Genomic DNA, 72,089 nt, shown 5'->3' with positions numbered 1-72,089 from the left:
TCATTCATACGAAATAACCAGAATAGGCAAATAAATCCATGGAGGCAGGAAGTAGATTAGTGGTTACCTAGGGCTCAGGGGAGGGGAATGGAGAGGACTGCTAAGGGTATGGGGTTGCTTTTGGAGGTGATGAGCATGTTCTGGAATTAGATAGTGGTTATGCTTGCACAACTTTGTGAAAACACTGAATCACCGAATTGTACACATTATATGTGTATGTGAATTATACCTCAATTTTTAAAAAGCAAGGGGGAGAAGTGAATAGGACCTTTCTGAACCTCCTCCACTTGGTTCCTGGGCTCATGTATTTAGCTGTGCACGAGATGTCACCATATATTTCTAATGGTTTAAGTCACATATTCATCGTGTACAACAGCACCCCAATCCTGTAAGGTAATTTTCTTTTAGCTGATGTAGTCACTGAGCCATTCTACCACTTTGTCAAGCCAGACGCTTCTGGGTTTCTGGGGCTTGTGATAATGCTAGTGAATTCTGTGAGTAAATTCCATTTCATTATGTCCTTCCCCGTAAACAAATTCCTCGGTCTGAGGTGATTTGTGTAGAATATGAATGAATGGAATATGAACTGCAATGAATGAGGCCTGCTTAGTGCCAGTAGAAGCATTTTAGGCAGGAAAGGCAAATCCGTATCTGGAGTATGTTTCTATTCCCGAGAGGACAAGTAGCTGCTCCTTCCATGATGGAAAGTGTCCAATGTATCAGTTTGCCTCCAAATGGCTCACTGGTTCCCTGGGGGACGGTGTGTTCAATCAGGGGCTCAGCATGGCCTTGACTCTTAACACGTGAGGACCTGGCAGAGGCAGAAGCCAGATAAGCCTCAGTGAAGAAAAGTCCATGCACAGCCTCCTTTCCTGTTGCCATGTCACTTTATAAATGGGCCTGTTAAGCAAGTACCAGGCAGCTGGGGAAATAGGTTGCCTGTTACCATAGGACAGAATGTACTGTCCATCCGATTATTGAGAGGCTATTCTGCAGCAGATGCCCTCTGATGAGCATTGATATGGGTTACAGATTTGTCATACATGCCCATTCTGAGAGGTCCCCCACATAACTTTTCCCCCAGACTTCACCAATTTTCCAACCTCGTTCTTCCTAAGGTTCCATTCAGCAGGTCAACCCATTAGCCACTGTCCATGAATCAACACTGCTTCATACATAGGATACTTATGCATCCATTTCCAAAATCAATAACCAGATACACTGGCTCTTCAGCCACTCTGCCACTTGCTTAATAGGTTTATCAAACCAGATATGGCATTTTCTACATATGTTCTGGTAGTTAACGTTGGTTTTGGTCTGTCTGGACTAGTTTATAGCTGCTACAGAGGTAAATGAAGCAGTACTTTCTGTGTCTGCTTCACATTTAATTACAACCAAGAATTTGCTCTTGTAAAGGCTGTGAAGTGTTAGAGTATAAGGAACTAAAAACGATTTAGAGGATTGATTCTCCCCTGTTCCTAGTGGCAGGCTATAATGACTTTGGCTTCATCACTGTCATTTCGTATCATCTCTGAGCAGGGCTATAAAATACTTCTGGTTGGAGTCAGCATACTGTACAAACCAATTGGTAAACCAGGACCCTACTTTCTTTCCTTCTGTTCACTCCTCATAAGGCCATATGTGTGGACTGAGGGAAAGCCAGTGCAGAAGGAGCAGGTATGAGAGAATGCTGGGCTACTTGCTTATATGTTTTAATTATGCCTTCAAGACCTGCGTGGACTAGTAATGTACATACTATTTGCACTTAACTGTGAAATGCTGCTGCACCAGTCCAATCACGGAGCTTTGTGAATCAGATAACACTGTACTCCTGGGCAGCTCAGGTTGCACAGTCAATTCGTGTCCTCAGAACAGGGCCCAGTAGCAACCTAGGAGCTTCTTCTCTAATGGAGAACACGTGTTAGCAAAGGAGGACATGGTGCTAGGGGCTTTGCTAGGATTCTCCTAAAAGATGTTTGTGAGAGGCTACAGACAGCACTGAAACTCCCTGTATCACCGGGCTTGCAGGGCCACTAGGCCTGAGGGGCAGGGCAGCTTGCACCACAGCCTGGGCCTGCTGGGGAACTTTCTCTTGCCTGGGGCCTCACAGAGATCTGGAGTCCTGTGAGTTATGATATAAACTGCTTAGGACAGCACATCCAGAGACCTATCAAATATCATGCCTCTTTGTGGTGGTGTCCAAGCTCATACTGCTTGCTGCACGACAGGCCAATAAATGGAGAGAGGAGGTGTTGGGGCAAGGAATAGCAACTTTATTTAGAAAGCCAGCAGACCGAGAAGATGGTGAACTACAGTCCCAAAGAAACATCTTACCCGAGTTAGAATTCAGACTTCTTTTATATTAAAAGGGGAGGGAGTATGGCTGGTTGTTGCAGACTTCTTGGTGCAGACCAGACCCTGGAAGGTACGTGATAATCCTTTGTTCTTGCAGCTATCCACATAGGTCTGGTCACCATGTTCCTGTAAACCTCCAACAAGACAAATGTTATTCTGTTCTGCAACTTTTTATCTCCATATAAATGAAACGTATTATACCTTTAAAGGTCAAGCCTGGGAGGCAGAGTCTTGAAAATGGGCTATCATGTACATTTCAGGTTATAGGCAACATTCTTTTAGACAAAGGTGCAGAGCCAGCATGACTAAGCACAGGCAACAGAGCACAAAAGTTAGAGGTAAAGGAATAGATCCAGTATGGAGTCAGGTTTGTTCTTCTCTGTAACTTGTGCAATTTGCACCAGACTACTACCAGGCCCTCAAAACGTAACGAATGTCGCTGGCCCTTGAATTTTTTAAAAGGTTTATTTCACATCCTCTGGTGTGCATGTGCTTTATTAAGTCTTAGAGAATGCTTATTATTTTCTACTTGTCAGGTCCAATTAACATATCATCAAGAAAATGGACCAGTGTTCTCTAGGATGTCAATATGACAAATTTCACTCTATAACAGAAAGCAAAACACTTGAAAGCAGATGTCTAAGCTACAACCAAGTATACACATTGTTACTGGTCGATGTCATAGAAGTTGAAAGAATTAAGATCAGGAGGCTAGAGGGCAGCCAGGTGCTCAGTTAGCCCACAAGGGAACCTAGATAAGGCCTCAGACAGGCTATACTAGGTCTTATGCCTGTCTGGCAAAAGCCTGTGGGGATCCTAATGACTGAGAGATACACTTGGAATTTTCCACCCATCCTATAACACTATACTATCCAGTAAGGAACATATGGCCAAATAGCCACATGAACTATTTAAGTTTAAATTAATTAAAATTAAAGAGTTAAAAATTCAGTTCCTCAATAGATACATGTGGCTAGCACCTACACTGTCAGTCAGATACAGAACTACTGAACAGTACTGCTATAAAGTCAGAGTTGGAGTAGCCAGTGATATCTCCCTAATTAGCTAACCGACAAGGTTCCTATAGGCCTATCAAAACAACCCATGCACCTATGGTCAATTAATGTATGACAAAGGAGGCAAGAATGTACAATGGAGAAAAGACTGTCTCTTCAATAAGTAGTGCTGGGAAAACTGGACAGCTTCATGGAAAAGAATAAAATTAGAACATTCTCTAATACCATATACAAAAATAAACTCAAAATGGATCAAAGGCCTGGATATAAGGCCGGACATAGAACACTCTTTGACATAAATCGCAGCAATAGCTTCTTTGATCCACCTCCTAGAGTAATAAAAACAAAAATAAACAAATGAGATCTAATTAAACTTAAAAGCCTCTGCACAGCAAAGGAAACCATAAACAAAATGAAAAGACAACCCACAGAATGGGAGAAAATATTTTCAAATGAAGCAACCAACAAGGGATTAATCTCCAAAATGTACAGACAGCTCATGCAGCTTTTTGTCAAAAAAAAAAAGAAAAAGCAAAAACCAGGCAGAAGATCTAAATAGACATTTCTCCAAAGAAGACATACTGATGGCCAAAAAGCACATGAAAAGATGCTCAATATCACTAATTATCAGAGAAATGCAAATCAAAACTACAGTGAGGTATCACCTCACACCAGTCAGAATGGCCATCATCAAAAAGTCTACAAACAATAAATGCTGGAGAGGGTGTGAAGAAAAGGGAACATTCCTACACTGCTGGTGGGAATGTAAACTGGTACAACCACTATGGAGAACAGTAAGGCAAGTCCTTGAAAAACTAAAAATAGAAATACCATATGACTCAGCAATCCCATTCCTGGGCATACATCGTGAGAAAACCATAATTCAAGAAGATACACACACCCCTGGGACTTCCCTGGTGGTCCAGTGAACAAGACTCCGTGCTCCCAGGGCAGGGGCACAGGTTTGATCTGTGGTTGGGGAACTAGATTCCACATGCACGCCGCAACTAAAAAAAGATCCCATGTGCCACAACTAAGACCCAGTTCAGCCAAAATAAATAAATAAATAAATAAATAAATAAACATTACACAAAAAGATAAATGCACCCCAATGTTCACTGCAGCATTATTTACAATAGCCAAAAAATGGAAGCAACCTAAATGTCCAGTGACAGAGGAACAGAAAAAGAAAATGTGGTACATATACACAATAGAATATTACTCAGCCATAAAAAAGAACTCTTCCAAAAAACTGCAGAGGAAGGAACACTCCCAAACTCGTTCTATGAGGCCACCATCACCCTGGTACCAAAACCAAATAAAGATATTACAAAAATAGAAAATTACAGACCAATATCACTGATGAACATAGATGCAAAAATCCTCAACAAAATACTACCAAACAGAATCCAACAACACATTAAAAGGATCATACACCATGATCAAGTAGGATTTATCCCAAGGATACAAGGATTCTTCAATATATGCAAATCAATCAATGTGATACACCATATTAACAAACTGAAGAATAAAAACCATATGAACATCTAGACAGAAGCAGAAAAAGCTTTTGACAAAATTCAGCACGCATTTATGATAAAAACTCTCCAGAAAGTGGGCATAGAGGGAATATACCTCAACATAATAAAGGCCATATATGACAAACCCACAACAAACATTATTCTCAATGGCGAAAACTGAAAGCATTTCCTCTAAGATCAGGAACAAAACAAGGATGTCCACTCTTGCCACCATTATTCAACATAGTTTTCAAGGTCTTAGCCACAGCAATCAGAGAAGAAAAAGAAATAAAAGGAATCCAAATAGGAAAAGAAGTAAAACTGTCACTGTTTGCAGATGACATGATACTATACATAGAAAATCCTAAAGATGCCACCAGAAAACTACTAGAACTAATCAATGAATTTGGTAAGGTTGCAGGATACAAAATTAATGCACAGAAATCTCTTGCATTCCTATACACTAACAGCAAAAGATCAGAAAGAGAAATTAAGGAAACAATCCCATTCACCACTGCAACAAAAAGAATAAAATACCTTGGAATAAACCTACCTAAGGAGGTAAAAGACCTGTACTCAGAAAACTATAAGACACTGATGAAAGGTATCAAAGATGACACCAACAGATGGAAAGATATATCATGTTGCTGGATTGGAAGAACCAATGATGTGAAAATGACTATACTACACAAGGCAATCTACAGATTCAATGCAATCCCTATCAAATTACCAATGGCATTTTTCACTGAACTAGAACAAAAAATCTTAAAATTTGTATAAAGACACAAAAGACCCTGAATAGCCAAAGCAATCTTGAGAAAAAAAACAAAACAAAACTGGAGCTGGAGGAATCAGACTCCTTGACTTCAGACTATACTACAAAGCTACAGTAATCAAGATAATATGGTACTGGCACAAAAACAGAAATATAGATCAATGGAACAGGATAGAAAGCCCAGAGATAAACCTATGCACCTACGGTCAACTAATCTATGACAAAGGAGTCAAGAATATACAGTGGAGTAAAGACAGTCTCATCAATAAGGGGTGCTGAGAAAACTGGACAGCTACACATAAAAGAGTGAAATCAGAACACTTCCTAACACCATACACAAAACTCCAAATGGATTAAAGACCTAAATGTAAGACCAGACACTATAAAACTCTAGGAAAACAGGAAGAACACTCTTTGACATAAATCACAGCAAGATATTTATTGACCCACCTCCTAGAGTAAATAAAATAAAAACAAAAATAAACAAATGGGACCTAATGAAACTTAAAAGCTTTTGCACAGCAAAGGAAAGCATAAACAAGACAAAAAGACAACCCTCAGAAAGGGAGAAAATATTTGCAACAGAATCAACAGAGAAAGGATTAATCTCCAGAATATACAAACAGCACATGCAGCTCGATATCAAAAAAACAAACAACCCAATCCAAAAATGGGCAGAAGACCTAGACATTTCACCAAAGAAGACATACAGATGGCCAAGAGGCACATGAAAGGATGCTCAACCACTAATTATTAGAGAAATGCAAATCAAACCCACAACGAGGTATCACCCCACACCAGTTAGAATGGGCATCATCATAAAATCTACAAACAATAAACGCTTGACAGGGTGTGGAGAAAAGGGAACACTCTTGCACTGTTGGTGGGAATGTAAATTCCCCCAAGCCACTATGGAAAACAGTATGGAGGTTCCTTAAAAAACTAAAAATAGAATTACCATATGACCCAGCAATCCCACTACTGGGCATATAGCCAGAGAAAACCATAATTCGAAAGACACATGCACCCCAGTGTTCACTGCAGCACTATTTACAATAGCTAGGTCATAAAACCAACCTAAATGACCATTGACAGATGAATGGATAAAGAAGATGTGGTACATATACACAAAGGAATATTACTCAGCTATAAAAAGGAACAAAACTGGGTCATTTACAGAGACGTGGGTGGACCTAGAGACTGTCGTACAGAGTGAAGTAAGTCAGAAGAAAAACAAATATCATATATTAACGCATATATATATATGGAATCTAGAAAAACGGTACAGATGAGCTGGTTTGCAAGGCAGAAATAGAGACAAAGATGTAGAGAACAAACGTATGGACACCAAGGGGGAAAGGGGTGGGGTGGGATGAATTGGGAGATTGGGACTGACATATATACACTAATATGTATAAAATAGATGACTAATGAGAACCTGCTGTATAGCACAGGGAACTCCACTTCGTTGTACAGTAGAAATGAACAGAACATTGTAAAACAACTATACCTAATTTAAAAAAAAAAATGAAATAATGCCACTTGCAGCCACATGGATGGAACTAGAGATTATCACACTGAATGAAGTAAGTCAGACAAAGAATGACAAATATCATATGATATCACTCATACGTGGAACCTAATTTTAAAAAAATGATAACAATGAACTTATTTATAAAACAGTAACACACTCAGATTTTGAAAACAAACTTATGGTTACTAAAGGGGAAACGTTGGGGGGGAGGGGATAAAGTAGGAGTTTGGGATTAACATATATACACTACTATATATAAAATAGGTAATCAAAAAGGACCTACTGTATAGCACAGGGAACTCTACTCAACATTCTGAAATAATCTGTATGGGAAAAGAAACTGAAAAAGAATGGATATATGTATATGTATAACTGAATCTCTTTGCTGTACACCTGAAACTAACACAACGTTGTAAATCAACTATACTCCAATAAAATTATTTTTTGAGAAAGTTAAAGTAAAAAAAGGTGTATCGGGCTTCCCTGGTGGCGCAGTGGTTGAGAATCTGCCTGCTAATGCAGGGACACGGGTTCGAGCCCTGGTCTGGGAGGATCCCACATGCTGCGGAGCAACTAGGCCCATGAGCCACAAGTACTGAGCCTGCGTGTCTGGAGCCTGTGCTCCGCAACGAGAGGCCGCGATAGTGAGAGGCCCGCACACCGTAATGAAGAGTGGCCCCTGCTTGCCACGACTAGAGAAAGCCCTCGCACAGAAACGAAGACCCAACACAGCAAAAATTAATTAATTAATTAATAAACTCCTACCCCCAACATCTAAAAAAACATTAGGTGAATCATTATTCAGACATGCTGATTTCTTAAAAAAAAAAAAAAAAAAGGTGTATCAAAGCAGATAGGCAATCCCTACACAGTTTCTGCTGGTAACTTAGTCTTGGTTTTGGCTGTCCAGATTATGCCTGTTTGTAGCTGCTACACAGGTGAATGAACCAGTTCTCTCTCTCTCTGCTTCACATTTAATTACACTCAAGAATTTATTTTGCTCATAAAAGTGCTGTGGGGTTTTGCACTATTAGTAACTCAAAGGCTATTTAAAAGTTATTCTCTTTCTAGTGGTAGGATATAATGAGGTTGGTTGCAATAAGAATTCAGTTTTTACTAGTCACATGCCATACCACAAGTACCTCTTAATATTTATTTTTGAATAACCTCACTTTTAAACATGTTCTGACGCTTAAACATTTTCTGATTCAAAAAGTGCTTCACATAAGTGCTACATGATGGATTCTTATATTTGTGGCTGTATTTCATGTCCTTGTTAATGTGCTAGTTTTTAATTAACATATCAGTTCTTTCATCTGCCTGTAGAGGAAGCAGAGAGGAGAGTGAAGAGCTCTGGAGTCAAGTCAGAGCTGGGCTTGAATCCTGGTTCTATTACTCACTTAACACAAGTTATCTAACCTTTTTAAGCCCAAATGTTCACTCCTTAATAGTCATTTACTTAGTCATAAAATAAATAATTATTAAGAAGATAGGGATTTCCCTGGTGAAGCAGTGGTTAAGAATCTGCCTGCCAATGCAGGGGACACAGGTTCAAGCCCTTGTCCAGGAAGATCCCACATGCCACAGAGCAAGTAAGCCTGTGTGTCACAACTACTGAGCCTGTGCTCTAGAATCCGCGAGCCACAAGTACTGAACCTGTGTGCCACAACTACTGAAGCCTGCGCACCTAGAGCCCATGCTCTGCAAAAGAGAAGCCACCTCAACGAGAAGCCCGTGCACTGCAACAAAGAGTAGCTTCCACTCGCTGCAACTAGAGAAAGCCTGTGTGCAGCAACGAAGACCCAAGGCACCCAAAAATAAAAATAAATTAAAAAAGAAAATAAGCTAGGAATTGGGTACACAATGATGAAGAAAACAAGTGTTTTCCTGTTTCACACTGGGGATAATGATATCTGCATCTCTAGGTGGTGTGTGTATTAAATAAGATAATATGAGCAACAGATCGGCAGAGCACTTGACAAATCCTCAAAAAGTGAGGACCTCCTATGTACCTACAGACACTCGAGCAACTTTTATGTGCTGGCCTGTGCTGTCCAATTAGTGGCCGCAAGTGGCTATTAAGAATCTGAAATGCGGCTTCCTTGGTGGTGCAGTGGTTAAGAATCCGCCTGCCAATGCAGGGGACATGGGTTCTAGTCCTGGCCCAGAAGACCCTACATGCCGCGGAGCAACTAAGTCTGTGTGCCACAACTACTGAGCCTGCACTCTAGAGCTCGTGTGCCACAACTACTGAGCCCACGTGCCACAACTACTGAAGCCAGCGTGCCTAGAGCCTGCGCTCCGCAACAAGAGAAGCCACTGCAATGAGAAGCCCATGCACCACAACGAAGAGTAGCCCCTGCTCTCCACAACCAGAGAAAGCCCATGCACAGCAACAAAGACCCAACACAGCCAAAAAAAAAGAACCTGAAATGCTAATCTAAAATAGGATGCGCTGTACATGTAAAATACACACCAGAATTCAAAATCTCAGTACCAAGAAAAGAAAAAAAAAGATGTAAAATATCTCATTAATAATTTTTATATCAATACATGATGACAATATCTTTTTTTTTTTGGCTACGCCATGCAGCATGTGGGATCTTCGTTACCTGACCAGGGATCAAACCCATGCCCTCTGCATTGGAAGTATGGAGTCTTAACCACTGGACCACCAGGGAAGTCCCCTGACAATACATTTTAAATATATTGACTTAGATAAAATATATTATTAAAATTAATTTCACCAGTTTCTTTTTAATGTGACAACTAGAAAAAAATTTAAAATTTTAAAAATTTATTTATTATTATTATTATTATTTTTGCAGTACGCGGGCCTCTCACTGTTGTGGCCTCTCCCGTTGCAGAGCACAGGCTCCAGACACGCAGGCTCAGCGGCCATGGCTCACTGGCCCAGCCGCTCCGCGGCATGTGCGATCTTCCTGGACCGGGCCATGAACCCGTGTCCCCTGCATCGGCAGGCGGACTCTCAACCACTGCGCCACCAGGGAAGCCCTATTTTTATTTTTGGCTGCGTTGGGTCTTTGTTGCTGTGTGCAGGCTTTCTCTAGTTGTGGAGAGCAGGGGCTACTCTTCATTGCGGTGTGTGGGCTTCTCATCGCGGTGGCTTGTCTTGTTGCGGAGCACGGGCTCTCAGGGAAGGGGCTCCAATCGTTGTGGCATGCAGGCTCAGCAGTGGTGGCTCGTGGGCTCTAGAGTGCAGGCTGAGTAGTTGTGGCGCATGGGCTTTGTTGCTCCATGGCATGTGGGATATTCCTGGACCATGGATTGAACCCATGTCCCCAGCACTGGCAGGCAGATTCTTAACCACTGCACCACCAGAGAAGTCCCAACAACTAGAAAATTTAACATTACATATGTGGCTCACATTTCATTTCTACTGGACAGCACTGTGCTAGACAATAGGCACTATAAGACAAATATAACTAATTCAGGGTCCCTGCACTCAAGGAGCTCCTAATTTCTCCAGGAATTGAGAGTAATTGTAATATAATACAATAAGCACTCCTACAGCAGTAGAAAACTCAGCAAGCTGGTACTGTACAAAGAAAGAAGCAATGGGAGAGAATGGCATGGAAAGCAGTGCAGAAAGAGGTCTAACCCTAAAAGAAAACTGACTTTAGGGAATGGCATTTAATGAGGTTCTTTGCAGCCCCATGGATGATTTGACTGATGCTAGCAGAGTTTCCAAAGCCCCTTCAATACCAGTGGAATTTAGACACAGTGGCTATATGTGAAGTGCACACAGTGTGGTAACAGTACTGCCCAACTGCAGCAATTCCATGCGACTGGATCATTGAAAGGGTTCCTGTGACTTTGCAGGATATACTTAAGTAATTTTAAAATAAAAGTATGTAGTACAGCATAAGAAAAAAAGCATAGACAGCCATAGAGAAATCTGAGGCTTCTGGACACAGCTCCCAGGGCCCTTTCTTAGTCTTTGGACTATGAACCACCAAGACAGGAGTGAGATACTGCAATATCAGGGATGCCGAAGCACAAGTCTACCCAGGGGTCTTTTATACTCTGCACCAGGTAGCTAAAACCCATCTAGGCAACTGGTTAACCAGGTGTATCACTGTCTATCCTTATCTCGGCCAAGGAGCCTGACTTCCAGGCTTCCCTAGAATAAGCATAGAGCTACTTGAATCAAACAGAAAGTTCACATGTCCATTCAGGCCTTCCATTCCCATATGAAGAAGGAACAATTTAGGATTTAATTTAGGAAAAGACTGTTAGGCAGCTTCCAGGATGGTCCCTAGTGATCCTTACCCCTTCATATTTATACCCTCGGATTACCCCCTCACCTTGAGTGTAGGCTGCACCTTTGTGACTCACTGCTAACAAACAGAATATAGCACAAATGATGGGATGTCACTTCTGAGATGTCACAAAAAGATTGTGACTTTCATCCTGCCTCTTTCTCACACTCATGTTCTATCACTTTGAGGAAAGTCAGCTGCCTTATGAAGAGACCTGCACCGCAAAGAATTGAAAGAGGCTCCAGGCCAATGCCTGTAAGGAACTGAAGCCCTCAGTCCAACAGTTTGAGAAGCCTGAATCCTGCCAAGAATCACATGAGTGAACTTGGAAGTGGATCCTTCCAAGTCAAGCCTTCAGATGAGAACACGATCCCAGCCAACACCTTGACTGCAGCCTTATGACAGACCTTGAAGTGGAGCACCCAGTTAAGCCACATCAGACTTCTGACCCACAGGAACTGTGACATAGTAAGTGCTTGTTGTTTCAAGCCCTAAACTATGACAATAACGGATACAGGGATCTAACAATGAGCCTCATTCTGCAACAGGAGAAGCACATGATGACAGTATATTCCAAATATACGAAGTTGGTAGGTGGTACTAAGTCAGAAATGAAGAAAAGGGAGGCAGTAAGCAAAGTTAAGGTCACACTGACACAGGAAGAAGTTACGACAGAAAAAGCACAAGGCCACTAGAAATTTTAAGTGCAAAGCCAAATACAAGTGGAAGCTGAAGGGCAGTCTGTGTGAGTCCTATGCTGGGATTACTTAGAACACATATGCTGGCAAATTATTCCAGTACTTCTATTCATGGAGAAAGGGCAGGTGTTGATATGCATCATGTAATGGAAATGCTCCTTGGTAACTGTACTGTAATTGTTGATTTTAGTATTTGGGGTCAAATTATAAGTTGTTTGATGATTATATCAATTCTTAGGTAAACTTAAAAGCTGTTTGACCTTAAGTTAATTTTCTGTAGCTCAATGTTCTCATATGTATAAAACAAGGACAATGTAACTTCCTGGTTTGCTGTGAATATTAACTTATCATTAATGAGAGGAAATGAGTAAGGGTTAATTAATAAAGGGTGTACTTGAATCTGAAGAGAAAAATTAACTATCCACACATTTTGTTTCCTACAAGATCCTTTGAAGCATCTAAAAGGAACTGAACTAAGATAATTCTCACCAAGCCTAACTTGATATTTTGCTCAGGCCACGCAACCATGAGTAAGTATAGGATTTACATTTGATATTTTGATGTCCTAAAAATAGAGTTTGGACCCCAAGAAATTATAGTATTACAAGGTAGGAGCCACATTTTGGATATGTAGTTCAAAGCAAGCAGAGCATGCAAATTCCCAGTGACCAATGGAATGTAACATACCTAAAATGCAGCTGTGATGGCAGCAGTTCACTGATCACTGGGTCCCCACAATTTCAACAGCCTGGAATCTCAAGCAAACCATCAACTTGGAGTTGATCAACAGAGAGATCAGAGAATAAAAGACAGGAGGAAAGCAACTAAAAGGACTTAGAAGAAAAGGAAAGGCTAAATTTCCTTTCTTTCCCTTCTAACTCTTTCCATTCAGGTCAATAGTCCAGGTTTCTGGCTATTTTTTTAAAAAATTCTATTATCTCATAGACAAATCGATTCTAATTAGGCAAAGCAAAAGTTAGGATAAATTATAAAAATCTCATATTAAACCACAGACATTCCTTCCATTAAAATTTCTCCTGAAATACCATCTATGAAAATAATGCTGCTGGGAAGATGGTGCCCTGGGTACAAGTTCATGACTCCATTCCTTTCTAGAATCTATACTGGGTGACTCAACCACAAAGAGGTTAGGGTTAACTCATTTAAGATTGTTGCCTTCCATCATGGCCTGCAAGAAAAGGAGATGGCCATTGCAAAAGCTCCATTGAAACTGGCCACATGCTTAACACAATCAATCCTCAGTCCCAAGACACCTGTTCCCACAGGCAAGGCAGACCTCTCCACCCACTCAGTGGCACCCACACCATGGCACAATCCAGAAACAAGATTCCTCCCTCTTCTTCTCCCTTATCCAATCCACCATCAAGTCCTTTTGGCTCTCCCTCCAGAACAATGTCACCGTTCAGATGGATATTTTCACTCTATATTTCTCCTCTAAAATTAGTCTTATTATCACTTTCTTTCTGTGGTCAGTTCTTTACATGGATGTCTACTGATTTGTTTGATCTTTCACTCTTGCATCTCACTTTCTATTTTTTATTCCCTTCTTCCTGAAGGACCTCTTCTTTGATCCTTTCTTTCATTGAGGGTTTGTCTTTTTCATATTATGCATAAAGGAATATTCTACACACAATTGCCCAGAGCCTCAAACACTTAAAAGATCGAATTTCTTTTTACTAATTTTAAGTCAAAGCAGTCTTCTTTCATTCTCTGCTGAAATTAACCACTGAAATTAGATGTTATAAAATCTTCATTGGTACCTGTAAGGTGCAAGCCTCAACAAGTAAACACCATGCCTAAAGTGAAAACATTAACTATTAAAAAATTAAACAATAATGATAGCAGCCAATTCAACATTGTTAAATATACATGTGCAACTCTAAATGACTTATCTGATTTAAGTATTTGAAATTTAATGTCGACTTTTTGGTAATAAGGCAAGACTGAACATATCCACCTAATTGTGCTTGTGCCTCAGTGGTTAAGGTGCTTGAATCACCACTTTAACACTGAGATTTTTTTTTACAATCTTAAAAACTGAGGAAACTCAAAAGATACTTATCAAAATTTATTCCATGAGAAATTGAAACACATTTTTAAAGCATTTTTCATTTAAAATTAAACCCATTATGGGACTTCCCTGGCGGTCCAGTGGTTAAGACTCAATGCTTTTAGTGCAGGGGGAGGGGGTTCCATCCCTGGTCAGAGAACTAAGATCCCACATGCCATGTGGTGTGGCCAAAAAAAAAAAAATTTTTTAATGAAAAATAATTATCAAAACATTTGATAAAAGTCTACCATTGGTTCTACATTTTTGCAAATTTCTAATATCTAAGTTTATGGTGGACCCCTGAATTCTTTTTGTTACATCTTTATTGGAGTATAATTGCTTTACAATGCTGTGTTAGTTTATGCTGTACAACAATGTGAATCAGCTATATGTATACATATATCCCCATATCCCCTCCCTCTTGAGCCTACCCTCCCTATCCTACCCCTCTAGGTCATCACAAAGCACTGAGCTAAATTCTTACTTGTGCCTTCTGTTGTTAGGCTATGTTGTCTTGAAGTATGTCAAAAAAAAATCGGATCTCACATACAGATATACTTTTTATGTGAACAAAGAGTGTGTTCATAGCCTTTTCAGATAATCATGCATTATTCTTCTTTGATACTGTGCCAAAAGTTGACAAGCAATTGTTTCCTGAAGATTTAGTTGCAATGTAGAAGCTGTCACCACAAAGAAATTTTCAGTTTTATTAAAATCCATTGGTCTACGTGGCATTTTGAAAGGATCTCTTATCTCTTCGCACTGGTCATCAGAAATATTGGTTCACTAAGGTATACAGATCTTCCAAATATTGACACTTCTTACCACACAACATCAAAAATAATTGTGTTCATTAATATTCTCATTGAGTTGACTAGAGATCCAGGTAATGGGATGCTATCAAGCTCAGCGTCTTGGATACAAAATTTCCAAAATCCTAATTTCTCTTCAAAAGCTCAAATTATCATTGACAACAAGTATTTTTATTCCCCTTGAAATATCAGGATGACATAGTTCAAGACAAACGTGTCCATGATTCCTTCAAGTAAATATGATGTTCCATGGGACTACTTCTCAATGACCATCACACAACCATTGCTTCTGTATCTCTCTTGGTTCAAATCATTTGGGAATACATACATTTCTTTATGTGTACCTGCTAGTTCATCACTTAGGATATTTAAAAGATGTATATTCAGGGGTTGAGATTTAACAACATACACAACTTTCACCACTTTGTCAAAGACATTCTTAAGGGAGACTTTTTTTTTAATTGAAAGATTCCAGCACTAAAGAACACAATGACCATTTTTCTAAAATGGTGGAGTAGAAGGATGTGTCCTTACCCCTTCTTACAAGAATCACAACTAACTGCTGAACAACCATCAATAAAAAAACGCTGGAACCTACCAAAAAAAGATACCCTACATCCAATGACAACGGAGAAGCCACACGAGAGGGCAGGAGGGGTGCAATCACAATAAAATCAAATCCCATACGCACCAGGTGGGTGACCCACAAACTGGAAAACAATTATACCACAGAAGATCTCCCACTAGAGTGAAAGTTTTGAGCCCCAAGTCAGGCTTCCCAGCCTCAGGGTTCTGCAACAGGAGGAGGGGTACCCAGATAATCTGGCTTTGAAGGCCACTGGGATTTGACTGCAGGACTTCCACAGGACTAGGGGAAACAGAAACTCCACTCTTAAAGGGCACACACAAAGTCTTGCACACATAGGATCCAGGGGAGAAAAAGCAGTGCCAGACTTACCTGCTAGTATTGGAAGGTCTCCTGCAGAGGTGGGGGGTGGCTGTGGCTCACTGAGGGGACAAAGACATTGGCAGCACCAGTTCTGGGAAGTACTAACTGTGTGAGCGCTCCCAGAGGCCACCATTAGTCCCACCAGCCTGTAGGCTCCAATGCTGGGTTGCTCAGACCTAATAACCAAATGGGAGGGAACACAGCCCCACCCATCAGCAGACAAGCAGATTAAAGTTCTACTGAGCACTGCCCAGTCCAGAGGGACAAGACCCAGCTCTATCCAACACCAGTCCCTCCCATCAGGAATCTTGCACAAGTCTCTTAGATAGCCTCATTCACCAGAGGGCAGACAGCAGAAGCAAGAACTTCAGTTCTACAGCCTGTGGAACAAATACCACAATCACAGAAAGTCTGACAAAATGAAATGGTAGAGGTTTACATCCCAAATGAAGGAACGAGATAAAATCCCAGAACTAAGTGAACTGGAGATAGGCAATCTTCTGGAAAAAGAATTCAGAATAATGAGAGTGAAGATGATCCAGGACCACGGAAAAGAATGGAGGCAAAGATCGAGAAGATGCAAGAAATGTTTAACAAAGACCTAGAAGAACTAAAGAACAAACAAACAGAGAGGAACAATACAATAACTGAAATGAAAAATACACTAGAAGGAATCAAAAGCAGAATAACTGAGACAGAAGAATGGATAAGTGACCTGGGAGACAGAATGCGGGAAATCACTGCCATGGAACAGAATAAAGAAGAAAAGAAATGAAAACAGTCTAAGAGCACTATGGGACAACATTAAATGCACCAACAGGGACTTCCCTGGTGGTCCAGTGGGTAAGACTCTGCGCTCACAATGCAGGGCCCCTGGGTTTGATCCATGGTCAGGGAACTAGATCCCGCATGCACGCCATGCAACTAAGATTTTACATGCCACAACTAAGAAGTCTGCATGCCATAAATATGAAGTCTACATGCCACAACTAAGAAGTCTACATGCCACAACTAAAGATCCCACGTGCTGCAACTAAGACCTAGTGCAACCAAAATAAATGAATAAATATTTTTTAAAAAATGCACCAACATTCTCATTATAGGGGTCCCAGAAGGAGAAGAGAAAGAGAACATGAGAAAATATCTGAAGAGATAATAGCTGAAAATTCCCCTAACATGGGAAAGGAAACAGTCACCCAAGTCCAGAAAGTGCAGAATCCCAGGCAGGATAAACCCAAGGAGGAACACGCTGAGACACATACTAATCAAATTTACAAAAACTAAAGAAAATGAAAAAGTATTAAAAGCAACAGAAAAATGACAAATAACATACAAGGGAACTCCCATAATGTTATCAGCTGATTTCTCAGCACAGAATCTGCAGGCCAGAAAGAAGGGATTGGCACGATATATTTTAAGTGATGAAAGGGAAGAACCTACAACCAAGAATACTCTACCCAGCAAGGCTCTCATTCAGATATGATGGAGAAATAAAAAACATTACAGACAAGCAAAAGCTAAAGAGAATTCAGCACCACAAGAGCAGCTTTGCAACAAATGCTAAAGGAACTCCTCTAGGTGAGAAAGAGAGACCAGCAACTTAAAACAACTTGAACATATAGACTGCTATATCAAAACCACATGGGAATAGCAAACCCAAGAACTACAATACACACACACACACACACACACACACAAGCAACCCAAAGACAACACTAAAGATGGTCATCAAACCACAGAAGAGAACAAAAGATGAAGGGAAGAAAAAAGACCTACAAAAACAAACCCAAAACAATTAAGAAAATGACAATAAGAACATACATATCAATAATTACCTTAAATGTAAATGGATTAAATGCGCCAACCAAAAGACAGACTGGCTGAATGGATACAAAAACAATACCCGTATATATATGCTGTCTACAAGAGGCCCACTTCAGACTTACTGACACATACAAACTGAAAGAGAGGGGATGAGAAGGTATTCCATGCAAATGGAAATCAAAAGAAAGTGGGAGTAGCAATACTCATATCAGACAAAATAGATGTTAAAATAAAGACTGTTATAAGAGACAAACAAGGACACTACAAAATGATAAAGGGATAATCCAAGAAGATGATACGATTGTAAATATGTATGTACCCAATAGGAGCACTTCAATACATAAGGCAAATACTAACAGCCATAAAGGGAGAAATCGACAGTAACACAATAATATTAGTGGACTTTAACATCCCACTTACACCAATGAACAGACAATCTGGACAGAAAATCAATAAGGAAACACAGGCCTGAAATGACACATTAGATCAGATGGACTTAATTGATATTTATAGAGCATTCCATCCAAAAGCAGCAGAATACACATTCTTCTCAAGTGCACATGGAACATTCTCCAGGATTGACCACATGCTGGGCCACAAAGCAAGCCTTGGTAAATTTAAGAAAATTAAAATCATATCAAGCATCTTTTCTGACCACAACGCTATGAGATTAGAAATAAACTACAGGAAAAAAACTATAAAAAACACAAACACGTGGAGGTTAAACAATAGGCTACTAAACAACCCATGGATTACTGAAAAAAATCAAAAGGAAAATCAAAAAATACCTACAGACAAATGAAAATGAAAGTACAATGATCCAAAATCTATTGGATGCAGCAAAAGCAGTTCTAAGAGGAAAGTTTATAGCAGTACAACCTTACCTCAGGAAACAAGAAAAATCTCAAATAAACAACCTAACCTTACATCTAAAGCAACAAGAGAAAGAAAAACAAACAAAATCTAGTTACTAGAAGGAAAGAAATCATAAAGATCAGAGAAATAAATGAAATAGAGACAAAGAAAACAACAGCAAATTTCAATGAAACTAAAAAGCTGGTTCTGGGACAAGACTCCATGCTCACAATGCAGGGGGCCCGGGTCTGATCCCTGGTCAGGGAACTAGATCCCACATGCCGCAACTAAGAGTTCGCATGCCACAACTAATGAGCCTGCACGCAGCAACAAAAATCCTGCACGCGCCAAGATCCTGCATGCCACAAGTATGACCCGATGCAGTCAAATAAATTTTTTTAACTAACTAAATAAATGCTGGTTCTTTGAAAAGATAAACAAATTGATAAACCTTTAGCCAGACTCAGGAAAAAAAAGGGAGAGGACTCAAATCAAGAAAAAGGAAAAATTACAACTGACATCATGGAAATACGAAGAATCATAAGAGACTAATACAAGCAACTGTATGCCAATAAAATGGACAACCTGGAAGAAATGGCCAAATTCTTTGAAAGGTACAATCTCCCAAGACTGAACCAGGAAGAAATAGAAAATATGAACAGACCAATAACAAGCACTGAAATTGAGACTGTGATTAAAAAGCGCCCAATAAACAAGTCAAGGATCTGATGGCTTCACAGGTGAATTCTATCGAACATTTAGAGACGAGCTAACACCTATCCTTCCGAAACTGTTCCAAAAAATTGCAGAGGAAGGAACACTCCCAAACTCATTCTATGAGGTCACCATCACCCTGATACCAAAACCAGAAAAAGATAACACAAGAAAAGTAAATTACAGGCCAATTATCACTGATGAACATAGATGCAAAAATCCTCAACAAAATACCAGCAATCCAAATCCAACAGTACATTAAAAATATCATATACCATGATCAAGTGGGATTTATCGCAGGGATGCAAGGATTTTTCAATATCCACAAATCAGTGTGATACACCACATCAACAAATTGAAGAATAAAATCCATACGATCATCTTGATAGATGCAGAAAAAGCTTTTGACAAAATTCAACACCCATTTATGATAAAAACTCTCCAGAAAGTGAGGGAACCTACCTCAACATAATAAAGTCCATATAAGACAAACCTACAGCTAACACCATACTCAACAGTAAAAAGCTGAGAGCATTTCCTCTAAGATCAGGAACAAGACAAGGATGTCCACTCTTGCCACTTTTATTCAACATAGTTTTGGAAGGCCTAGTGACGGCAATCAGAGAAGAAAAAGAAATAAAAGGAATTCAAATTGTAAAACAAGTAAAACTGTCACTGTTTGCACGTGACATGACACTATACATGGAGAATCCTAAAGATACTACCAGAAAACTACTGGGCTCATCAACGAATTTGGTAAAGTTGCTGGTTTCAAAATTAATACACAGAAATCTGTTGCATTTCTATACCCTAACAACACCCCATTTACCACTGCATCAAACAGAATAAAATACTGATACCTAGGAATAACCCTACCTAAGGAGACAAAAGACTTGTACTCTGAAAACTATAAGACACTGATGAAAGAAATCAAAGATGACACAGATGGAAAGATATATCATGTTGGATTGGAAGAATCAATACTGTGAAAATGACTATACTACACAAGTCAATCTACAGATTCAAGGCAATCCCTATCAAATTACCAATGGCATTTTTCACCAAACTAGAACAAAAAATCTTTTAAAAAAAATAAATTTATTAATTTTATTTATTTTTGGCTGAGTTGGGTCTTCCTTGCTGCGCGTGGGCTTTCTCTAGTTGCGGTGAGCGAGGGCTACTCTTCTTTGCAGTGGGCGGGCTTCTCTTGTTGCGGAGTATGGGCTCTAGGCACGCGAGCTTCAGTAGTTGTGGCTTACGGGCTCTAGAGTGCAGGCTCAGTAGTTGTGGTGCACGGACTTAGTTGCTCCACGGCATCTTCTCGGACCAGGGATCAAACCTACGTCTCCTGCATTGGCAGGCAGATTCTCAAGCACTACACCACCAGGGAAGCCCAGAACAAAAAATCTTAAAATTTGTATGGAGACACAAAAGACCCCAAATAGCCAAAGTGATCTTGAGATAGAAAAATGGAGCTGGAGGAATCAGGTTCCCTGACTTCACGCTATACTACAAAGCTATAGTCATCAAAACAGTATGGTACTGGCACAAAAACAGAAATATAGATTAATGGGTCCATTGATAGAAAGAGATTAGAAAGTCCAGAAATAAGCCCAGGCACCTATGGTCAATCTATGACAAAGGAAGCAAGATTATGCAGTGGTGGAAAGGCAGCCTCTTCAACAAATGGTGCTGGGAAAACAGGGCAACTACATGTAAAAAAATGAAATTAGAACATTCTTTAACACGATACACAAAAATAAACTCAAAATGGATCAAAGACCTAAATGTAAGATCAGACACTATAAAACTCTTAGAGGAAAACATACGCAGAACAATCTGACATAAATCACAGCAATATCTTCTTTGATCCACCTCCTAGAGTAATGAAAATAAAAATAAACAAATGGAACCTAATTAAACTTAAAAGCTTCTGCAGAGCAAAGCAAACCATAAACAGAACGAAAAGACAACCTGCAGAATGGACAAAAATATTTGCAAATGAAGTGACCAACAAGGGAATAGTCTCCAAAATTTACAAGCAGCTCATGCGGCTTAATATCATCAAAACAAACAACCCAATCAAAAAATGGGCAGAAGACCTAAATAGACATTTCTCCAAAGAAGACATACAGATGGCCAAGAGGCACATGAAAAGATGTTCAACATTGCTAATTATTAGAGAAATGCAAATCAAAACTACAATGAGACATCACCTCACACCAGTCAAAATGGCTATCATCAAAAAATCTACAAACAATAAATGCTGGAGAGGGTGTGGAGAGAAGGGAACCCTCTTGCACCGTTGGTGGGAATGTGAATTGGTGAAGCCATTATGGAGAACAGTATGGAGGTTCCTTAAAAATCTAAAAATAGAGCTACCGTATGATCCTGCAGTCCCACTCCAGGGCATGTATCTGGAGAAACACATGGTCAGAATGGGTACATGCACGCCAATGTTCATTGCAGCATTGTTTACAATAGCCAAGATATGGAAGCAACCTGAATGTCCATCGACAGAGGAATGGATAAAGGAAAATGTGGTACACATATACAGTGGAATATTACTCAGTAATTAAAAACAATGAAATAACGTCATTTGCAGCAACATGGATGGACCTAGAGATTGTTATGCTGAGTGAAATTAAGTCAGACTGAGTGAAGTAAGAGAAGTATCATGTTACTGCTTATATGTGGAATTTAAAAAGAACTGATACAAATGAACTTATTTAAAAAACAGAAACAGACTAGCAGACTTAGGGAATGAACTTATGGTTACCAGGGGGGAAGGGATAGTTAGGGAGTTTGGGATTGGCATGTACACACTGCTATATTTAAAATGGATAACCAAACACAACATTGTAAAGCCACTATATCCCAATAAAAATATGGATAACCAAGGACCTACTGTATAGCACAGGGAACTCTGCTCAATGTTATTTAAAAACCTAAATGGGGAAAAAAATTTGAAGAAGCATAGATACATGTATAACTGAATCAGTTCGTTGTACAACTGAAACTATCACAACACTGTTAATCAACTATACTCCAATGTAAAATAAAGTTAAAAAAAAAAAAAGAACACAATGACCACTAATATTCATAGCTTGGAACCACTGCGTTGACTCGACCGGTGCTATGGTGCCAGTTCTACCAACCATTGCTTTTCTAACTGATCCTTCTACTGACATTGCTCAGGATGAGCACAATGGCTTTTCCTATGGAAGCATGCTATTTAATATTTTGAGAAGCCCAGTCTTCTCAAGTCTTCAGAATGTATTTTTAAAACTTGTGATAAAATATACATAAGAGTTTACTATAGTTTTAACATGTGTGAACTATGTAGCATTAAGATTTTATGAAAACAACACATTTCTACTTCTAGTAGTCATAAAAGCCCAGAAACATCTGAAGAGTTATATTTTGCCTTCCTTGCAATTTCCTGAACCTAGTAAATTTTTGCTCTTCTAATGAATGAACCTGAAAATATTTACTTGTGACAGCTTAATTAACATTTCTCCTTTTAAAAACACCTTTCTAAAATGTGCTCTGTTGTGAGGGCAGGAAATCAAACACAAATCAAACTGTTTCGGATATACTTTTTAAAAAATAAATGTTTATTTCAAGTATGAAAAGTAATGTTTAGATGTTATCCAAAAATTATGTTCAGTTTAACAAGTATAAAACAAGACTCCGACAAAAAGTTTACAATTCAGTATAAAATACTTAAGAATATACTTTGACATTCACAGTGAGGATTTCTGAAAAATAAATTTTGCTAGTAAGTTTTAGAAACAAAAATACAGTCCCAGAGGAAATAAGTCCTTAAGTAATGCACAGGTCTCCCTTAGGATGGATAGTTAGCATTTCAAAACAAGATTTGTATAATAATTCATTTTAAAATAATGGTAAACTTGGTTCAATAATGTCAGAATTCATGGTTTCCCTGACAAATACCATCTATTTCTTATGCCTGCTACCCACAAATAAGGTTCTCAAGCCAATTTAATTAAGTAACTTCAATGATATACATAACCTAAAATGGTAACCAAACTCTGAGAAATTTTATCACGGCAATCTGAGTATTTCCAGAAAAATAATTTGAACAGAAAGTGACAGAAATTTTCTTGTGGCAATTAGAGAACCATCAGAAGAATTAAAGTCTGAAAATTATTCTAAAGGACTGCTACCAAGACTTCTGCTTCTCTTCTCCATGTACATCTTTTTGTAGGTTTGAAACATTGCTTTTGAATCTTTTACTGGGTTTTGTAGTGTCTCAAATCCATCTGCACTGAAACTTCTCTTGGAGAGTCTTGAATTAGCCAAAACATTATCATCTAAGGAAACAAAAATTTTATTTACTTTATTACTCTTAATGTTAGTGACTAGTATACAATCAATATAAATTGAGACGGAAAACATGCGTTGTTCTCTGGGATAAAAAATTAGGGAAAGAGCTAAGTGTGACAAACTATGGCTCTTTACCTACAGAATTATAAAGTAAATACACAGGACATCTTGCCTCTCCTTTGGGGGCTGTTTTCTAACGTCACCCCCATCTTTACTGCCCAGGGCTATTCTGCTCTACCTGTACGCTTGCCCAATAAAAACTCATTATTTGCATACTATTATGAACGTGACTTTCTTAACAGCTATCTAAACTAGCAATATAAAAAGCACAAACGCAAGCCAGTTCCAAAGAGTAAATGGAAGGTACAGCTTGCATATTCTGGCCTTGTTATGCACTAGGTATTCTAAGAAATATCTGTATTTTTCTGTTTCTTTAGACTACTTCAGTGCTGTTATTAGCCTCACTATCCCTTTTTTTGATGGGCCCAGCCAGCTTTTCCTTTTTCTGTGTATTTCTAGATGTGCCTCTATATCTCAGAAGCTGTTCCAATTCTGAATTCCCGTACTTCACATTCCTGCTCTAGCCACTCCTTTCTGAATAAGTTTTCTTGTACCTTTTTCTGCCTGGGTGGGTCAAGCACTCTGTCCTCTTCTTTCTTTATTTTTTTTGCTAACAGAGGCCGGCGACTCTTTATTCTTTATCTGTTTCAAATTCCTCTCCGTGCACATCAGCTTTCTGTTATGAATGCTGATACCTGAGGTGCAGCTCTAAGCTGCTTTCCGCTGGATTCTCTCACCTCCTCTTCTTCTACCTCACCCTGACAGCTTCATGACTTGCTCCATCTACACTCCAACCTTTGCCACCAAATTTAGGTGTTGCTTATCTAAAGTGTGCTTTTTATAGCTCTCTGGGAGTTCCAGTTCTTCAGCCTCTTCCTCTTGGTATGTTCTGTCTTTCATGATTTCCCTGAGTCTCATAAGACTTTTTTTTTTTAATTATAATTTTATTTTTATTTATTTTTGGCTGCGTTGGGTCTTTGTTGCTGCACGCAGGCTCTCTCCAGTTGCAGTGAGCGGGCTCTAGGCACGTGGGCTTCAGTAGTTATGGCTCATAGGCTCTAGAGTGCAGGCTCAGCAGTTGTGGCGCACGGGCTTAGTTGCTCCACAGCATGTGGGGTCTTCCCGGATCGGGGCACGAACCCATGTCCCCTGCGTTGGCAGGCAGATTCTGAACCTCTGCGCTACCAGGGAAGCCCTTGTAAGACTCTTGACAGAGCTCTGGACTTGTTTCTTAGCTTTTCTCTCACCCTGCTGCATCTCTCATTGCACCTGGGCCCTGCTTTGTGTCATTTTCATAGTGATCCTGAGTACTGATGTCCCACCTTCAGTGTTTATTGCTCATCCTGTCCGCAGGTTATCTTCACGTCTGTCGTTTAGCTCATGCTGCTCCCTGAGCCTCTGGTCAACCTGTGCATACATCCGTCTTCTGAGTATTTTCAGATTCAGATTCCAGTTATGCCTCCCAACTCTCTCTGAGGCAAAACTTATGGCCCTCCCTTTTTCCAAGGAACTTTCTTGCTGCAATCTCCACACCCATTTCCATCTTTCTCATATTTCACTTCCTGTGTTCCAACTTTAGGGGTGTGTTTTCTACTCTCTCACTAATTCATTTTCCCCTCTTTCAGTTGTCTTCCTGTTGTAATTAAGAGTGCACATTTCTTCTTCCTTTGATTCTTTCATTCAGGTTTCTTTTTCCCTTTATGTATCTTCAATGTATAAGACTCCATTTCTACATGCCTGCTTACATATATTCTTTATAAGCTCTTCTCAACCTTTGTCACACTTCTTCTCTTGCTTCTCTTTATTGCTGCTCATGGCAAAATTCTGCTTCTCCCAATTTTCAAAAGACTCTTATGAACTCTTTGTATTTAATTAACCCAAACTAAATTTCCTGAACCCTAGGTTCCAGTTCTCAATGCAAAACCCTAAAACACAAAATACATTCATTCCACTAATTAAAAATCAGATACTAAAATCTCTGGTTTTCTTGTTGGCCCTCAGCCCAAAACCCTTCCCAGTAAACAAACAAACAAACAAAACCCCAACAAAACCAAACCGAAACAAAAAACTATGAGCATCAGTCTTTCGTCATCAAAATAACTCTAATACCACACTTAATAAACTTTGAAGACAGGGATGTGGTTCAAGTCCCTATTGAGTTACTGGCTATGGAACTTTAGCCAAATGATCTAACCTCTCATTGATAAATGGGAACATCTTTGTCTCCCTGGTTTTGAGAATTTAATTAACTAACTTGTAAATAATCTAATCTAGGGGTTGGCTAACAGGGTATGCCTGTGGGCCAAGCCCGGCCTCTAGCAAGTTTTGGTAAAAGTTTAGTTGGAACATAGCCCATGCTCATTCATTATTCTACAGCCATTTCTCACTGCAATGTTAGAGTATTTAGGGGAGACATTACGATTTGCAAAACCTATCTACACAGAAGAAGCATGCCAACCCCTTGTCTTAAGTCACTGTGATGAGAATTCTCTTGTTAAAAGGAGATAGATCACTACTTCTCTGTCCACAGCATGACAGAAAAAAATAGGAGAAAGTCTTCCTACCACTCATACAGACACTGAACTATCTTCTAAAACAATATGGATAAAAACCAAACTTCACAATAGTTTCCATTACTGTAATCCAGCTTATATATGATAGAGTGCCAGGTAAGTAAAATAAAAACTTAAATAGACAGTTTTACCTATTTCTTGGTTGGCTTCCGGCATCCTTTTCTCCTCAGTCAAACATTTTAACCAGTCTTCTTTTGTACTTTTTATTCCTGAAACTATTTAAATATTCATTTTCAGATCTCTAGATATTGCTATTCATCTCTTTTAGTACTATAATGAAGGAAAACCATGTAAGCCTAAATTAGATTTTAGAAGGCATCAGATATATTCACACATAACTAAAAAGGGCATGGAAAAATGCTTTCTCCCCTATGACGTGCCTGAATCTCACAATTTAAAAGTTTACCTTCATTATGTAATTATGTTTCTCCCACTTGGGCTGAACACCAACACATCTCAAGATACTTAAGGGCACATGAGACAGAATGTACCTCACACTGCTGCTGCACCCACTTCCAACCAGGCCCTCAGATTCTAAGGATCTAGTTTTAAGAACCAAGTGTAATCACCAGTACTTTACAAAATGAATTTTATACTCTACATACTCATATATCCCTACCAACTTCCAAGAAAAAGTACCTTATTTACATTGTAATTTTATGCACCCAAACAGATACTGTCTGAACACAGTACAGGAGAAACTACGATTTCCATTCAAATCCTTTAGTTTTCCAATCTGGGTTTCTCACCACAACGTTTTACATATACTATCCACAACCCATAAATGTTTCCTTCTACCACAAATAATGAGTCCTCTATTTTCTCCTTCCATCTTGCACTACATTGAGAATTCTAGCCTTCGGCTAACCAACAGTCATGATTTCCATTCGGGTTTGGTAACTCAACAATGGACAACACTGCTTCCAAGATCCTCCCATTGCATACTTCATGAGTAGACTAGAAGGTACCACTTTAGTGATAACACAATCACCAACTGCTTCAAAGATGACTATAAGGCAAACCACTTCCGTATGTACAAAAAGATTTCATTAACATTACATATCTCCTAACACTTAGACCAAAATTTCAAATTCACAGGGCTTTGAAACTGCAAGTCCCAAAAGAGAATGAACAAAGGCAAGACCTGAAATAATGTACACTTGATGCTTTTCTGACTTAGCACAAAGAGTGCTAAGTCACTTCTTGGCACAAAAGGAAATCTTTGTATTTGGCAAACCTTACAATTTTATATACCTCTTACCTTTAATGTGAATGTAATATAATTTAAAATAAGTGGGACACAAACTTAAAACAAATATTGCCCAATGAACCATCAACTTACTGAGAAAACTAAATACTAAGTAAAGGCAAAATGCATTTAAGTCTCTCCTAGCTACAGGGAAGTCAGGAGAGATGCTCTGTCACTTGCTGAACTACAGTATTACAATGTTGCAGACACCATCAAAAAAAATCATACTGGACCTTGCACAGGAGCTTGCTCCTTCCTAGGAGTAGATGGCAGATCATTCTGGTCTTTGACAGGGTTTGTATTCTTAAATAGTCCATCTGGACATAATTTAAACTCCAGCATGCTTAGTTTCTCTGTGGCATCTTTCACAGGTAAAAGGGTCTTAGGTTTATTTTCTGGTCTCTTTTCTTTATTAAGCTTCCTGGGTGAACTGTCTAATTTCGAGAGACAAATGCGCTCACGTTCAGTGCATTTAAATGCAACTCTATTCAGATACAGTTTCCTTTGATCCTTTGCTTGGGAAGCCATTTGGCTGAATTCAACGTCATTATTTACATTACTTAAATTTTTGTCTAATTTGGTTTTATCAATCCACATTTTATCAGGTTGCTTTCCACCAACTGTTCCTTTAATATTCCTTGAAATGTATGTTTTAGACTCCTTGGAATGATGGGCTTTGAGGTTTTTACCATGGCTTGTACCAGTATTTAATGATTCCTTAGAGGTCTGTACACTGCCATTGTGTCTCTCATTTGATCTCCCACAACTTCCCACTCGCGTAGAAAGTTTATTTGACCTCATATACTGAGAATCACATGGTACATTTTTCAGGTAGTTTTTCTTTAATGCTTCTTTATGCTTCTGCCTTGATAAATACTCCTTTGGTGATAGAACTCTATTAATTTTAGAGGAGCTATCCATAGAGCCTGAGGACTTAACATTTGACACTGTCTTTTCTTTAATCCTGGCTCTTTCACCTGTGGTTGAGAAAAGGTTACAGAATTTAAATGCACCACCTCCCACATTCTTATTCTGCTCTTGTTTATCATATTTCTTCTTCTTTATCTCTGAATCAAGTATGCTCCCTTCATCTAACTTCTTTTCCAAAACTTTTTGTTTAGAGCCACCTGCTTTCAATTTTCTCTTTTCCGGTGATACTGACTGTACCAAAGAACCATTCTTCACATGCAAATCTTTATTTTTACTTGTCAAAAAACCCATCTTTGGTTTTAGTGGTCGTAAGTTTTGTGCCATGAGCTTCCTCTGCAGGCTCTCTTGAGAAAATTTTGCAGTTTTGTTAGTGGAGTGAAAAGTTACCTCATGAAATTGCAGTTTTCTTTTTCTTTTGTGACTCTGCAAAGAATCTGGCTTTTTATCACCTTTAGATAAAAAGTGACCAGATAATTCTTGTTCTGTCCTTAATGAGCTGTTATGTTCTGATTTGGATTTATCTTTTATATTCCTGTCTTGCTCTGTTTCAGGAAAATATTTTTTCTCAATTGGACAAGTCAGAGGAATCTTCAGCTGATTATTTGGAGGACTGTTAAATGCAATAGGAACATCTCTGTCAGAGGTTCTCTCTTCTTGTTTATAACCGTTAGTCTCCAAAGGAGAACGTGGATCTTTCCCTTTTTCTTCCTTTGAAGTTGAGTTCTTAGTGGAATTACACTGGCATTGAGGTACTCCTTCATAAACCATAGAGAGCCACCCCAATGCACAGCAACGGACATCATCTTTTTCTAAATCCAGTATTACAGAATCACAGGTTTCTTCAATTGCATGTGCTTGTGGGTCACACTGGTTCCCTTCTTTTGTGACAGGCTTTTCTTTCTGAGGCTCTGTCAGTTTGTCTACCTCGTTGGGTTGATCATCCTGTTCAGGAAATAATTCTTTCATTTGCTCTGAATTTAATATTGTAATTTGTATCTGGTCTGTTGAGTCTTTGCAGTCACAACCAGTTTTATTACAAGTTTGAGCTTTTGAGATTTGGTGTGCCATTTGTTGGACCACAAAACCTTCATGCATGTTCACAGGTTCAATACCATAGGGAAACTCTTTTAAAAGTTCTGACAGCTGATCATGTAGGTATAAGATCGATGTCTTATCTTCGAGATTCTCATTTGTTGTAGGATCCTGGGCTGCTTCCTGAGGGTAACTATCCCGCTGAATAGCAGCTGGTGAACACATATCATTAGCCATGCTTTCATTTTTAGTGATATGCTCCAAACAGCTTTCCTCTGGAATTCCACTCTTTGCTCCAATGTACTTCAAAGTCGATGGTTCTGGGGGTTGCAGTGACTCTGACTGATCAGTTATTTTATGTGAAACATCTGTGCACTGTACAAAATTATCTTTTTGAAAGTCAACGTCTTTATTCCCAGTGATATTGTCAAATTGTTCATTTTGTCTACTATTCATTACTTGGTGATTGGGTAGAGGTTTCTGTGGCTCAACCTTTTGCAAAGAGGGCAAGCTGAATATCTCTGCTATTTGGGAATTATAAGAGGTATCACCTTCAACAAGAGAACAAATACTGCCAATCTGTAATACATCTCTGCCCACAGTATCACTGTCCTTTGATATATATGAGGTTTGCTGATCACTCACAGGATACTGGATATCTGGTTCTAATTTGTTATGCTTTCCTTGATTGGTATTAGGTGTGACTTCTGAATTAGTATTAGTTGACTCACTTTGCTTATCCTTCTGAATTAGTGGGAAAATCTTGGTGCTTGTGGTACTTGTCACTGGTTCATTAACGTTCAAAGCAGCAGTATTTTCTGAGGATTTGTTTTGTAAGCTACAAACACTGCCTTCTTTAATAATTGGATACATTGTTTCAGGTAAAGCTTCAGGTGTTATACCTTTGACAGACAATGTTTTGACATCCGAAAGAATTAAGGGTGATACTACAGCAATCCCCTTTGTAGTAGTTGCCCCTGAAGACTCATAATTCTGTGCTACCGTTGATAAAACTGTGTCTTGTGAGCTGTTTACAATTTTATTCTGAGAATTTACCACAGCTGAAAATGGACTCTTCTCACAGATGTCCGCAGGCTTTGAAATTCCAACTGCTGCTGTGGGTTTTTTTGACTCATTACACTGTTTTTCTTCTGTAGGTTCTGAAGGTTGCTTTTTCCACAAAGACAGACATGTTGCTAGCAAGTCCATGGAAAAGTGAGAGTCACTTTTAGAAGACATTCCATTGAAGGATTTATGCTCAAAGCAAGAAGAGTTGTTTGATATCTTGGCATTTATATTACAAGTAGTTGGAGTACCTGGAGTTTCCATGGTTTTCAAATTCACTTGGTTACCAGTGTTCTGGATATTTGGATTCATTTCAAAACTATGCAGTTTAGAATCATGAATACGTTCATTAGTATCTTTTAATAATTTCTTCTGAGTTTTATTTCCAGATGCAAGTAAACTGAGAATTAGCCTATTTTTATTTGGATACTTTGAAACATATTCCTCAAAGGATGTAGACTGAGGAAGAGAAGTTGCTTCAGAATTTGTTGGCATATTTTGTGCAACGTTGACTAAATTTCCTGATGAAAACTGGGTGTTATTTAATATTGCCTGGGTAATCTCAACAGTTGACGTCTTTAAAGAACTCACAACTTGCGAACAGCCAGAATTTAGTAAAACAGAACTGACTTGGTTAAAATTTCTGTCCTGAAGGTTGGAATTCAATGTATTGTGTGTTCTATTTGTTTCTTCTGCAGATTCCATTACTGTTGGTGGTTTATCCTCCACAGTATCTGGAGGGCCTAGGGTTACCTGTGGTCCAGACTGGATTTTGGCAGTTTGTTTCAGAGACAACCCACAATTTTGAGCTGATTCACTGTAAGAGGTATTAGTTGTTTTAATACAACCTGCTGCCATCAAAAGATTTTTATTAATTTTAATTTTCCTTGCAAGGTCTGAAAACTTCTTTTTTATTTCTACTAATGTTTTAATATCCCTCACTAACTTTTCTTTTGTGGCACTTGTGTCCAGTACTTGATTTGAAGTTAGATTTTGAGAATCCACTCTTTTCTCTTGATTATTTTGAGTAAGAGCCTGAACACCATCCACGTAAGATCTAACAGGTTCATTAAAAGGCTGATTGATATTTACTCTCAAGTTACAGGAATTTCCCATTGTGCTGAAATTTTCATTAAGGTTTTGCCACTGCTGCTGAAAGCCTCTACAAAAGTCTTTCCTCATTTCAGGTAAGTGCATTTCTTGACTCTGAGGAACTTCCATAGAAGTGTGTTTAACAACATGCTGAGTACTTTGCAGAGGCTGGCTTGCATACCTACAGTCATAAGGAGGAGGAGGTCTTCTGTCAGTTTGAGTAACTGGATATTGATATGACAGTACAGTTGCAATCTGCTTTGACTGTAAAGTCAGGGCAGGATTTGGAGATTGACTATTTTTAACTTGTGATGATACAGATGACATAGGGGTTTGTTTCTGAAGAGTAGGCTCCTGCAAAAAGCTTCGTGATGAGTAACTATATTGCTTTGGAAGTGGCCTGTAATCTGGGTAAGTCAATCCACTGGATGCACACTGCTGTGCCCAGTCAACCTGTTGCTCTGATACAGGTAGGTTAAGTCTCGGGTTTCCTTGATAACTTATAGGAACTCTTCCGGAATTCGAAGGGATCATTTGTAGTTGCATGGAATAGGTATCTGATGTTAGAAATTGATTCTGTAGTGCACGTACATTGGGCGTATTCGTTCCTAAACCAGTCTGATGAGATATAGTTGCCCCTGTATGAGAAAGCATGGAATTCCTCATTGGTGAGTTCAACCATACATCCTGTGTAACTCCTGAAGACATTTGCAAATCGTGATTTGGTTGTTTGGGTCCTTTAACATTTGCATATGTTATTCTTTCTACTGAAGTCTGTGAGGTCACAATGGTCCCACTATGCATATCAGAAATAGGGATTTGTTGAGGAGTTTTATAATTTCTGATGTTGAGCAGCGGCTGTGAAACTGGATTTAAATTACTGAGAAATAGGCACGGTTCTTGGTTACTTCCAGGATGGTTTAAAGAACTTTGAGATGCTGTGGTAAGTGTGTTTACTAAAGTTTGCTCCAAAAAAGATGCCTGTTTTTTAGGATACTGTGGTGGTAAGGTGACACTCTCTGATTTTGCATTCCAGTTCATTGTTGATTTGATGCAGTAGCAGTGTATTAAAAGCCAGCTGTTTTGAATGTCAGGAATCTGTAGGAAATAAAGATCTTTTATTAAAAATCTGTTTTGCCAGGTCAGAATTTCTAAGATAATTTTCTTAGTTTACCTTATCACCAATGCTGACTATGTCTAGCAAAATTCCTGAAACCTCAGACTAGAGAAAGCTTCATCTTTGATTCAGATAAGAGGAACAGCAAAGGAAGATGTAATAATAAATATGGCAAATGTCAATAAAATTTTCTGGTGTGTTCAACAGAAATTCATTCCACCCAATATAGTTAGTATTTTGTTTGTTACACTTAAGAGACAATTACTTTCTGCATTTACTTCTTTTAACTAGCTCTTTATTCTAAGTAACCCATGATCACTGTAAAAAATAAAATTTAAAAAAAATCAAGCATATACTAAGAAGCCCTTACTACTGTCCATCTCCAATATCTAACTCCCTAGGGGTACCTACTGTTACCTTTCTTTCAGAAAATTTCTATATATAAAAAAACACCAATACATAGATAAAACCTCATCTTTTAAGACAAATGGAGTCCTACCAAACATGCTGTCTACACAGTTAGCCTCATTTTCATTACTATACCTAGGATATCTTATCATTTCAACTACACATAATCTATCTCACTGTCTGCATAACATTCCACTTTCTGTGTATATCACCATTTAACCTTTTCTCTATTGATGGACATTTGGTTTTCTTAAGTTTTTGCACTTATAAACTATCCTATACTAAGAATTCTTGTATTTATGCTTTTATATTTATGCTGTTTCTGGAAATTCCTACAAGTGAAATCAGTATGTCAAAAGACACTAAAATTATTTTCATAAGCAGTGACAAACTGCCTTCCAAAAAGACTGAAATAATTTATACTCTCACCAACAGTACAGGGACATATCTAAAAACGGACAAATCTGTAACAATAAATGATAGGGCAAACAAACTTGACTTAAACGTATTAATAGTATACCAAACAATTGCAGAATACACATTCTTTCCAATGCACATGGAATTTTTACCGGTACTGACCATATGGCTAGGCCATAAGCAAATCTCATTTTTGAAGGATTACAATAATTCAGATTAATTCACAGTGGAATTAATCTAGAAATTGTAGAAAAAGGACCTAGGAAACTGCCAAATAATTAAGAAATAAAGAATGCAGTGAGCTCTGGTGTCTTTTCCTCTAATTATCCAATAGGGTACCAGACCTATTGAATCAGACCCCACCCTTATGACCTCATTTACCTTAATTACCTCTCTAAAGGCTCCATCTCTAAAAATAGTCACACTGGAGGTCAGAGCTTCAACATATGCATTTGGTGGGGGGGGGGGGATGACAAGACACACAGTTCATTCAGTCCATAATGGGCTCCCAACCCCATGTTAACATATGACTTGAGGATAATTTATAACATTAAATAGACTTATTTAAAAGAAGACTGGGAAACAATCTCTGTATTTATCATACAAAGTTAAAAATAAGTTAATCCAAGGAAAAGACAGAGTGAAATAAAATGAGAACAGAGATTCAGTAAGTCACAAGTTGGTAACAAATAAAAATCAGTAAGCCTCTGACAACACTGATCATCATAAAAAAAAAAAACCTACTGTATTGGGAAAAGAGGCTATCACTGATCTTACAGACATTAAAATGGTAATGTACATATCTTGAGTATTTCCAAACATTTAAAATTTAGGGGGAATGGAGAAATTCCTTGAAAAAACATACCTTAACATCTATAATTAAATATCTTCACAAAGAAAACAGCAGGGCCGTGTGGCTGTACTGGAGTGTTCTACCATTTATGGAAGAGATAATCTAATATAACCTCTTTAAAAGGATAAAAGAGGGAACACTTCATAGCTTATTTACTGAGCCTATCATACCAAAGCTGAAAAGAAAGACAATTAAGAAGCCAATCTCACAGAAACAAACACAAAAGTCCTCAACAAAATGTTAGCAAACCAAATGGGGTGATACATGAAAAGGATAACATCATAATCAAACTGAGTTTATTTCAGGAATACAAGTTTGTCATTGAAAATTAATCAAAGTAATTACATTATAATTATTTTAAAAATCATATGATCATTTCAACAGATCCAAGAACTTTTGATAAAATTCAATTAAAATTCATTAAAAGAACAATTGTATAAAACCAAGAATAGAAAGAAGTTTCCTTAATTTTGATAAATGGTAATTTCAAAAATTCAGACCAACAACAGTAATATTATTAATAATAATAGATAACTTAAATAAAGATGCCAATATCACCCACTTCTATTCATTGTTTTACTGGAGATCCTAGAAAGTGTAAGAATTGTGAAGGAAAATATAAAGCTGACTATTAAGAGACGTTATGTAGAAAATCCAAAACAATCTGTAGATCTTTCAGATCTATTACATGATGGATTATAGTGTACTCAAACTAGATTGAAGAAGGCACATGCTACCATGTGTTTGATTTGTTGATGTGACTCTTGTGAATTATATATACATGTTTATTTATGTATTTGCTCATAAATACAGTAGAAGCGAGCCTTTTGAGGCCTGGTGTCAAGCATGAAATAAAGCCGTGACTAGAAACTGACTCCATGACTTCAGAGGTTTCATTTTTTGTCATTGCTGTACCTGAGCCAAGATTGATCTGTGCATGCTGGTAGGAAGAGGCAGAAATTTGGGGGATCTCCTGCCAAGGTGACCTAAGGGGACACAGGTGGCATTAGAAACCTCCCCCTCCCAAACTGAACATCTGATCTTGGAGATAATGTGCTCCTGGGACTATAAAATTAGGTGAGCTGGGACTGTTTGCATTTGAGACAAGTGTTGCTGTATCCTCATCTCTTGTCGAGGATCCATTCACCAAGGCATTGGCCACCAGAGGCTTTGCCTGAATGGACGGTCTTCACCTCATCACTTGTGACCCAGCAGTAATCCAGACCTGCTTGAGTGCCTTGCTGAGGAGACTAGTGTCTTGGACCAACTGGACTTTTCTATTATGGATGCATGCATGGACTTGGTTCGTTACAAGCACTTCGTGCTCAAAGTGGTTTTAACTTTCATTCTGCATTTTTAGATACGTTTTTGCTTTCTATTTCTCTGCTTGCTTCTTCTCACTTATGAGAAAGTCAAAGTCATTGGTGAACTCTACGTTTGTCCTGACCTGTCATTTGATTAAGGTAGTAAAGAAACTGCCCTCTCTTTGAGAGTTTAATTTGTCAGGGAGCCAGATCACCCTTGTCCAGCATGACAGCATGCACATTTTGGTTTAAAAACAGGTCCCAAGGAGAAAGATCCGTATATTCCTCACATGCTTTCTCCCAGGAAAGCTCCTTAGTAAGACAACTGATCAGGGTGAAGTATAATACAAAGTAAAAAGCAGTACTACCAAGTAGCAGTATTACAAAAGAGTTAATGATAAATTCCCAATAATTTGCCCTATTTCTTATGTGAGCTTGGGGGTGGGAGGCTGCTACAGACTGAATTCTGTTCCCTCAAAATTTATATGTTTAAGTCCAGTTCACTACATTTGGAGATAGGACCTTGAGTGAGGCAATTAAGGTTAAATGAGGTCATAAGGGTGGGGCCTTAATCCAACAGGATTAGTGTCCTTATAAGAGAGACAACCAGGTGCATACACACACAGGAAAGACCATCTGAGGAGACACAGAGAAGGTAGCTGTGTACAAGCCAATGAGAGAGACCTCAGGAGAAACCAAACACATTGATCTCAGACTTCCAGACTCTAGACCTGCAGAAATTTATTGTTTAAGCCACCCAAGCTGTGGTTATTTTGTTAGGGCAGCCCTGCAGACTAACACAGAGATTATGGGTAGAAGAGAAATGCTCCTTACAAATAATTTGGGGTTGTTGGGTTTTTACCCCCTCTCTCTCCTTTGCTGGCACAGAAAAAAACTGAATCCTGGAAAACCAACCTTGAACTACCTAAATTAAAAGGAGAGAATTAAGGGATCTCCGTGGCAGTCCAGTGGTTAAGACCCCACACTTCCACTGCAGGGGGCGCTGGTTTCATCTCTGATCGGGGAACTAAGATCCCACATGCCACTTGCTGCAGCCAAAAAAAAAACCAGAACAAAACAGAAAAGACCTTTTTCCTGACTGCAGCCTCTACTTTTAGATACAATGTATTCTTAGACCTTTTGAAGATATATTTTAATGGAGATAACCAGAGACAGGATTTCCATGGTCTATCATTTAATTTTTTCTTGGAAAAATGAACTCTTTTGCCCCCAAATTTGCACCCTGCCCTCTTATCTCCCCTCATCTGTGACAGCCATGGCATTTACCTAACAAATTCCAGCTACGGCTGAACTTAAGAACCTCTCTGCACAGGAGTAGCCAAAGTTTTCTGGGGAAAAAACACACAAGCCAACAAAATGAGTTTACACATTGCACATATCCACAGTGCATGACAATTCTACTTCATTTTGTTGAAATTTTATTTATATTAAAGTAATTTAATTTTTCCATTCTTCTCACCTCCCACCACCCCAACCCATACACATGCTCCCCCTACTCAGCTGCTTATATTTCAGAGGGAAAAAAATTGCACTACCTATCATCCTCCCGTCACCAAATCTATAAGACAGAGCCTTGTAAATGCAGTCTGTACTTATAGTATCAAATCTCTACATTTAAAATCCTGCTCCCAGGAATTCCCTGGTGGTCCAGTGGTTAGGACTAAGTGCTTTGACTGCTATGGGTCCGGGTTCGATGCCTGGTCAGGGAACTAAGATTCTGCAAGCCGCGCAGCACAGCCAAAAAACAAAAAAAAAAGAGAGAGAGATAAAATCCTACTCCCTTTCCCTGTATTCCCAGTATCAACCTGTCTCTAACTGGATTAAGTCAGTTACACATACACAGGCACACACACACATGCACATACGCCAGGATTACTGGTACTCAAAAAACACAATAAATAACCTCACTGGGCCCTACATTATTCAGCTCTCTACTCCCCCCACACACACCAGTGACAGTCTTTTAACTTGGTTAAAAATCACATATATAACAAATCAGATTTTAAATGCTTAAGACCTTTAAAGGTAAAAACAAATATGATTTTTTTAAAAGTAATTTGTGGGACTTCCCTGGTGGTCCAGTGGGTAAGACTCCAACACGCTCCCAATGCAGGGGGCAGGGGTTCAATCCCTGATTGGGGAACTAGATCCCACATGCATGCCACAGCTAAGAAGTCTACATGCCACAACTAAGACCTGGCACAGCCAAAATTAAATACATATTAAAAAAAAAAATAAAGGTGGGACTTCCCTGGTGGCACAGTAGTTAAGAATCCGCCTACCAATGCAGGGGACAAAGGTTCAATCCCTGGTCTGGGAACGTCCCACATGCCGTGGAGCAACTAAGCCCACGCGCCACAACTACTGAACCTGTGTTCTAGAGCCCATGAGCCAACACTACTGAAGCCCGTGTGCCTAGATCCATGCTCCACAACAAAAGAAGCCACTGCAATGAGAAGCCCTGTGCACCGCAACGAAGAGTAGGCCCCACTCGCCACAACTAGAGAAAGCCCGCACGCAGCAACAAAGACCCAATGCAGCCAAAAATAAATAAAATAAAATAAATAAAAGTAATTTGTGATTCCATAAAATAAAAAAATATACTGAAAAAATTATTAAAGAAGCTAAAATGCTATATTACAAAATATTCACTTAATGCAAAAGAAAACAGTGAGGGACAAAAAGATATGAGACAGAAAATAAAAAGTACAAACAGGAGATGTAAATCCAACTATATCATAATAACATTAAAAGTGAGTGGATTGGGCTTCCCTGGTGGAGCAGTGGTTGAGAGTCCGCCTGCCGATGCAGGGGACGCGGGTTCGTGCCCCGGTCCGGGAAGATCCCACGTGCCGTGGAGCGGCTGGGCCCGTGAGCCGTGGCCGCTGAGCCTGCGCGTCCAGAACCTGTGCTCCGCAACGGGAGAGACTGCAACAGTGAGAGGCCCGCGTACCGCAAAAAAAAAAAAAAAAAAAGACTGTCTCAGGGCAAAGCAAAAGATGCATATCTAGGGATTTCCCTGGCAGAACAGCGGTTAAGACTCTGGGTGTCCACTGCAGGGGCCACGGGTTCCATCCCTGGTCAGGGAACTAGTATGCAGCGTGGCATGGCCCGGAAATTTAAAAAAAAAAAAAAAAAAAAAAAAAGATGCATATCTAGACAGTTGTCTAGCAGGCTTCGATAAATGTTTGTCAAATGAATAAACGTTATCTATAACTGCTGAACACCAAGTTAAACAGAAGTCCCTATTTAAACCTGCAAATGGGAAAAAGTCTCCACCCCTCCCTTCACATCTGTGTCAACCATAAACATTACATGATTTCATCTGTAAGCATTTCAGTACCTCAAAAATACAAGATTTCTTAAAAAGTATAGTACTCTTCTCATACCTGAAAAAAACATATATCTCTTCTGGTATTTTAAATTGGAAGCTTCCCTTATGTCTTTAGTTCCACTTCTAATGTGTTTATTTGGAGAGTCCACTGGTGTGAATAAATTGAGGAAAAACCAGTATTTTTCATTGCAAAACTCATCTCCAATGGAAAAAGCTATAGATTCTTCTTTAAAATCAACAAAACCACAAATACCAACACGTAAGTGGTAAAACCCACTTCTGAGGAATTCCTAAAGTATCAAGATTTACTCAACCTATTCCAGCTCTGACTTTTTGTGTCCTTAGTCCTAAGAGAAATAAGGCTTTTATCAGTCCTTGAATTAGGCTTTCAAGAATAGACTACCCTAAATTTTACCTTTATAACACAACTTATAAATAGTAACAGCTAACACTTGAAAATTTATGTCAAGAACTGTATTGAATAAATACATTTAATGGTCACAACAAATGCATGAAGCAAAGCAGTCCTAAGCAGGAGCGCCGCGGCTGGCAGGGCCACTATCCCAGCTGTTAGGTCGGCTCTCTACACTGCTGCAGATAGAAAGGAGACAAGACTGAATGGATTCCTATGTAGTTTTTTACCCACTCAAACAGCAAAACCAACTTCAGTGTCCCTAGTCCCACTAGGTAATACCAAGGCGGATGAGAACTGTAAACCGCAGTCATTTCATAGCCTGCACTTATACCCCAAGGGAAGGGAGGCTGTCAAGTCTTGAGTGCAAGTGGAACTAGGAAGAAAGAGAAACCACACTGTGGCATTTCTCAGGAGGCTGCCAGGAGGACCTGTGGGGTGTCCTGCCAAGGTATGGGTCAGACTGAGATTAAGCTAAGCTTTGCCTGTGAGACTTTTAAAGGAAAAGAAAGGTCATCAGAGCCCCGTGGTGAAGTTGTTCACCTACATGTCTACTCTCCAATCTTTCAGGTACCTAGCTCCAAATTCGATACAGAAGCACAGGCCAACACAATCAGATACCCTACTTAATTATACTTCCTCTTAGGTAACACTGGGTAAGAGTGACTAGACAGTGACTCTCAGCAGGATGACCAGGCCACAACCAGGTTCCCCATATGTCCCAGATGCCATCAAGGTTCACCAGTCAGAGCAACATGGCTTTCTCCTGGGAGAAGGGAGAAGCGGGAATAAATCGCTCTCCTTTCCCTGACGGATTAATCTCAGTACAGCATGAGATGTTGGCACTCATCATGATGGGCAGCAGGCAATTCAGAGCAATGCGATGATCACTGGGGCTAGAAAGTTTACACTAGTTTGTTGTGTCTTATACAGTAGAGGTCAGACAAATTGCAGACCACCTTTTCTAGGTGTATTATTCCCTAAAGTGGGAACTAAAGATCACAGAGCACACACAGGAAGAAGTCAGTTATCCTTCCTTGGAGTTCTGCCAAGCAACTCATTTGGACCCTCTAGGTTCCCACCTCAAGGAAACATGACCCATTAGAGGGGTATTGGTCTCAAGTATCTGGAAATCCCTGACAACTGCCTCAAGTATAGGTGATTAATATTTGGTAGGCAAGTATAAGCTACTTAACAATACTCTATTGGGGTACAAACTGCATTAGGAAAAAGGCATCACTTATTACAATAGGAATGAGGCAATTCTGTGCCTCTTGAGGTAGACAAACTCCCTGAGTAGAAGTGAACAGTTCCCATAAAGTATGCTGAAATGCCTCTGAAGAGAAATCTGATAAAAATCTTCTCCTCCCTGTTAGTTACCACTGTCATAATAGTCGCATTACAGTGTTTGCTCTGGTAGTCCCAGGTTGTTGACAGGATTCCAAGAACTACAACAGAGGCATTTTGTTGTCATGGGGTTAAGATTCAGGTTCTATAAAACTGGAGGTTAAGATTAATGATGCAAAGAGACCTCAAGTACCAGAAGAAACATATAGGACAGAATATACCTTCTTGTCAGCAGGGTCAAGTAAAGGATGACAGATCCAGCAAGCAGTTAAATTCAGAGCCATAACTACAGTCTAAAAAATGTACACAAGAGGGTTCTAATCAGGAAACCATGAGAAATCATGACTAATAGGATGAGGTATTCAGGCCTTTGCCCAAGGACACAGTTCCAAGGACATCCACTCCCAAAGTCAGCAGCTGCTGAGTTTCTAAGTGTCCCTAGATTAAGATCTTCCATTGGCCTGTAGTTATATTGAAGATGATGGCAACAGTCTGGAGTAAATTAGATTAATAGTTTCTGAGCGCCCCCTACCCCCATGATGAGTACTGTCTTCCTTCCCCACCAGCATAGGGGAGCCATTCAAGTTCTGCTGGATGAGAAGGAATGCCAATCACTCAGTTGTAAAGTAAATAATCCCGTGCTCTAAGCCATGCTAGCCACAACACTTTGCCCAATGACATGATCATATAGAAGGAAAATGTAAAAACTGATAGAAATTGTAGCAGTGAATCTTTAGGAGCATAATGAAACAGTGACCTACTGAAGATGAATTTCTGTCATCCAATAAACATCCTTCAACTACTTCAACTAAAGTAACATGTAGCAAGAAACTGAATGCAGAAGCAGATGTAAGAATCCAACTATTAACCAGACATTAAAGAGATCTGCAAAAATACAAAACAATGCCACTCTTTTCACTAGTGTTTTGTGTTGTTTTGGAAAACATTTATATTAACGTAAGGATTTACTGCGTTTTTTAAAATTATTATTCATTTATTTATTTTTGGCTGCGTTGGGTCTTTGTTGCTGAGCGCAGGCTTTCTCTAGTTGCGGCGAGTGGGGGGTACTCTTCATTGCAGTGCGCAGGCTTCTCATTGTGGTGGCTTCTCTTGTTGCGGAACACGGGCTCTACGCGTGCGGCCTTCAGTAGTTGTGGCACATGGGCTCAGTAGTTGTGGCTCGCGGGCTCTAGAGCGCCCACTCAGTAGCTGTGGCACATGGGCTTAGTTGCTCCACAGCATGTGGGATCTTCCCGGACCAGGGCTCGAACCCGTGGTTCCTGCATTGGCAGGCGGATTCTTAACCACTGCGCCAACCAGGGAAGTCCTACTGTTATTTTTAAATAAAATAGTTTTTAAAAATTCCTGTTTCAGTCTTTAATGCAGTAAATGTTGATGTAACCTACATAAACAAATGTTCTTTAGGGTCTTTAAGAATTTTTACTGTATATAATTGCTTCCTGAGACCATGTGCTCCTGCAGTCTCCAGCTGCAGAGAAAGCACGTCCATGCAGCTCTCAATGGAGGGAGAATCTGGAAGCACACACCTGACTTCTATGGACTTTGCCTATGCACATCTTTTTCCTGTTGGTCCTATATTGTATCCTTTGCGGTCATAAACTTTAGCCACAAGAATACAAAATGAGAGAATATTGAACTCAGGAATAAGGACATTACTACCAACCTTACATTTAAAAAGAGATACTATGAACAACTATACGCCAGTATATTCAGATCATTTGGATGAAAAGGACAAATCCCTGTGATACTGTAATTTATAAAAAGAAATACGTTATTAGGTCTTCATCCCCATTTCTGGCACAAAGCTCCTAAAACCCTCGGATTTTCCTTAGTGAGAGTGATAAAGGTGTCTTGTTATGTCACTGAGGTGACTTTCTGACTGCACCTAAGGATGGAGGGTGGTTGCCAGGAGAACCAACCAGATGATTTTGTAACACAGCAGGACCCTATGGGGCCTTCCTGCGACAGGCCTTCCCCCATATCCTCTGCTTTAGCTCCTCTCTGAAGTACCTAGATAATAGTATTTGATGCAAATTTCCTGAGTTGTTGGACAAACTACATGATGATCATGAGCACGTATCCCCAGGCCTTCTGGAACCGAGGGACTGATAAGGTTAACCCCTGTGACCCCACCCTGCTGCCTCACCATCAGCCAATCAGAGAATTGTGCGCAAGCTGATCACATACCCTGAGAGCCCCGCCCCAATCACCTGGCCTTTAAAAATGCTTTGCTGAAACCCTTCAGGGAGCTCAAGACTTTTCAGGGCATGAGCCTCCTCAACTCCTTGCATGGCCTTGCAATAAACCTTTCTCTGCTGCAAACTCTGACAGCTCCAGGAGGGGAGAGGAGCTGGAGGTTGAATCAATCACCAATGGCCAGTGATTTAATCAATCATGACTGTGTAAAGAGGTCTCCATAAAAACCCCAAAGTACAGGGTTAGGGAGCTTCAGGGTTGATGAGCACATGATCTGGGGAGAAGTGGCATGGAAGCTCCACATCCCTTTCTCCCATGTACTTCACCCTACACATCTCTTCCATCTGGTTGATGATTCCTATTGTTAAAAAAAAAAAAACAGGCCCTAGGTTGCAGCCACTTGCCCCCAGGACAAAAAACTAAGATTTAATTGCAGTTTCAAAATCTCCCAGGACTTAAATTTCTGGAATTTCCTGGTCAGAACTAGTGAGGTAACCTTGCCTGAAACAATACTTTCTTTTCTTTTGCTAATAACCTCCTTCTCTGGTTTCTATAAAAGGCTTCCATTCTGTACAGCTCCTCGAGCTCCAATTTACTCTCAATTCATGAATTGTTGAAAAAAGCCAATTAGTTCCTCAAATTCACTCAGTTGAGTACTGTGTAACAGTATCCTTTAATATCCTTTGCAATAAACCAGTAATCTAGTAAGTAAAATGTTGCTCTTGAGCTCTGTAAGCCTCTCTAGCAAATTAATTGAACGGGGGGGGGGGGGGTGGTGGTGGTGGTGGTGGTGGTGGTGGTCTTAGAACCTCTTACCAATCAATCAGAAATACAGGTATCAACCTGGGCTTGAGACTGTTGTCTGAAGTTCAAGGAGAGGGTTGGGGACAGACTCTGGGAGGGCTCACACCAAGGAGTACTTCCCAGAACTTCTGCTGCCAGTGTCCTTTTCCCCACGATGAAACAGCGCCACCCCCAGCCTCTGCACGACACCCTCCAATACTAGCAGACATTGAGGAGCTGCCAGGGTTCCTGTTGAATTTCCTGAACACAGTGGACCAGCCAGTGGCCGTGGGGTCCAGAGTGGAGAGGGAATTAAGAGCGCTACTTAAAGGAGCTCCAGAGACGGGCGCGAGCCGCGGCAATCAGCGAGGACCCCAGAAACGGGCATGAGACGCTAAGGCTGCTGCTGCTGCCACCAAGAAGCCTGTGTACGAGCACGAGTCACCATCCCTACCTCCCCTCCAGGGAGCCTGTGCAGCCCGCCACTGCCAGGGTCCCGGGATCCAGGAACAACTTCCCTGGGAGAATGCACAGGGCACCTCAGGCTGGTGCAATGTCCCGCTGGCCTTTGCAGCCGCAGACTCGCCCCGCATCCTAACCCCTCCCTCCCCCTGGGCTGAGAGAGCCAGAGCCCCCGAATGAGCTGCTCCTTTAACCCTGTCCTGTCTGAGCGAAGAACAGACGCCCTCCGGCGAACTACACACAGAGGCGGGGCCAAATCCAAAGCTGAACCCCCGGGAGCTGTGTGAACAAAGAAGAGAAAGGGAAATTTCTCCCAGCAGCCTCAGGAGCAGCGGATTAAATATCCACAGTCAACTCGATGTACCCTGCATCTGTGGAATACCTGAATAGACAACGAATCATCCCAAATTGAGGAGGTGGACTTTGAGAGCAAGATTTATTATTTTTTCCCCTTTTCCTCTTTTTGTGATGTGAGCCATGTGGATGAAAGTCTCTTGGTGCTGCAGCCAGGAGTCAGTGCTGTGCCTCTGAGGTGGGAGAGCCAACTTCAGGACACTGGTCCACAAGAGACCTCCCAGCTCCACATAATATCAAACAGAAAAAATCTCCCAGAGATCTCCATCTCAACACCAGCACCCAGCTTCACTCAATGACCAGCAAGCTACAGTGCTGGACACCCTATGACAAACAACTAGCAAGACAGGACCACAACCCCACCCATTAGCAGAGAGGCTGTCTAAAATCATAGTAAGTCCACAGACACCCCAAAACACACCAACAGACGTGGACCTGCCCACCAGAAAGACAAGATCCAGTCTCATCCACCAGAACACAGACACTAGTCCCCTCCACCAGGAAGCCTACACAACCCACTGAACCAAACTTAGCCACTGGCGAAAGACACCAAAAACAATGGGAACTACGAACCTGCAGCCTGCAAAAAGGAGACCCCAAACACAGTAAGACAAGCAAAATGAGAAGACAGAAAAACACACAACAGATGAAGGAGCAAGGTGAAAACCCACCAGACCTAACAAATGAAGAGGAAATAAGCAGTCTACCTGAAAAAGAATTCAGAATAATGATAGTAAAGATGATCCAAAATCTTGGAAATAGAATAGACAAAATGCAAGAAACATTTAACAAGGACCTAGAAGAACTAAAGATGAAACAAGCAATGATGAACAACACAATAAATGAAATTAAAAATACTCTAGATGGGATCAATAGCAGAATAACTGAGGCAGAAGAACGGATAAGTGACCTGGAAAATAAAATAGTGGAAAGAACTACCGCAGAGCAGAATAAAGAAAAAAGAATGAAAAGAACTAAGGACTGTCTCAGAGACCTCTGGGACAACATTAAACGTACCAACATTCAAATTAAAGGGGTTCCAGAAGAAGAGAAAAAGAAAGGGTCTGAGAAGATATTTGAAGAGATTATAGTTGAAAACTTCCCTAATATGGGAAAGGAAAGAGTTAATCAAGTTAATCCAAGGAGAAACATGCCAAGACACATATTAATCAAACTGTCAAAAATTATATACAAAGACAACATATTAAAAGCAGCAAGGGAAAAACAACAAATAACACACAAGGGAATCCCCATAAGGTTAACAGCTGATCTCTCAGCAGAAACTCTGCAAGCCAGAAGGGACTGGCAGGACATATTTAAAGTGATGAAGGAGAAAAACCTACAACCAAGATTACTCTACCAAGCAAGGATCTCATTTAGATTTGATGGAGAAATTAAAACCTTTACAGACAAGCAAAAGCTGAGAGAGTTCAGCACCACGAAACCAGCTCTACAACAAATGCTAAAGGAACTTCTCTAGGCAAGAAACACAAGAGGAGGAAAAGACCTACAATAAATAACCCAAAACAATTAAGAAAATGGGAATAGGAACATACATATCGATAATAACCTTACATATAAATGGATTAAATGCTCCCACCAAAAGACACAGACTGGATGAAAGGATACAAAAACAAGACCCATATATATGCTGCCTACAAGAGACCCACTTCAGACCTAGGGACACATATAGACTGAAAGTAAGGGGATGGAAAAAGATATTCCATTCAAATGGAAATCAGAAGAAAGCTGGAGTAGCAATTCTCAAGCAGATAAAATAGACCTTAAAAAAAAGGCTATTACAAGAGACAAAGAAGGACACTACATAATGATCAAGGGATCGATCCAAGAAGAAGATATAACAATTGTAAATATTTATGCACCCAACATAGGAGCACCTCAATACATAAGGCAAATACTAACGGCCATAAAAGGGGAAATCGACAGTAACACATTCATAGTAGGAGACTTTAACACCCCACTTTCACGAATGGACACATCATCCAAAATGAAAATAAATAAGGAAACACAAGCTTTAAATGATACATTAAACAATATAGACTTAATTGGTATTTATAGGACATTCCATCCAAAAACAGAATATACATTTTTCTCAAGTGCTCATGGAACATTCTCCAGGATAGATCATATCTTGGATCACAAATCAAGCCTTGGTAAGTTTAAGAAAACTGAAATTGTATCAAGTATCTTTTCCGACCACAAAGCTATGAGACTAGATATCAATTACAGGGAAAGATCTGTAAAAAATACAAACACATGGAGGCTAAACAATACACTACTTAATAACGAAGTGATCACTTAAGAAATCAAAGAGGAAATCAAAAAATACCTAGAAACAAATGACAATAGAGACACGATGACCCAAAACCTATAGGATGCCGCAAAAGCATTTCTAAGAGGAAAGTTTATAGCAATACAATCCTACCTTAAGAAACAGGAAACATCTCTAATAAACAACCTAACCTTGCACCTCAAGCAATTAGAGAAAGAAGAACAAAAAAAACCCAAAGTTAGCAGAAGGAAAGAAATCATAAAAATCAGAGCAAAAATAAATGAAAAAGAAATGAAGGAAACGATAGCAAAGATCAATAAAACTAAAAGCTGGTTCTTTGAGAAGATAAACAAAATGGATAAACCATTAGGCAGACTCATCAAGAAAAAAAGTGAGAAGACTCAAATCAGTAAAATTAGAAATGAAAAAGGAGAAGTAACAAGTGACACTGCAGAAATAAAAAAGATCATGAGAGATTACTACAAGCAACTCTATGCCAATAAAATGGACAACCTGGAAGAAATGGACAAATTCTTAGAAATGCACAACCTGCCAAGACTGAATCAGGAAGAAATAGAAAATATGAACAGACCAATCACAAGCACTGAAATTGAAACTGTGATTAAAAATCTTCCAACAAAGAAAAGCCCAGGACCAGATGGCTTCACAGGCAAATTCTATCAAACATTTAGAGAAGAGCTAACACCTACCCTTCTCAAACTCTTCCAAAATATAGCAGAGGGAGGAACACTCCCAAACTCCTTCTACGAGGCCACCATCACCTTGATACCAAAACCAGACAAGGATGTCACAAAGAAAGAAAACTACAGGCCAATATCACTGATGAACATAGATGCAAAAATCCTCAACAAAATACTAGCAAACAGAATCCAACAGCACATTAAAAGGATCATACACCATGATCAAGTGGGGTTTATTCCAGGAATGCAAGGATTCTTCAATATACGCAAATCAATCAAGGTGATACACCATATTAACAAATTGAAGGAGAAAAACCATATGATCATCTCAATAGATGCAGAAAAAGCTTTCGACAAAATTCAACACCCATTTATGATAAAAACCCTGCAGAAAGTAGGCATAGAGGGAACTTTCCTCAACATAATAAAGGCCATATATGACAAACCCACAGCCAATATCATCCTCAATGCTGAAAAACTGAAACCATTTCCACTAAGATCAGGAACAAGACAAGGTTGCCCACTCTCACCACTCTTATTCAACATAGTTTTGGAAGTTTTAGCCACAGCAATCAGAGAAGAAAAGGAAATAAAAGGAATCCAAATTGGAAAAGAAGAAGTAAAGCTGTCACTGTTTGCAGATGACATGATACTATACATAGAGAATCCTAAAGATGCTACCAGAAAACTACTAGAGCTAATCAATGAATTTGGTAAAGTTGCAGGATACAAAATTAATGCACAGAAATCTCTGGCATTCTTATACACTAATGATGAAAAATCTGAAAGTGAAATCAAGAAAACACTCCCATTTACCACTGCAACAAAAAGAATAAAATATCTAGGAATAAACCTACCTAAGGAGACAAAAGACCTGTATGCAGAAAATTATAAGACAGTGATGAAAGAAATTAAAGATGATACAAATAGATGGAGAGATATACCATGTTCTTAGATTGGAAGAATCAACATTGTGAAAATGACTCTACTACCCAAAGCAATCTACAGATTCAATGCAATCCCTATCAAACTACCACTGGCATTTTTCACAGAACTAGAAGAAAAAATTTCACAATTCATATGGAAACACAAAAGACCCTGAATAGCCAAAGCAATCTTGAGAACGAAAAACAGAGCTGGAGGAATCAGGCTCCCTGACTTCAGACTATACTACAAAGCTACAGTAATCAAGACAGTATGGTACTGGCACAAAAACAGAAATACAGATCAATGGAACAGGATGGAAAGCCCAGAGATAAACCCACGAACATATGGTCACCTTACCTTTGATAAAGGAGGCAGGAATGTACAGTGGAGAAAGGACAGCCTCTTCAATAAGTGGTGCTGGGAAAACTGGATAGGTACATGTAAAAGTATGAGATTAGAACACTCCATAACACCATACACAAAAATAAGCTCAAAATGGATTAAAGACTAAATGTAAGGCCAGAAACTATCAAACTCTTAGAGGAAAACATAGGCAGAACACTCTATGACATAAACCACAGCAAGATCCTTTCTGACCCACCTCCTGGAGAAATGGAAATAAAAACAAAATAAACAAATGGGACCTAATGAAACTTCAAAGCTTTTGCACAGCAAAGGAAACCATAAACAAGACCAAATGACAACCCTCAGAATGAGAGAAAATATTTGCAAATGAAGCAACTGACAACGGATTAATCTCCAAAATTAAAAGTAGCTCATGCAGCTCAACAAGAAAACAAACAACTCAATCCAAAAATGGGCAGAAGACCTAAACAGACATTTCTCCAAAGAAGATATACAATTTGCCAACAAACACATGAAAGAATGCTCAACATCATTAATCACTAGAGAAATGCAAATCAAAACTACAATGAGGTATCATCTCACACCGGTCAGAATGGCCATCATCAAAAAATCTAGAAACAATAAATGCTGGAGAGGGTGTTGAGAAAAGGTAACAGTCTTGCACTGCTGTTGGGAATGTGAATTGGTATAGCCACTATGGAGAACAGTATGGAGGTTCCTTAAAAACTACAAATAGAACTACCATATGACCCAGCAATCCCACTACTGGGCATATACCCTGAGAAAACCATAATTCAAAAAGAGTCATGTACCAAAATGTTCATTGCAGCTCTATTTACAATAACCAGGAGATGGAAGCAACCTAAGTGTCCATCATCGGATGAATGGAAATAGAAGATGTGGCACATATATACAATGGAATATTACTCAGCCATAAAAGGAAACGAAATTGAGTTATTTGTAGTGAGGTGGATGAACCTAGAATCTGTCATACAGAGTGAAGTAAGTCAGAAAGAGAAAGACAAATACCGTATGCTAACACATATATATGGAATCTAAGAAAATATAAAACGTCATTAAGAACCTAGGTGTAAGATGGGAATAAAGACACAGACCTACTAGAAAATGGACTTGAGGATATGGGGAGGGGGAAGGGTAAGCTGTGACAAAGTGAGAGAGTGGCAGGGACATATATACACTACCAAACGTAAAACGGATAGCTAGTGGGAAGCAGCCACATAGCACAGGGAGATCAGCTTGGTGCTCTGTGACCACCTAGAGGGGTGGGATAGGGAGGGTGGGAGGGAGGGAGACGCAAGAGGGAAGAGATATGGGAACATATGTATATGTATAACTGATTCACTTTGTTATAAAGCAGAAACTAACACACCATTGTAAAGCAATTTTACTCCAATAAAGACGTAAAGAGGGCAGAAGACCTCAGACCTCCCAAAAGGCAAGGAACCTCCCACGTACCTGGTTAGGGCAAAAGAAAAAACTAAACAGAGACAAAAGGATAGGGACGGGTCCTGCACCAGCGGGAGAGAGCTGTGAAGGAGGAAAAGTGTCCACACACCAGGAAGCCCCTTCGCGGGTGGAGACTTCGGGAGGCGGAGTGGGGGAGCTTGGGAGCCGCAGAGGAGAGCACAGCAACAGGGGTGCGGAGGGCAAAGCGGACAGATTCCAGTGCAGAGGATCGGGCCGACCGGCACTCACCAGCTGAGAGGCTTGTCTGCTCGCCCGCTGGGGCGGGCGGAACTGGGAGCTGAGGCTCCGGCTTTTGTCGGAGCGCCGGGAGAGGACTGAGGTTGGCGGCTTAAACACAGCCTGCAGGGCGTTGGTACGCTGCGGCTGGCCGGGAGAGAGTCCGGGGAGGGGTCTGGACCTGCCGAAGAGGCAAGAGACTTTTACGTCCCTCTTTGTTTCCTGGTGCACGAGGAGAGGGGATTAAGAACGCTGCTTGAGAGAGCTCCAGGGACGGGCGCGAGCCGCGGCTAAGAGTGCGGAGCCCAGAGACGGACATGGGACGCTAAGGCCGCTGCTGCCGCCGCCAGGAGGCCTGTGTGCGAACACAGGTCACTAGCCACATGCCCTTCCGGGGAGCCTGTGCAGCCCGCCACTGCCAGGGTCCCGGGATCCAGGGACGGCTCCCCCGGGAGAACGCACGGCGCACCTCGGGCTGCAACGTCATGCCGGCCTCTGCCGCTGCAGGCCCGCCCCGCACTCCGTGACCCTCCCTACCCCCCCGGCCTGGGTGAGCCAGAGCCTGTCAAACTACCACTGGCATTTTTCACAGAACTAGAACAAAAAATTTTGCAATTTGTATGGAAACACAAAAGACCCTGAATAGCCAAAGCAATCTTGAGAACGAAAGAAGGAACTGGAGGAATCAGCCTCCCTGACTTCAGACTATACTACAAAGCTACAGTTATCAAGACGGTATGGTACTGGCACAAAAACAGAAAGATAGATCAATGGAACAGGATAGAAAGCCCAGAGATAAACCCACGCACATATGGTCACCTTATCTTTGACAAAGGAGGCAGAAATGTACAGTGGAGAAAGGACAGCCTATTCAATAAGTGGTGCTGGGAAAACTGGACAGCTACATGTAAAAGTATGAGATTAGATCACTCCCTAACACCATACACAAAAATAAGCTCAAAATGGATTAAAGACCTAAATGTAAGGCCAGAAACTATCAAACTCTTAGAGGAAAACATAGGCAGAACACTCTATGACATAAATCACAGCAAGGTCCTTTTTGACCCACCTCTTAGAGAAATGGAAATAAAAACAAAAGTAAACAAATGGGACCTAATGAAACTTAAAAGCTTTTGCGCAGCAAAGGAAACCATAAAGAAGACCAAAAGACAACCCTCAGAATGGGAGAAAATATTTGCAAATGAAGCAACTGACAAAGGATTAATCTCCAAAATTTATAAGCAGCTCATGCAGCTTAATAGCAGAAAAACAAACAACCCAATCCAAAAATGGGCAGAAGACCTAAATAGACATTTCTCCAAAGAAGATATACAGAGTGCCAACAAACACATGAAAGAATGCTCAACATCACTAATCATTAGAGAAATGCAAATCAAAACTACAATGAGATATCATCTCACACCAGTCAGAATGGCCATCATCAAAAAATCTAGAAACAATAAATGCTGGAGAGGGTGTGGAGAAAAGGGAACCCTCTTACACTGTTGGTGGGAATGTAAATTGATACAGCCACTCTGGAGAACAGTATGGAGGTTCCTTAAAAAGCTACAAATAGAGGGAGGGAGATGCAACAGGGAAGACATATGGGAACATATGTTTATGTATGACTGATTCACTTTGTTATAAAGCAGAAACTAACACACCATTGTAAAGCAATTATACCCCAATAAAGATGTTAAAAAAAAAAAAAAAGCTACAAATAGAACTACCATATGACCCAGCAATCCCACTACTGGGCATATACCCTGAGAAAACCATAATTCAAAGAGTCATGTACCAAAATGTTCATTGCAGCTCTATTTACAATAGCCCAGAGATGGAAACAACCTAAATGTCCATCATCGGATGAATGGATAAAGAAGATGTGGCACATATATACAATGGAATATTACTCAGCCATAAAAAGAGACGAAATTGAGCTATTTGTAATGAGGTGGATAGACCTAGAGTCTGTCATACAGAGTGAAGCAAGTCAGAAAGAGAGAGACAAATACCGTATGCTAACACATATATATGGAATTTAAAAAAAAAAAATGTCATGAAAAACCTAGGGGTGAAACAGGAATAAAGACACAGACTTACTAGAGAATGGACTTGAGGCTATGGGGAGGGGGAAGGGTAAACGGTGACAAAGCGATAAAGAGGCATGGACATATATACACTACCAAACGTAAGGTAGATAGCTAGTGGGAAGCAGCCGTATAGCACAGGGAGATCAGCTCGGTGCTTTGTGACCGCCTGGAGGGGTGGGATAGGGAGGGTGGGAGGGAGGGAGACGCAAGCGGGAAGAGATATGGGAATATATGTATATATATAACTGATTCATTTTGTTGTGAAGCTGAAACTAACATACCATTGTAAAGCAATTATACTCCAATAAAGATGTTAAAAAAAAAAAAGACGTAAAGAAAAAAAAAAAAAGGAGAGGGTTGGTCCTGGGAACCTCCAATCTTTACCCAGTCAGAAGCACAGGTGACAGTATAGGCTTGTGCATGTGAAGTGGGGGGTGAGGCAACTTGTGGGACTGAGGCTTCAACCTGTGGAATCTGCTGGCATTTCTGGGTAGATAGTGTCAGAACTGAGTTTGTAACAGGTAAGAGCCAAATCTAACTACATGTTGGATCTGGTTCTTTTACTTTATTTAACCTTTGCTTTCCACTGCTTTTTTTCACTAAAAGGATAATGTCTATACATAATGGCCTGTCTCAGGGAACCCTACTCCTGAATGTTAAGTGTCCAGACCCTGTCCACCTGTGGATGGCTGCAAGAAAGAAGAAATTAACACATCCCCTCCCTGAGGCTTGCCATTCCAGGGGATATTTGCAAAACTTATGGCCTTTTTACTTCACTTCATCTCCCCGTCTCTGTTCTATGAATGAAACTGGCATCCAAACCCCAACAAGATGGTTCTTTTGAGACACTAGTCTGCCATCTTTTCTGTCTGCCGGCTTTCGGAATTAAGTCATATTCCTTCCCTCAACACCTTGTCTCCCGATTTACTGGCCTGTCATGCAGAAAGTAGAGGGAGTTTGGACTTGGTAACAAGTTTAATTGTAGGACACCCAACTGATGTCCCCAGAGAATTGCTTGTTGGTAGTACGGTGGGGATCCCCCCCCCCCCCCCACACACACTGGAATTGGGTGCAGAGAATCCCAAAAGACACACTGACCAAAACTGACTCAAGAAGATACAGGAAATCAGAACAGACCCATAAAGAAATTGAATTAGTAACCAAAAAACAACCCGAAAAGAAATGGTTAGGCCCAGATGGCTTTCTGGTGATTCATGCCAAAAATTTAAACATTTAAAACCCACTCTACAAACTCTTCTAAAACATAAAAGAGGGAATACTTCCCAAATCAATTTTGAGGCCAATACTAAAATCAAAAAATAAATAAATACATAAAATCACAATAAAACTACAGACCATGGGCTTCCCTTGTGGCACAGTGGTTGAGAGTCCACCTGCAGATGCAGGGGACATGGGTTCGTGCCCCAGTCCGGGAGGATCCCACATGCCCCGGAGCGGCTGGGCCCGTGAGCCATGGCTGCTGAGCCTGCGCGTCCAGAGCCTGTGCTCCGCGGTGGGAGAAGCCACAGCAGTGAGAGGCCCGTATACCGCAAAAAAAAAAGAAAAGAAAAAAAGAACTACCGAACAATCTGTTATGAATATAGATGCAAAAATCTTCAACAAAATACTAGCGAACCAAATATAACAGCATATAAAAGTAAGTATATGCCATGACCAACTGGTACTTTCCAGAAATGCAAGATTGATTTTTTTATTTTTTATGTTGAACCAATGTCATATAACACATCAGTAGAATAAAGGACACAAACAACATGATCATCTCAAGCACATGTAGAAAAAGCATCTACTACGACTGAAATTAAATGCATCCTAAAATCCAACACCCTTTCAGATAAAAACACTAAAACTAGAAACAAAGGGGAACTTCCTCAACTGGGTAAAAGACATCTACAAAAAAGCCACAGCTTTAAAGCCTGTTTTTCCCTTTACAAGATCCGGAACAAGACAAGGATATCTGCTCTTGCCACTTCCATTCAACATTGTAGGAGGGGTTCTAGCCATGGCACTTGGCAAAAAGAAAAAAAATAAAAGACATCCAGATTGGAAATTAAGAAATAAAACTACCTCTACTTACAGATGGCATCATCTTGTATACAGGAAGTTGTAAGGAATCCAACTAATAAAAAACTAGAACTAGTTTGACTAGGTCGCCTAGTACAAGCTCAATATACAAAAACCAAATTTATTTCTATACAACAATCTAGAAAACAAGTCCATTTACAGTAACAGCAAAAAGAAAGAAATACTTTGGAATAAATTTAACGAAAATTGAAAATTGTACACTCTGAATATTTCAAAACATTGCCAAAAGAAATTAAAGACCTAAATAAATGGAAACACATCCCACATTCATAGACTGGAAGATTTGATACTCTCAAGCTGGCACTACTCCTCAAATTCGTCTACAGATTCATTACAACCCTTACCAAAGTCCCAGATGTCTTCTTTGCAGAAATTGAGAACCTGACCCTAAAATTCATTTTGAGAAAGAGTATAAAGTTGAAGGACTCACACTTCCCAATTTCAAAACTTTAAACTACAAAGCTAGAGTAAACTGCTACAGGCTCTTTGGTGGGGCCTTATGCCAAGGGGTATTTCCCAGAACTGCTACTGCCAACGTCCTTGTCCCCGTGAGCCACAGCACGCCCCCCGCCCCCAACATCTGCAGGAGAACCTCCACTACCAGCAGATCTTAAAATAGTAATTGCAAATTAATAAGAAGAGCTACCACTGAGCAAGGCGGCACATCACACTGGGAGGCTTTTTAGCTTTTTTGCACTCTCTCTAATGGTACTGATGATCTTGCAAGGCTTCCTTCCTTGTACCTTGAACCTCTGTGGTTTCCAATGATGCTGCTGCCCATCTGAAAGGACCTGATGACAAGGGGAAGAGCCAGCAGTCACACCATCGGGACACTCAGGCAAAATATGGAGATACTCACATGGCAAAAAACTACAGCCTCCTTCCAACAGCTATGTGAGTGAGCCATCTTGGAAGCAAATCCCTGAGCCTCAGTTAGGCCTTCAAAAACTGTATGCAGCTCCTGCCAATATCTTGACAGCAGCCTCATGAAAAGTCCTGAGCCAGAACCACTCAGCTAAGCCATTCCCTGATTCCTGACCCATAGTAGTAACTATATGAGATAATAACTATTTGCTGTTTTAAGCCACTAATATTTGGGGTAATTATGCAACAACTAATTATAATAACTAATACCAATGGCTAAAAAAAACCCCAAAAACTAGAGTAAACAAAGTCATGTGGGACTGAACTAGGATAGACAATGATCAATGGAATAGAATCCAAAAACAAACCCTCATATATATGATCACTAGGAAGAAACTAGAATCCAGACTATATAAAGAACTTTTACACCTCAATAATATAAAAACAACTTGAATTTAAAGTTAACAGAGGTTTTGAATAGACAGGTTTTCCAAAGATATACAAATAGGCAATATGCACAAAAAGATGCTCAACATCATTAATAAAATCACAGGATGCCACTTAATGCTCACTATGATAGCTACAATCAAAAAGACAAGTGTTAATAAGGATGTGGACAAACTGCATTGCTGTTACTACTGAGAATGTATATGGTTCATCAAAAACAGTCTGGCAATTTCTCAAAAGGTCAAAAATAGTTACCATATGATATGACAGAAAAATTCAACTCCTAGATATATACATACACGAATTGAAAATGTATGCCCATACAAACACTTGTACATGAATGCTCACAGCAACATTATTCAGAGTAGCCAAAAAGTGGAAACAATCCAAATGTGTGTTAACTGATGAAAGGAAAACAAAATGTGGCATAACCATACAATGGAATTATTACTTGCTAATAAAAAGGAATGAAATACATACATGCTTATCATGAATCAATCTTGAAAACATCACGCTAGGTGAGAAAACATGACATCATCTATAAGAAGTGTTCAGAATACACAAATCTAGAGACAAACTAGATTAACGGTTGCCTGGAGATGCATGGGTTGGGGGAGAATGGAGAGTATAGAGAATATATGGAGAGTATAATGAGCAGAGATTCTTTTGGGGGGCAAGAATATGTTCTACAAGTGATTGTGGTAATGCTTGCACACTATGTGAATATATGCAAAACCACTGTACACTGTAAGTGAATAAACTGAATTATATGAATATGATATATGAATTATATCTGTAAACTACAGTTTAAAAAAACAAAACATTTCCCAGTTGTTAGCACAGACATGGGCACATGACACGATAAGCACTAATATAATTATAGACCTGGCAGAGCAACCAGACAAAAGACATGCTCTGTGCAAGTTGAAGTTGACTGGCTATATACCTGGAGATGTTAGGGCTACCCAATGAAGGGGGAACTGTGCCTGAGAATGAAGTCAATGCCAAAGAAGACAGCAGAACTCAAAGACAATGTCTCAAGTCTTTAAAACTTTCTTTCAGATTCAAACGTTGGATCCAGCCAAACCTGAAAGTCAAGCCACATGAACTCTTTTTTTTTTTAACACCTTTATTGGAGTACAATTGCTTTACAATGGTGTATTAGTTTCTGCTTTATAACAAAGTGAATCAGCTATACGTATACATATATCCCCATATCTCTTCCCTCTTGGTGTCTCCCTCCCATCCTCCCTATTCCACCCCTCTAGGTGGTCACAAAGCACTTCGCTGATCTCCCTGTGCTATGCGGCTGCTTCCCACTAGCTATCTATTTTACATTTGGTAGTGTATAAAAGTCAATTGTTACTCTCTCACTTCGTCCCAGCTTACCCTTCCCCCCTCCCTGTGTCATCAAGTCCATTCTCTATGTCTGCGTCTTTATTCCTGTCCTGCCCTTAGGTTCTTCAGAACCATTTTTTTTAGATTCCATATATATGTGTTAGCATACTCTTTGACTTATTTCACTCTGTATGAGACTCCAGGTCCATCCACCTCTCTACAAATAACTCAATTTCATGTCTTTTTATGGCTGAGTAATATTCCATTGTATATATGTGCCACATCTTCTTTATCCATTCATCTGTTGATGGACACTTAGGTTGCTTCCATGTCCTGGCTATCGTAAATAGCGCTGCAATGAGCATTGTGGTACATGACTCTTTTTGAATTACGGTTTTCTCAGGGTAAATGCCCAGTAGTGGGATTGCTGGGTGGGATGGCAGTTCTATTTTTAGTTTTTTAAGGAACCTCCAACCTCCATACTGTTCTCCATAGTGGCTGTATCAATTTACATTCCCACCAACAGTGCAAGAGGGTTCCCTTTTCTCCACACCCTCTCCAGCATTTATTGTTTGTAGACTTTTTGATGGCCATTCTGACTGGTGTGAGGTGATACCTCATTGTAAGTATCACCTACATTTGCATTTCTCTAATGATTAGTGATGTTGAGCATCCTTTCTTGTGTTTGTTGGCAATCTGTATATCTTCTCACATGAACTCTTAAGTTATGTGATCCAATAAATTCTCTTTGGGGGCTTAAAAAAATTTGCGTATGATTTTTTGTTTCTTGAAACCTAAGTAGACAATATAATTTCTTTAACCACAATTTTAACTACAAGTTAAGATTTTATTTACAAATGAAGTCTTGTAATTTAACACATCTCAAGAAAATCTTAGTGACTGTCATTAAATCTCTGCAATCACTTGAGACATTTACCTCAACAGGCTAGGCTCTAACACTGCCCTTCAATTTACAAGCACACTTAGGATATCAAGCATAGACACACTACATAGCTGTCTGTCAACAAAGCACTTAGAATTCTTCAAAGGTCCACAAGACTACATTTCTTTTTTTAAGATTGCACCTTTAGGGCTTCCCTGGTGGCGCAGTGGTTAAGAATCCTCCTGCCAATGCAGGGGACACGGCTTCGAGCCCCGGTCCAGGAAGATCCCACATGCCGCGGAGCAACTGAGTCCGTGCACCACAACTACTGAGCATGCGCTCTAGAGCCTGTGAGCCACAACTACTGAGCCCGCATGCTATAACTACTTAAGTCCACGAGCCTAGAGCCTGTGCTCTGCGACAAGAGAAGCCAGCGCAATGAGAAGCCCTAGCTGCAACTAGAGAAAGCCTGCGCAAAGCAACGAAGACCCAACACAGCCAAAAATTAATTAATTAATTAATTTAAAAAATACGGCTGCAGGTAAAAAACAGAGTTGTGTCTCGTACTTCCTTACAAAAACAGAACCTCCAACATCATCTACAGTCAAGGGTTTAATCAACACAAACTCGATAAATTGATTTAGCGCTTAAATGAGCAAACTGAATCTCCTGTAAGACACTGTTAATTTTCTTAGGCCATAAAATATATTTCTTCTCATGACAACAGCTAAGATTTATTAAGCACCTACCATTTACCAGGAGCTCTTCCAAGTGTGTTCTATCTACCAAACTCATTAACTTATCACAACAATCCTGCGAGCTAGGTACTATGGTTACCCCCATTTCACAGAAGATGAGAAAACTGAGGCAGAGAAGTTAAATAATTCTCCCAAGGTTGCAGAGATGGCAAGTGGTAGAGCCAAAATCTGATGCTCAGCAGTCTGACTGCAGGGACCATGGTCTTAATCATTACAGATTTCCTAACACTACTTGGAGTTTACAGGATGGAAGCCCTGAAATGACCTCTTTGGCTTTATAGGTTTATATTTCAGGGGATGGTTCTCCCAGAGTTCTGCTCTGTGCTGCCTTCCTCCAACCCCATGTGCCACATATGATGAATTTAAAAAATAAGAAACAAACCATGTAGAGAATAATGTTAAGTAGACCTCTTCCTCAGTAACTTAGACCACAGTCACCTCACCATCATCTTCTATTCCTTTTCTTGCAAAGATGAACAGCTGAATTCTCCATGCTATGCCAACCATATTTCTCAAGCTTTGACGTCAAATCCACAGCATCCTATAGTTTAATATTTAACCAATGCTGATTCAACTTAATAATTTTGTTCCACAACAGATAAATTAGAGTAGACTACTTAGAGGAGACACGCTTACCTTTAAATATGATATTACTCATTCATTACTGTATATGTTCCCATTTCCTTCCAAACGTGTCAGTACCACTCCACAGTGTTTACTTCTTTGGTCCTAGGAACAGCAAGAAACACTTTATAACTGATAATAATTTAATATAAAACTTAAATATATAATATGTAACTTAATATGAAAATTATAGTTGAATTTTATTTATATAAAGTTCACATTAAGTTTCTAATAAAAATACACACTAATCTGTTTACTTGATACGACATTGCTGTGCAAACTGTTCCTTAAGGTTGCACCAAAAGCAAACTAAGTTTACTGAATTCTTATTAAGAAGGCAAAGTAACAGAAACAAACTGGGTCTGCCTTAAAATACCATTCACTTTTTAAGTGATAACTCACGTGCGCTCCTCCTGGGCCACTATTATTTTATCACGCTAAACAACACTTTAACTTAATTCTTTATTGGATTAGTAAACAAGAAGCCAACTATACAGTAAAAAAAAAAAGTAAAACCTTAACTCATGCATAATAATACTAAAACTTAACTGTGGTTTACAGCTAACGCATTAATCAGAAAAATCCCCAAACAAGCTCTGCGACCCGCCTATTTAAATGCACCCAAGCTCATCCCCATCACTTGCTGTTCTCTTTATTTTGATTACAGGCACTAGAAGTATTACAAATTGTTTTCAGTGAAACGATTCTCCGGAAGCTTGCTGAACTCAGGATCCTAAGGTCATCTGCTTAGGGAATTCGCGTCCCTCGAGAACATCTAAAATCTGTACGCATTTGTGCATTTAAAAATGCCTCGAGGGACTAACTATTGCAGAGGAACAGAAAACGTCTCCGGCACAAGCGCGTTCGCGGGCCACTTGGAGATGCAAGCGAAGCAATTCTGTTTCGGGAGGTTCTGCATAATGGGGGTGGGGAGGAAGAAAACACTAGAAAAATAAATGCAAAACAAAGATCTTTTTTTCAAGCCAGCGACAGGAAATCAATAACAACATAAGCCACTCTCACATCCAGCCTAACCAATCGCCTTGGAATTTAACAAAATGCGTCCTCGCAGTCTGCACCCGCGACCTCTACGGTGAAGAGTAAGGCGATCCACAGAAAACACACGGCGAGGCGCCGCCCTCTGGGTCAGGCTCTGAGTCCGCGGCTCCTCCGGGCCGGCCCCGCGCCGTGGGAGGGCAACGAGCCGAGCCCAGCGGGCCCGCCCAGCTCTGGGCGGCGGCCAGCGGGGCGCGTTCACCGTGGGCCCGAGGCCCGAGCCCCCGGAGCCCCTGCAGCCGCCACTCTGTCCCCGCCACAGAACAAAAGCGCTCACCGCCGCACGCCCAGCCCCGCCCGCAGACGCCTGGACTCCCGGTGCCCCCAGCCCAGCCAAGACCAGAGAAGATGTGCGAGTGCCGGCCGGGAACCAAGCCCCCCCACCCCCAACTCACCAACGGGCACACAACCCAGCCAGGGCGAGCGGAGGAAAACGCAGCGCCTGGCGGCCCCAGAGTTTAAGTCAACTCGGGTCCGCCTCCAGGGGCGGGCCGAGTTGGAGGCCCCGCTCCCGGAACAGTACAACCCCTCCCCGGGCGCAACGGCAGCTGCGAGACCCGGTCCCCGGCGCCGGGGTCCTAGTGCCGATCGGATGAAGTAGCGTCCGGGGCCAGCCCCGCCCCCCAGTCATCTCCCAAACTTGGAAAGCTAGTTCACGTATCTGAGGAAGAAAACTCCAGCAGTGGCTCTCCGCCTTTAACTTGCATCAGATTCCTTCGAAGGATTTGTTAAAAAGGGACTGAAGAGCACCACCTGCAAAATTGCCAATTCAGTAAGTCTAACTCCGGGCTGAAAATTTCTAACAAGGGGGAGCATCCATTAACGCAGAGAAACCTCCTAAAAGAAAAGGAAATAGACTCTTTTTGCTGGGGGATTTCTACAGGAGAAAGTTGTGAAAATTAATAAAGGGAAACCTCACCAAAATAGAGTTGGGAGGCCAGAAGGGGGAGCTCTCATGCAGTACAGTACCACTCCCAGTCAATTACAGAAGGAATTGTCAATTACAGGCCCCAAAGAGCAAGATGTACATTGCAGTTCGTACAAGAAACAGACTACCCCAGCAACTCAGCCAGTGAGAAACTGTCATCACCCTCACTTTTCACCATGCACTTTCCTTCATAAGAACCCCCCCAAATTCCTCCATTTTCTCTATAAAGTAACTTTCCTTTGTTTGTTGGACTTGCCTATGGCTTTTGCTATAGTTTGCTTGACCCAAATTGCAATTCGGTCACCAAGTGCAAACTGATACTGCTTGCCCCATGACAGGCCAATAAATGGAGAGACCAGGTGTTGGGGCAAGGAATAGCGACTTTATTCAGAAAGACAACAGTCGGAGAAGATGGCAGACCAGTGTCCCAAAGAAACATCTTACTGGAGCTAGAATTCAAGCTTCTTTTAATACTAAAGGGGGAGGGGGTGTGGTTGGTTGTTGCAGACTTCTTGGTGCAGGCCAGACCCTGGAGGGGATGTGAGCATCCTTTCTTCTTGTATCTGTCCACAAAGGTCTGATCACCATGTTCCTGTAAACCTCCAACAAGACAAATGTTATTCTTTGTTCTGCAACTGTTTATCTCTATGTAAATGAAAAGTCTTATACCTTTAAAGGTCAAACCCAGAAGGCAGAGCCTTGAGAATGGCTATCAAGTACATTTCAGACTCTAGGCAACATTTTTTTGGACAAAGGTGCAGAACCAGCATGACTAAGCACAGGCAATGTGGCAACAGAGCGCAAAGGTTAGAGCTAAAGGTATCAGGTTTGTTCTTCTCTGTTACAATTCCCGAAAAAAAACATTTTTGCTGGTAAAATAACTTTTATTTTTAAAGTCAACAAAGTAAACAAGGGAATCCAATCTGAGTGAATAAGAATGAGAAAGGGCAGAGTTGGTTAGTTCTTGTAATATGTAGGGCGGGGTAGTCCTTTGCCCTCTTGAGGTGGAGATCATGGCTCTGCACTCACTAGACATACAACTTTGGGGAAATCACTTAACCTGTCTCTGCTCAGTTTTCTCATCTGTAAATTGAAAATAACACTAACACTTACCTCATAGGATCGTTGAGATAGTTACATGAACTAATACATAACTAAAAGCAGCTCCCAGAACATGGGGTGTTGTCCTTGGCTCAGATATGGGGTTTTCCAGAGCCTAAGCCACACAGGTCAGCAAATAGAAGTGAATGCAAGAAACAGGGAGTTTTGTTGCAAGAAAGTCTGACATGAACCCCACTCCTATATAGCCTAAGGATGGCTTAATGCCCAGCAAGATTTAATGCCCGGGAAGCTACAACTCATTCTGAAATGAAGCGGCTGATCTCTCTGCTGTGTATCCTTGCCCCTGTTTGTGCTGACTTTCTCCTGTCTCCTTTAGATGAATAAAGCTTGTCTGATTTTCCAAAAATGTGGTCTTTCCACCACTCCTAAAGTACAACTGACATTTGTCAATATAGCAGGCCTGAAGGGTCACCAGCAAGGGGACTTGCAAGGGGAGGACACAATCTCTAGAACCTGAAAGTTGTTTAATCAGGGGCTGGACTTTAAGTTGCCTTCTCTTTAAGGTATTTATAATTCAGTATGCTAAACAAAGAAACTTGTTATCCAACTGGTCAGGCTGGGGAAAGATTCCCCAAAAGATTAGATTGTTCTATGCTATGTCCCCTATCATAAATTACAGATCCTCTCTCTGTGTTTCACAATATTCAAAAGAAAGTCTCTCTTTAGTCAAATTACTTTGGCTATAGATGCTATCTCAATCTTTCAAGAGCATAATACTTAGCCTCAAGGCTTGTTAACTCCTAAACTTATAAAACATGTTTTAGAAAATTGCATGACATCATTAGCATGTCTATAGTAAGAAATTTGTACGAAAGATGCCTAGTATTCATTTAAGAGGTAAATGAGGTCATTGGTTTCTTTTTCTTTTCTTGGTTGTCCCCTATATTCTGTTTCTCCTTCCTGCTAGGTACAAGGTCACTTAACTGGAGAGTACATTCCCCAAGCCTCCCTTGCAGCTAAGTATTGCCACATTTCAGTTCTTACAATGACATATGAGCAAAAATGTTGTATGCAACTTCTGCCTGAAGGAATGTCTTACCCTGAAATTCCTCTTTCTCTACTTGTTTATATTGGAATATAGATATGGCAGTAACCTGATTTCAACCTTAGAAAGGAAAACTATTCCTGAAGGCAGGAATTCTTTTTTTTTTTTCTGGTGATTTAAATCTCTTTGGCAGTTTGGTGGAGCCCATAGACCCCTTCTTAGAATAATGTTTTAGAATGCTTAAAATAAAACATATAAGATTACAAAGGAAATTAATTCAGTATGAAAGTTATAAAAATATTTTTAAAACAAATGTGTGATATGATAATATGTGTTTCTTTATTAACAAAATAAATAAGATCTAGTAGCAGATCTAATAACAACTGTGATTTTGTAAGTGATGGACATAAATGACATTTCAAGATTATCTGCATAATATAAGAATACCTTACCTGTGATTTTTATGGTGAAAAATTTATTGTTAATACTGCTATATTTCTGTATCTTTGTTGCCAACATTTATAATTGAAGGAAATGGTACACTTCAAAAAAATGTTAGTGAAAATAGAGTTAATTGTTTTGCCATCCAAATTTATGGTATTCTTGAATTCTATCCATGGATATGGTAGGCATAAGTTTGGCCCCTGTGACCTTCACCTCCAGGTGTTACTCCATGGTTATGTTACTTACATACAAAAGGGACTTTGCAGATATAACTAAGATCACTAATCAGCTGACCTTAAAATAGGCAATTTAGCCTGAATTATCTGGGTCTTGGTGGGCCCAGCATAATCATATGAACCTTAAAACCCAGAAGATGAAGACAGGAGAAGAAACCAGAGAGATGTGGCACAGGGGATAGTCTGAGAACGAAAGCATGAGAAGGGCTCAACTGTCGCTGGCTTAAATATAGAGAGGGCCACATGGAAAAGCATGAGAAGGAAATAAATTATGCCAACAACCTGAATGAGCCTGAAAATGAAACTCTGTGAGATAATAAGGAGGTGTTGTTCAAGCAGCTCAGTTTGTAGTAATTTGTTGTGTCGGCAACAGAAAACCAGTATAATGGACTCCAAGTTATAACCTCTGCCCAAGGGAATGTTTAAGGAACAAAACAGAAGTAAACCGGGTCCTGAAAGTTCTGTAAAGAAGAGCTCTCCACCAGCAGGGACCACCTAGACTATTACTGAGAGAGAAGTAAAGTTCTATCTTTTATAAGTTGATTAAAGCTCTGGTTATGAAACAGTACTCATTTATGTGAAGTGTAGAATGAGGAAAGATCCAGACCAAGTCTTGAAAATCTCCAATGTTTAATGGCAAGGGAGGAAGATACGCCTTAAAGAGACATGGGAATAGCCAGAAAGACAGAAGAAAAACTAGGAGAATGATATCACAGAGGCAGAGAAAGAGAGCCGTTCACGTGAGTAGAAAACCTTCAGTCCTGTTAAAGATCAGGTAAGAATAAACTGGAAAATACCCTTTGGATTTGACAAGAAGGGGAATGATTGGAGACCGGAACCTGGAAATGCAGGTACAGAAAGGACAATGAAAACAATCCTGAAGAAAACAGTTAAAAAGGACTTTTACAACCTGATCTAAAGATGTACTATATAATAATCAAGAAGTGTGATATTGGTGTAAGGATAAACCACTAATTCCCCCTAATCCATGTGTACTTTAGTACTTTTCTCCATGCTCATTTAACCATATATTAATATACGTATAGAGAGATCTTACTCACCATTTTATTAAATAGAATATTGTTCACACTTCTCTGATTCTTACTTTATTCAACAAGCCATAGCAGTCCCTCCAGGTTACAGTAATAGCTCTAAGTCATTTTTAATAATTACCTAAAATTCATCATTACCTAACGAAACTCGCTTCATTTCCAATTTTTGCCGCTTGTGAACAATCGATAAGTATTGGAAGGATTCCCAGGAGGAAAATTGCTAGGCTGAACTGTAATTTCAACATAACAAATATTGCCAGATTACATCCTTTTAAGGCTATAACTATTTTCAGTAATGCCAATAAAGTTATTCTTTCTCTATCATTGACAATGGGCATTAGCTTCTCAATCTAGGTAAAGTGATCTCATTGTTGTGATTATTTGAACAGTCAAAAAGATCTGGTGCGTTGAATTACCAACTAGAAAACAAAATTCAAGGTCAATTTGGAAAACAAAGAACAAAAAGTGAGAAGGTAGCCACAGGGTTCAGCAATCAAAAAGGAAAATAGCTCAGCAATTCAGGTGCTAAAAGCTTTGAGTTTTGGGGACTGATGCTGCTAATCAGTCATTCTTTGTTGAAGCTACTATTCTTTTCAGATTCATGGTTAAGGGGGATGAATTCAACTGGCTTTTAAAGACTGCCCAGTTGTGTCAGGTCTGTTCATTCTCAGTAGGACATCCAAGGTGATACTGAAGATTGTGAGAGACTGAAGGACCTGAGTGGTCCTCTGATGTCCTTGTCTGCACAGCGGTTCCTCCTCACCCCTTCTTGCACATGACCATAGCCGTTACCTATCTCCCCCCATTCCTCTTGACCAAACAATGGCTACCAATCCACAAGAATTATTCCTCTCTTTCCCAAGGAACCCTCTTCGTCCATCTATTCCCCAAATTGGCCACACTTCAACGGACCCCTCCTGCTAAAATGCCATCCTTTCACAGGTTAGACTGCTCATACCCAGCCTTCTCCAATAAATTCCAATCAGGACTGAACCCTCTGCTGCTCAGCCCCCAGCCACATCAAGGAGAATAGAACATGCCCAAGACCCCTTTTCATGTCCCCTCAAGTTGCAAGGACTGGTTGCTTCAGTGAGCCCTGCTCCTGACCTTGTGGGACTCGAGGGACATTGTTCCAGCTAATGATTAAGAACTCTCCAGACAATAGGGGCTTCTTAGACAATGGGTGAATTTCCAGGATGTCCGGCCCCCGTCCGAGAAGGAGGGAGATAAACAAAATGTAAAAAAGGTATCTGTCAAAGACCAATCAGGAAGATGGGGACAAGTTCCCTCTCTGGTCCGAGCCTAAGCCGGGACCAATCAGCAGGAAAACACAACCAAATCTATAATTTACATACGGGGAAGTGGGAACCTATAAAACTGACATATTCGCGCCCAAAAGGGGTTCCTTCTTCGACCTCCTGCGTGAGGACCGAGGAACCCCGGTGCACCGGCCTTCAATAAACCTCTTGCGTTTTGCATCGACTTCCGACTCTTGTTGTTTCCTGGGCGAGTTGAAACTCCTAGGAGACCGCGCAGGTCTAACATTTGGGGGCTCGTCCGGGATTCCACTCGCCCCGGACCACAAGAACATCGGGAGTTGGAGGTACCAGGTAAGCTCGAGCTTGATTGTCTGTTTGTCCCTTGTTCTTTGTGGGCCATTATCGGAGGAAAGCCGTAAGAATCGGCTTATTATGGAATCTGTATCGGACCTCTGGCTAGGCAGACGTGCTAATAGCCGGCGTCCATGAGCCCTAGGGGACGCCCTGGTGGCTCATCTGGAAGGAGAGGCAAACTCTGTCTCCCCTTCACTCGGTTTCGGCAGTTCCCTTGGTGATAACTGCCATCTGAAGAAGTTTCGGTTTTGAAGCGAGCTCGCGGTGGCCCATACGTATATGTGTTTCGTGGAGTTTTAACTGTTTCTGTATTGTGGTCTATTCTTCTCTGACGGACGACAATGGGACAAACTATGACGACTCCTCTTTCCCTTACCCTAAGCTATTGGACCGAAGTTCGGGCCAGAGCCCATAATTTTTCGGTAGAGGTAAAGAAAGGAAAGTAGCAGACTTTGTGTGCCTCTGAATGGCCAACATTTCAGATAGGATGGCCCCCTGAAGGATCCTTTTTATTAGACAAGATTAAGCTGCTGAAGTCTAAGATATTTAATATAGATCCCCACGGACATCCAGACCAAGTACCATATGTCTTGGTCTGGGAAGATTTAATTCTCTCCCCACCTCCGTGGGTCCGGCCCTTTGTTTCCTCAACAGGTACGTCCGCGCATACATCAGCAGCGTCGGAGATATTAGCCTTAAAGAAAAACCCCAACACGGAGAAGCTACCCGACGCCCCGGATCCACCGAAGGCGATTTATCCTGACCCGCAGTCCGATTTGCTTCTTTTGGATTCCCCACCCCCTTATCCTCCGGCCCCGAATCCCCTACCACCTAGAGGACCCTCAGCTCCACTGCCCTCGGCACCAAGGGAACCATCCATGATGGAAGAAGAAAGGGGTCCCTCAGTGGGCACTAGGAGCCGGAGGGCTATCTCCCCGGACTCCACTGCCCTACCTCTTAGAGAATATGGCCCCCCCGATGGCCAAGGGAATAGACCTCTCCAATATTGGCCCTTTTCCTCTGCAGATCTTTATAATTGGAAAATGCATAACCCAACTTTTTCCGAAAATCCACAGGCCCTTACCGCTTTAATAGAATCTCTTGTTTTCTCCCACCAGCCCACATGGGATGATTGTCAGCAGCTGCTCCAGACTCTCCTAACGACTGAGGAGAGGCAACGGGTTCTTTTAGAAGCCAGAAAAAATGTATTAGGTGCCAATGGGCAACCTACCCAGCTGCCTAACGAGATTGATGCTGGTTTCCCACTCGTCAGGCCAAACTGGGATTTCAATGCCCCGGAAGGTAGGGAGCGCCTGAAAATGTATCGCCAGGCTCTGGTGGCGGGTCTCCATGGAGCGGCCAGACGGCCCACTAATTTGGCTAAGGTAAGGGAAGTAACTCAGGGGCCCCAGGAATCGCCAACTGTGTTCCTGGAACGTTTAATGGAAGCCTTTAGACGCTTTACCCCTTATGATCCAACTTCGGAGGGACATAGGGCTACTATAGCAATGGCTTTCATAGATCAAGCGGCCCCTGATATTAAGAAGAAATTACAGAGGCTAGATGGCTTGCAGGGATTTTCGCTTCAGGAGTTAGTAAAAGAGGCAGATAAAGTATATAACAAAAGAGAAACAGAGGAAGAGAAGGAAGAAAGAAAGCAGAAAGAGCAGGAAGCCCGTGAAATAAGACGGGATAAGAGACAGGAGAGGAATTTAAGTAAGATACTGGCCACTGTGGTTGGAGGAAGAAATATAGGGGATAGAAATAGGCAGGAAGGGTGAACGGCAGACAGAAGGCGGCCATTAGACAAGGACCAATGTGCCTACTGTAAAGAAAAAGGACATTGGGCGAGAGAATGCCCTAAGAAAAAGAATGGAGGAAGGCCAACCAAAAACAAAATCTTAACATTGAAAGAAGAAGACTAGGAAAGTCAGGGCTCGAACCCTCTCCCCGAGCCCCGGGTAACTCTTAAAGTGGAGGGGGAACCTGTTCAATTTTTGGTAGATACCGGAGCCCAGCACTCCGTCCTTCTCCACTCAAAAGGTCCTATCTCAGCTAAAAGGTCATGGGTACAAGGAGCCACTGGGAATAAACAATATTCATGGACCACACGAAGGACAGTAGATCTTGGGATTGGACGAGTAACCCATTCATTTTTGATTATTCCGGAATGCCCCTATCCTTTGCTGGGAAGAGATTTACTCTCCAAAGTAGGGGCTCAAATCCACTTTCAGCCAGAAGGTCCCACCATAACTGATAATAAGGGAAGGTTACTTCAAATATTGACTATGAAATTAGAAGATGAATATAAATTATACGAGCAACCTTCATCCTCACGAGTTAATGTTACTGATTGGGTAACTCGGTTCCCTCAAGCCTGGGCAGAAACTGCCGGTATGGGGATGGCCAAAAATCGGCCCCCGGTGCTAGTGGAACTCAAGGCAACTGCCACCCCAATAACGGTCCGTCAATACCCCATGAGTAGAGAAGCCAAAGACGGTATCCGTCCCCATATACAGAGGCTACTAGACTTGGGCATCTTAATAAGATGTCAATCAGCATGGAACACCCCTCTCCTGCCGGTAAAGAAACCAGGAACAAATGATTATCGGCCGGTGCAGGATCTACGAGAGGTAAACAAACGGGTAGCAGACCTCCACCCCACAGTTCCAAACGCTTACAACCTCCTGAGCACTCTTCCACCTCAACATACGTGGTATACTGTTTTGGACCTTAAAGATGCTTTTTTCTGTTTAAGACTCTCTCCCCTGAGCCAACCCTACTTTGCCTTCGAATGGAAAGATCCAACATCGGGAATATCTGGTCAGCTGACATGGACATGGCTACCTCAGGGATTTAAGAACTCCCCGACCATCTTTGATGAAGCCCTCCATCAGGATTTGGCATTATATAGAGAATCAAATCCCCAGGTAACTTTACTCCAATACGTTGATGATATTTTATTAGCTGCTGAGACCCAAGAAGATTGTATCAAGGGTACTGAAAAACTGTTAACGGAACTTGGAACCCTGGGATATAGAGCCTCAGCCAAGAAAGCACAAATATGCCAACAACAGGTCAGTTACCTGGGGTATCTATTAAAAGGGGGGCAAAGATGGCTCACGGAGAGCAGAAAGGATACGGTGGCCCAAATTCCGGCTCCCAAAAACGCCAGGCAGGTTAGAGAATTTTTGGGGACGGCCGGATTCTGTAGACTATGGATTCCAGGGTTTGCTGAGGTGGCAGCCCCATTGTACCCCCTAACCAAAAACAGCACTCCTTTCGTTTGGGGCGATAAGGAACAACGGGCTTTTGACCAAATCAAACGAGCTTTACTTTCAGCTCCAGCCCTAGGACTGCCAGATGTAACCAAACCTTTTCATTTATATGTGGCCGAAAATAAGGGCATTGCAAAAGGAGTATTGACTCAGAAATTGGGGCCCTGGAATCGCCCAGTTGCTTATTTGTCAAAAAAATTGGACCCTGTGGCATCAGGATGGCCCACCTGTTTAAAGATAATCGCTGCAGTAGCCGTTCTAGTCAAAGATGCTGACAAACTAACTTTAGGACAAAATCTAACGATAACAGCTCCTCATGCCCTGGAAAATGTAGTCCGTCAACCACTGGATAGGTGGCTAACTAATGCCAGGATGACCCATTACCAAACCCTGTTGCTAAACTCAGATCGCATCAAGTTTGCTCCAGCCACAGGACTCAATCCAGCCACCTTGCTACCTGATCCTGACTTGGAAGGCTCCACCATCATACATGATTGTCAGAAAGTACTAGCCGCAGCACACGGCAGTAGGCCAGATCTGATGGACCTGCCCCTCCCTGATGCTGATTTCACCTGGTTCACGGATGGGAGCAGTTTCCTGGAGGAAGGTAAGCGTCGAACTGGGGCAGCCGTGGTAGACGGAAAACAAGTCATATGGGCAGCGGCGCTACCACAAGGGACCTCAGCCCAACGAGCTGAATTAATTGCCCTGACGAGGGCATTAGAGATGGCAGAGAATAAAAAAGTAAACATCTACACAGACAGTAGATATGCGTTTGCTACCGCTCATATCCACGGTGCCATTTACCAACAGAGAGGGCTACTAACTTCAGGTGGCAAAGAAATTAAAAACAAAGACGAAATCGTGGCTTTGTTGACTGCACTCATGCTTCCTACTAAAGTCAGTATCATCCACTGCCCTGGACATCAAAAAGGAAATACCCCAATAATTAGTGGAAATAATATGGCTGACCAAGTGGCCCGAGAAATAGCATCGGGAGAAGTCATTTTAGGACTGTCAGATAAAGTTCCTGAAAAACCAGGCCGCGATGAAGAAATCATCCCGGCCACAACAAAAGGAACTTTGTCCCCTCAGCAAGCAGAATCCATGTTACAACAGATGCACAGATGGACACATTTGGGGACTAAAAAGATGGTAGCCTTGTTACAAAAAGCCGGGTACGAAACCCCTGGAATGACAAAATTAGCTGAACAAATTGTGCAGGAATGCGTCCCATGTCAACAGGTAAATGCTCACAAAGGGAAACTTGAAACTGGAAAGAGACTCAGGGGGGACCGCCCAGGAACTTACTGGGAAGTGGACTTTACCGAAGTGCGTCCTGGAAGGTACGGTAATAAATACCTTTTAGTTTTTGTAGACACTTTTTCAGGATGGATAGAGGCTTTCCCAACAAAGAAAGAAACAGCTGCTGTAGTAGCCAAGAAGATTTTAGAAGAAATTTTTCCTCGATTTGGAGCATCAAAGGTA

The 72,089-nt window shown here is 40.7% G+C and overlaps 1 protein-coding gene across 5 annotated transcripts; it reads right to left on the bottom strand.

The window, feature by feature from the left end:
• Nucleotides 1–23,103: 23,103 nt before the first annotated feature.
• Nucleotides 23,104–61,370, bottom strand: RESF1 (retroelement silencing factor 1). Of its 5 annotated transcripts, XM_082849368.1 has the most exons (5): nt 61,339–61,370; nt 59,900–59,992; nt 27,872–32,855; nt 26,521–26,604; nt 23,104–23,743 (listed from the first exon to the last, which is right to left on the bottom strand). In XM_082849368.1, exons 3-5 carry the CDS (start codon nt 32,796–32,798, stop codon nt 23,577–23,579), a joined length of 5,178 nt encoding a protein of 1,725 aa, XP_082705494.1. In that variant the 5' UTR covers nt 32,799–32,855; nt 59,900–59,992; nt 61,339–61,370; the 3' UTR covers nt 23,104–23,576. The 5 variants fall into 5 exon arrangements, with proteins under 5 accessions (XP_082705494.1, XP_082705495.1, XP_082705493.1 ...); XM_082849369.1 differs by lacking the exon at nt 61,339–61,370 and having other exon boundaries at nt 59,900–60,261; XM_082849367.1 differs by lacking the exons at nt 59,900–59,992; nt 61,339–61,370 and adding an exon at nt 59,646–59,862.
• Nucleotides 61,371–72,089: the final 10,719 nt, after the last annotated feature.

The sequence above is a fragment of the Leucopleurus acutus genome (assembly GCF_964270905.1).
Source record: "Leucopleurus acutus genome assembly, chromosome: 11".
Lineage (NCBI taxonomy): Eukaryota > Metazoa > Chordata > Mammalia > Artiodactyla > Delphinidae > Leucopleurus > Leucopleurus acutus.
Note: the sequence above shows the minus strand (reverse complement) of the source record. Positions and strands in the feature narration are given on the sequence as shown.

Coding starts and splice junctions, on each gene's coding strand:
- RESF1 (XM_082849367.1), bottom strand. Junction 26,605..27,871: donor GGAGCAAGCTCCTGTGCAAG/GTCCAGTATGAT, acceptor ATATTTAAATAG/TTTCAGGAATAAAAAGTACA. Junction 23,744..26,520: donor GGAAGCCAACCAAGAAATAG/GTAAAACTGTCT, acceptor TTGTTTCCTTAG/ATGATAATGTTTTGGCTAAT.